Source organism: Ranitomeya imitator, chromosome 6 (assembly GCF_032444005.1).
Source record: "Ranitomeya imitator isolate aRanImi1 chromosome 6, aRanImi1.pri, whole genome shotgun sequence".
NCBI classification, from domain to species: domain Eukaryota; kingdom Metazoa; phylum Chordata; class Amphibia; order Anura; family Dendrobatidae; genus Ranitomeya; species Ranitomeya imitator.
In genome coordinates, this window is record NC_091287.1 from 160,005,438 (window position 1) to 160,077,526 (window position 72,089).

At 43.1% G+C, this 72,089-nt stretch overlaps 1 protein-coding gene across 1 annotated transcript; it reads right to left on the reverse strand.

Annotated features, from left to right (window-relative positions):
• Positions 1-726: 726 nt before the first annotated feature.
• Positions 727-40,346, reverse strand: LOC138643330 (uncharacterized). Its single transcript, XM_069732257.1, has 7 exons — positions 40,307-40,346; positions 39,634-40,053; positions 33,636-33,789; positions 32,943-33,013; positions 20,144-20,458; positions 19,553-19,690; positions 727-848 (listed from the first exon to the last, which is right to left on the reverse strand). Exons 1-7 carry the CDS (start codon positions 40,344-40,346, stop codon positions 727-729), a joined length of 1,260 nt encoding a protein of 419 aa, XP_069588358.1.
• Between the last annotated feature and the right edge of the window lie 31,743 nt (positions 40,347-72,089).

Sequence of the window (72,089 nt, forward strand, 5' to 3'; positions counted from 1 at the left end):
ATCAGTGACATCATCTTGTCATTATATCTTATTCCAGACACACCGACAATCATTGAAAGGCAGCTTCACCTCCATCAGTGATGTGCTCTTCTCATTCAATCTGATTCTAGACATACTGTCAATCATAGAAAGACATCTCCGCCTCCATCAGAGATGTGAAATTCTTATTTTGTCCGATTCCGGTGCCCAGTTCAGTAATAACAATTCAGTTCAAAAGTGACTATAATCAGCTCATAGAAGCAGACAAAATAATAAAGTGATCAACATACACTAGAAAAGTGATTTTTTAGGAAGAGTTAGGACATATGAAAGGCAAATAGTAGTGGAAAACCCATTAAGAGAGTTGTCAACGTGAAAAAAATGTGAAAGTTTTTTAAAATATTAATTACACTACAACTCACTAACATACTTGTAATGAGAAAAGGTGCCCTGAACAAAGTGCAAGGGGACTTATTGGCTTACTTCAATAGCCAGTCCTAGTTGTCTATCATGGCCTGTGCATGGACAAAGAAGGGGACTAGATACTGAAATGGAGCTGCTGGGACTGACGCTGATCTCTCCAGATCAGGAAGACACATTTATTAATACTAGTTTTTTTCATAATTATGTAAGTTTACATTTTTTTTTAATCTAAAGGCATGCATTCATCGAAACAACCTTTATTATCTGAATATTGGATTATTACAAAGCTGAAATAAACCTTTTTAGGTTAGAGAAAAGAAATATTCAGTTGTTGGTTTTCAGCTTAACACAAAGCAGGATTGGACAATACAGCAAGCCTTTAATAAACAGCAGGGCATAGATAAGTTGTGCTGCTCGAATGACCATGGGGTTAACATCTGCTCCTCCTGCAAGATATGAAATACAATATATTAATATTTCAAAAGCAGGTACAGTATGAGCAAAATGATTAAAATAGAGATTTTTGTCTTGAGTTTCTTTTTCAGTTCAATTCATTATTCAGTAAAAAGTTTACATGCATTTTATGCTTTATATTTCTAGTCTGTCAGTGTTCATTATAACATCTTTTTAATAAGTATTTATAAAAAATATGTATGCACAGATATTGAACAAATCATTTTTCTCCATGCTAGTGATAATATGTTTACTTCTTGCATGATCTAATAGTATGGACATCAATAATTGGGTACATGTCAGTGTTGTCCAAGATGTTAGGGCCCTCATGCTTATTAGATTAGTGTTGGCTGAACCTGTTGGTCCGACTGACGATCTAATGCGTATGGGGATACCGGCCAACTGATGGTCAGTAGAGATGATGATGTCTGATTTCGAACTGCCAATCACATTACTCTTCTTAATATAAGCCAAAATGACATGCTACTCGGGGCCGTTCTCATAGAGAACACAGGAGTGCTTGGCCTAGCAAGCACTCCCATATATGGGAGATTCGTCTGCAATGTCTGTCTGCCGAATGATTAGCCAAAGCATCATTTTCCCGTCAGCAATAAAATATGTATGGCTGGCTTCACTGTCAGGTATCTATTAGAAACTTATTGTCTACAATAGTACTAAGTAGTCTTCTTGGTATGCATAAAATCTTGAATGAGGGAAATGACAATTCATGGGTTTTGGCGGCACTAACAGAATTGAAGATCCTTGATCCAATAATATAAAAATCAGTTATTAATTTTCATTTTATATTATTGGTTAAAAGATCTTAATTTGGGTTACAGGAGCCCAACCCCGCAGATTGTCTTCACCTTCAAGCTTCCTGGTTGAGTTCATCCATCAGCCACGGGGAAGCAGCAACCATTATTGAGCTTTCACAGGAATTGTTTAGGTGAGCCCATTACCTGGCTGTAATATATCTTTTTATAAACGTATCCCTCTAAGGTCTGGTGTGCTCTGTTTCCCTACAGTGTTTATCTAAAATCTTGAATCGATAGCTTGGACAAATTCAACAACTTCACAATTGTTTCAAATTTTGGATCCAGAATGGCAAGTTCTGCATCAGTCATGTTCACTTTAAAGGGTTGCTTCACTACTTTAATATTGATAACCTATCCTTAGGATAGGTCATCAGTATCAGATCGCTCGAGGTTCGATACCCAGCACCCCCAACAATCAGCTGTTCTCCAGGCCTGTGACTACCGGATGTTAGTATCTGTGGAGTTGAACAGTACACCTCCGTCAACTCAGTAGTGGCCTCAATCGGTTACTGCACAGCCGCTCCTATTCATTCAAATATGGTGGACGAGCAGTACCCTGCTGTAGCCAATGCACAGTTCATAGAGCTGTATTTGCAATTGCTGATATCCTACAACAACAGGCTTTGGTAACAGCTGATCAGTGGGTGTCTGACTTTCACCATTCTGATATGGCTGACATTTTCATTTTCTTGTTGCAATTCTTTACAAGCATGTCATGCTTAAGGAATAGCACTTTTTCTACTAATTGGTTGCATTTATATCACATAGCTTCAATTTTATTTTTCTAATTGGTTAATAAAAAATGAATGTGTTAATGTGACTTACAGTGTGTTCTGCGTTTTTTTCCCTTAAAAATCTCAATATCACATAATTAATGAATTGCAAATCATTGTGAAAACAACAAAAACAGAAAAACAGAAAAAAAATCCATTTTAAAAGCATACTTTTTAAAATAAAGATTTTGGCATTTAAAAACAGACAAAAGGGGGCTAGTGGGGGGGGCAAAAACATGAGTTTGTGAAGGGCTAGAATTACAAAATTATTATAATACTGATGGCTAAAATGTATTAAATCAATTAAATTGGGTTTACTTACTGTTAGAGTTCTCCATTGCGCAGGAATGCTTTATCCATCCTGTTTAGATAATATTTTTAATGATTATGTTCTATATATAAACGTATAGTTTACATATTACATTTTGGTCTTTGTAGTTGTACTGTTCTTGGGGTCAGTGGTGTTTTAGCAAAACACCTCATGATCAAGTTATGGATATTTTCTGGCATTTTTCTACAAAGAATTTTCAATAGAATATCATCTAAGGGGTAACGTTTCTTCTTGTGGAGAGTGACAAGCCTGGTCTGACATGCCAGTATGTGGAGACTTAAAAGCATTGCATGCTCCTCTGGGAAATTGAACATGCAAATTGTCTCTTCAGAGAGGAAGAGGACTTAAACTCTAGTGCCACCTATTGGAAGTAGCGATCCTACAAGTCACTATTGACCCTTTAACAAGCCTTGCAATATGACTAAAGATAAAACCATTTAAAAAAACCTGACCTGCACATCCAAACATAGACATAGGTGCTGAACCTAGAGTCGCCAACTCGTATATAGTTAAGTAAATAAGGCAGCACACTGCAGCGCTAAAACATGCCAACTTGAAAACACGGGCTACCAGGTACACATAAAATTGGCCATTTTTATGCGCTAAAAGCTCTCATTTTTCATATTTCTAGTGCAGTAATGCAGTTCAAATTTCGTGTTTTCAAGTTTGCATGTTTTAGCGCTGCAGTGTGCTGCCTTATTTACTTAACTATATACGAGTTGGCGACTCTAGGTTCAGCACCTGTTCACACTGAGTCTATGTTTGGATGTGCAGGTCAGGTTTTTTGAAATGTATTCTCTAGCCTTCTGATCGTGCACTCCGCCTCCTAGCTTCAGGTGTTTTAATTACAGCAGGTCCAATACCCCTCCACAGAGAGAGAGAATTTTAGTCTAAGAAGAGGTTTCACATGTACCCATTCAGATGGAGACGTTTATTCTCAGCGAGGTAAGGCAAGCGTAGGACCTGGTATAAGAGAGATGCCGTTAAGGGGCTACCAGGTACACATAAAATTGGCCATTTTTATGCGCTAAAAGCTCTCATTTTTCATATTTCTAGTGCAGTAATGCAGTTCAAATTTCGTGTTTTCAAGTTTGCATGTTTTAGCGCTGCAATGTGCTGCCTTATTTACTTAAAGATAAAACCAAACCAGAATCCCAATTTGAAGATACAGTGTTTCACTAATGAGGCGCAATACCCCGAAACACCGTGTCTGCAAATTGGAATTCTGGTTTGACTTTCATCCTACTGCTACTCCAATAGGTAGCAGTGGAGTTCAAGTCCTTTTCCTCTCTGAAGAGACAATTTGGTAGGTAGGTTTTTAGTAGTAAGTGTATTCGAGTTTTCTACCTTTGGATGTCAACAAGAATACTGGACCTAATTTATAAGAATTGTTTCAGCAATAAATTAGTCCTGTTGGACACAGCAACCAGTCACAATGCAGCTTTAATTTTTGCATTCCAACCCTTTCCTGATATCCAATGTATATGTACAGCAGATATCAGGTGTGAGTATATGGAACGGGTCTTGGGTTGAGCCCACTACATACGCTCAGGTACGGACTGGGGCTGAAATTCAGCCCTGGCATTTGAAATCACACAGGCCCATGTTGTCCCCGTCACCAGGAACCAGATGGGATATATTACTAATATTACCCTGGATGGAGGAAAGAAAGATTTACTACAAGACCAATATTTCAAATGATACCCATGACATGCTGGGGTAAGTGACGGAGTCAGTGACCTTGTGCTTCATCACAACTGTTAACAGTATGGGTGTCCTGAGAACATCGATTTTGTTAACAATGTAGCAGACAAGGCAGCCCACAGCCAGACAGGCCTTTCTGGCATTTGCCAGAATTGCCCAATGGCCAGTCCGGCCCTGCATACGCTATTGGTGCCAGCTGTGTTATACAGCCATCACCTTACTATAACAGCAGTGATCAGAGCTGCCACTGGTAAGAACATTTAGGTGGTCTTATGTGTATGTTGGAGGGGAGAGAAATTACTCGTCTATAGGCCTTCCCCTCACATGTTCCATTGCAGCTGGGAGCCTATGCTGCGGTATCAAACTATCACAGTTTGTAACAATCGTAGGGCCAAGTACTATGGAACCAGTGCTAAAATGTCAATAAAGAAATGGAATAATAAAAAACAGATCCCCATTGAAAAAAAATTAAGTTATGAGTCTTCGTGACACAAAGTACATTTTTTTCCAAAGTAAAAACAGCACTTAACCCTATAATAATAATAATAATAATAATAATAATAATTTTTATTTATATAGCGCCAACATATTCCGCAGCGCTTTACAAATTATAGAGGGGACTTGTACAGACAATAGACATTACAGCATAACAGAAATACAGTTCAAAACAGATACCAGGAGGAGTGAGGGCCCTGCTCGCAAGCTTACAAACTATGAGTAAAAGGGGAGACACGAGAGGTGGATGGTAACAATTGCTTTAGTTAGAATAACATTGGGCAGATCTGCACTTCCCCATAGAATAACAATGGGCAGATCTGCATTTTCCCATAGAATAACATTGGGCAAATCTGGGCCAAGTGCATTCCAATTTTTAATCAGATAGCACTTGTCTGATTCATACGCTCGTGTGAGTGATCCATTATACTCCTAATATCATCATCTAGGATGTTTGCTACCTGGTGATAATTTGTAGCACTTGCTGCATAGAATATATTTGACATTAAAAGATTATCCCCAAGCTAACATATAACTTGCTGACTACTGAAGGTTCCTATCAATTCTGAATATGGAACTCTGGTTTTTAAGTATGTTTTTCAACATATATGGTTGAAAACATTCAGCTGGTGTCTGGTATAGAAGGGAAAATAAGTATTTGATACACTGCCAATTTGCAAGTTTTCCCACCTGCAAAGAATGGAGAGGTCTGTAATTTTTATCGTAGGTACACTTCAGCTGTGAGAGACAGAAACTTAAAAGAATCCATAAAATCACATTGTATAATTTTTACATAATTAATTTGCATGTTATTGCCTGAAAAAAGTATTTCATACAATAGAAAAACAGAACTTAATATTTGGTACAGAAACTTTTGCAATTACAGAAGTCAGATGTTTCATGTTTGCACACACTGCAGCAGGGATTTTGGCCCACTCCTCCATATAGTTCTCCAAATCTTTCAGATTTAGGTTCTGTCGCTGTGCAACATTGAATTTCAGCTCTCTCTAAAGATTTTATATTGGGTTCAGGTCTGGAGACTGGCTAGGCCACTCTAGAACCTTGAAATGTTTCTTACGGAGCCACTCCTTAGTTGCCCTGGCTGTGTTTTTTTGAGTCATTGTCATGCTGGAACACCCAGACACAATCCAATTTCAATGCTCTTACTGAAGGGAGGAGGTTGTTAGCTAAAATCTTGCTATACATGGCCACATCCATCCTCCCTTCAATATGGTGCAGTTGTACTGTCCAATTTGTAGAAAATGACCCCCAAAGTATGATGTTTCACTCACTATGCTTCATGGTTGGTAAGGTGTTCTCAGGGCCGGTTTTAGGCAAAGTGGAGCCATAGGCAAAAGTTTAATATGGGGCCCCAAATGCTAACAAATTACACAGTCACACAGAAACATTTAGGTTGTACTTACGTTCTGGTTTCTGGCCTCTAAGTCAATGTGATCGACAATATTGAAGTAATTTGATGCTTGTTTGCCAGCCCCTTTACACTGGCTGAGGAACAATGATGGGGACAGAAAGATCACTAGCAGATCAATCTCGTTCACATACAGTATCGTCTTAGCAGCATATCTGCAGTTTTCACTGTGCGATGTGCTGATGAGAACAATGATTTTTGCTCCGGCATAACCAATCCAATCACTTGATGAATAGACTGCATTTTGCACTCCGCCGATCCTCCATATAGTATAATACACCCTCATAGTCCTCTATATAGTATAATAGACTCCCCATAATCCTCCATATAGTACAATAGACTCCCCATAATCCTCCATATAATATAATACACTCCCCATAGTCCTGCATATAGTATAATAAACTCCCTATTGTCCTCCATATAGCATAATACGCTATCAATAGTCCTTCATAAAGTATAATACACTCCCCATATAGAATATAATTCTGACCTCATATAGTATAATGCAGCCCCCTCAAAGAAAATAATGCAGCCTCCTCCCATAGAATATAATGCAGTCCCCCATAGAAAATAATGCAGTCCTACAGTATTATGGCCACCACGTACTCATGCTCTCACTGATATATACCGTATTCATAGGTGTGGAGAGCAGTCAATATTCATTCTCTTTAGTAGCGGTCACATGTGATCGTCCAGCAGCAGGAAAGCTGCAGCTGCGGCTACTGTGCCTGCTATTAAAATGAAGTGAATATTCACCGCTCTCCACTCCTATAGTCCCTCCCATCTCTCTGCGCCAGCTTCAGTGCATAGCAGTGGGAGGGACTATGGGCGTGGGGAGCAGTAAATTTTAAATTGTCTTTAGCAGTGGGCAAGGATTTAGCCGCAGCAGCTGGCTCCTGCCTCCTGTCACCTGCTGCTCCGCTACTGAGGCTTTGCTGGCACCGGGTAGGCCTCCCTGACCCATAGCAGCTGCATGGTGTGCCACTATTAGCAACACGTCACTGGAAGGGGCAGGAGCGGACACTAATAGCTTGCAGTCTCTGTGCAAAAAATGTGTCTTGACCCCCCCTCTCTGCCCAGTACACTGCTTATGATGATGGCAATCTGGCAATGGGACCCTAGAGCCTCAGGCTCTGAGAAACAAGGCAGATTGCCCTCATTATTACTGCCCTGCAAGCAGGGGCATACATAGCAATCACAGTGCCCCATAGCAAAAGTTCTATTTGGGTCCCCACACCTTTAAAAAAAATATATATATATATATATATATATATATATATATATATATATATATATATATACTTATATTTTTCACTGAGATGGAGATATATATACATACAAGGTGGGCCATTTATATGGATACACCTAAATAAAATGGGAATGGTTGTGATATCAAGTTCCTAGAAGAGAAAGAAACTTCCTGTTTGTAGCACATTAGTATATGGGAGGGGGGAAATTTTTCAAGATGGGTGGTGACCATGGCGTTTCAAGAGTGGGAGAAGAGGATTGCATTGACAATCCAACACAATGGGCAGCACTTTGAACACATTTTTATAAATGGTCATAAACTTGGAAATAACTCATGAAAGAATAAATTTACGTTAAAATCAAGTACACCATTATTTTTCTTGTGAAAATCTCAATAAGTTTGATGTGTCACATGACCCTCTTCCCATTGAAAAAATGAAGTTGGATCCAAAATGGCCGACTTCAAAATGGCCACCATGGTCACCACCCAATTTGAAAAGTTTCACCCCTCCCATATACTAATGTGCCACAAACAGGAAGTTGATATCACCAACCATTTCCCTTTTATTTAGATGTATCCACATAAATGGCCCACCCTGTTTATACACTGCTCAAAAAATAAAGGGAACACTTAAACAACAGAGAATAACTCCAAGTAGGAAGCAACACTGTTTGACAAACAATTTCACATGCTGTTGTGCAAATGGAATAGACAACAGATGGAAATTATTGGCAATTATCAAGACACACTCAATAAAGGAGTGGTTCTGCAGGTGGGGACCACAGACCACATCTCAGTACCAATGCTTTCTGGCTGATGTTTTGGTCACTTTTGAATATTGATTGTGCTATCACACTCATGGTAGCATGAGATGGACTCTGCAACCAACACAAGTGACTCAGGTAGTGCAGTTCATCTAGGATGGCACATCAATGGCACTAACTCCCCTCTCCCGCTCTCGGACCACAACCTTCTTTCCTTTTCTGTCAAGAATTGTCTCCTCACCCAGGACACCCCCACTTACCACACTTATCGGAATACACGTACCATTAATACCCAGCAGCTTATGGACAACCTCCACACAATTTAAGCCCCCATCTCCTCCCTCTCCTGTCCAGACTTAGCATTGTCACACTTCAATATTACACTGAAGAATGCCCTAGATGAAGCAGCACCTTCTACACCCAGAAAGACCCGACACAGACAATGGCAGCCCTGGCACACTATGCAAAACACGCTTTCTTCAGCGTTGCTCAAGGTGTGCAGAGCGGCAGTAGAGAAAATCTCTCTTAGCAGAAGACGTCATCCACTATAAGTTCATGCTCAAAACCTATAACTCTGCCCTTTATCTGGCCAAGCAATCCTACTTCACCACCCTCATCACCTCACTATCTAACAACCCAAAATGACTTTTTGAAACCTTAAACTCTCTCCTGAAACCTTAAGTACAGCCCCCATCTCCAATCTCAGTGGTGAGGATCTGGCCACTTATTACCTAGAAAAAATCAACCACATCCATTAGAATATCTCAGCTCAATCTCCTCAGTGCCTGGATCCCCTTCCCTGCCGCACCTCAAGTTCACTAGACATCTTTGAGCCTGTTTCAGAAGAAGAACTTTCCAAGCTCCTCACTTCTGCTCGGCCTACAACCTGCAACAGTGACCCCATTCCTTCACATCTCCTGCAGTCTCTCTCACCAGTGGTCACCACTCACCTGACTAAAATATTTAACCTCTCTCTTTCTTCAGGTATCTTTCCCTCCTCATTTAAACATGCCATCATAACCCCTTTACTTAAAAAGCCATCCCTGGACCAGAACTGCACTGCTAACTACAGACCTGTATCTCACCTTTCCTTCATCTCTAAACTCCTGGAACGCTTGGTCCACTCCCATCTAATCTGCTATCTCTCAGATAACTCTCTTCTCAAGCCCTTACAATCTGGTTTCCGCTCTTTACACTCCACTGAAACTGCCCTCACCAAAGTCTCTAATGATCTAATAACAGCTAAATCCACAGGTCATTGCTCTCTGCTGATTCTCCTGGATCTATCTGCCGCATTTGTCTCTGTGGATCGCCAGCTCCTTCTCACAATGCTCCGCTCCATAGGCCTCAAGGACACAGCCCTCTCCTTGTTCTCCTCCTACCACTCTGACCGCTCCTTCACTGTATCTTTTGCCGGCTCCTCTTCCTCTCCTTGTCCCCTTACTATCGGGGTTCCGCAGGGCTCAATCCTAGGTCCCCTCCTTTTCTCTCTATACACTGCCCCTATTGGACAAACAATCAGCAGATTTGGGTTCCAGTGCCATCTCTATGCTGACGACACCCAATTATACACTTCTTAACCCGACATCACCCTTACCCTAATTCAAAATACCAGGGACTCTCTGTCTGCTGTCTCTAACATCATGTCCTCCTTCTATCTGAAACTAAATCTCTCCAAAACTGAACTACTTGTGTTTCTCCCTTCTACTAACCTCACTCTACCCAACATCGAAATTACCCTGGAGGGTTCAACCATAACTCCCAAGCAGCATGCCTGCTGTCTTGGGGTCATATTCAACACCGAACTTTACTTTACTCTCTATATCCGATCACACACTCGCTCCTGTCACCTGCATCTTAAAAACATCTCCAGAATCTGACCTTTTCTCACCTTTGAAACTGCTAAGACTCTTACTGTCGCTCTTATTCACTCTCGTCTGGACTACTGCAACTCTCTTCTGATCGGTCTCCCTCTTACCAAACTTTCTCCTCTCCAATCCAATCCATCTTGAATGCGGCAGCCAGGGTCATATTTCTGTCCAGCCGCTTCACCGATGCCTCCATTTTGTGCCAGTCATTACACTGGCTACCCATTCGCTACAGGGTCCAGTATAAACTCATCTCTCTCACCCACAAAGCTCTCCACAGTTCTGCACCACCTTATATCTCCTCTCTCATCTCTGTCTATCGCCCTACACGTTCCCTCCGCTCTACAAATGACCTAAGACTAGCATCCCCCGTAATCCGAACCTCGCACCTCCATCTCCAAGACTTCTCTTGTGCTGCACCAAGCTCTCTGGAATGCACTTCCCCATACGATCAGACTGATACCTAGCCCCGACCTATTCAAGCGCACTTTAAAAACCCATCTCTTCAAACAAGCCTTCCACATCAACTACTCAGTAAACTAACTTTGCCCTGTTCCCTCCTTCCAAATATTATCTGCATCGGAATCTGCACCCTACTATTCATCTGTCTCCACACCCTCCATGCACATGATAACTGCACTTGATACTTGACTATTGCACTTAAACACACGGGCTGATGACCGGATCATGCAGCTTTATATGAAAATCCCTATTTATTATAATTGCCAAACCTGAAATAGCAAGCACTTTTCACCTATTGTGAGGGGGACATTTCCTTGTAGATTGTAAGCTTGCGAGCAGGGACCTCACTCCTAATGCCACTGTTTAAATTGTCTTGACTTGTACTGAATTTATTATCTGTACATGTCCCCGCTTAATTGTAAAGTGCTGCGGAATATGTTGGTGCCATATAAATAGAAAATTAGCTGTGGCAAGGTTTTACTGTATCTGTCAGTGTAGTGTCCAGAGGCAGGAGGCGCTACCAGGAGACAGGTCAGTACACCAGGAGACATGGAGGGGGTCACAGGAGGGCAACAACCCAGCAGCAGGACTGCTACCTCAGCCTTTGTGCAAGGAGGAACAGGAGGAGCACTGCCAGAGCCCTGCAAAATGTGTCTGTGACTCCATGAGGATGGTTTGAGTGCCCGACGTCCACAGATGGGGGTTGTGCTCACAGCCCAACACCGTTCAGGACGCTTGGCATTTGCCACAGAACACCAGGATTGGCAAATTCGCCACTGGCACACTGTGCTCTTCACAGATGACAGCAGGTTCACACTGAGCACATGTGACAGATGTAACAGAGTCTGGAGATGCCGTGGAGAGCGATCTGCTGCCTGCAACATCCTTCAGCATGACCGGTTTGGCAGTGGGTCTGTAATGGTGTGGGGTGGCATTTCATGTGCTCGCCAGAGGTAGCCAAACTACCATTAGGTAGATGAGATCATATGCTGTTGTGGTTGGCCCTGGGTTCCTTCTAATGAAGGACAATGCCAGACCTCATGTGGCTGGAGTGTGTCAGCAGTTCCTGCAAGATGAAGGCATTGAAGCTATGGACTGGCCCGCCCGTTCCCCAGACCTGAATCCGATTGAACACATCTGGGACTTCATGTCTCGCACCATGCACCAATGTCACGTTGCACCACAGACTGTCCAGGAGTTGGCGGATGCTTTAGTCCAGGTCTGGGAGGAGATCCCTCAGGAGACCATCTCATCAGGAGCATATTTTGGTATATATGGTGTGTACAAATAATTTTTATTTGCACTATATCTTGCACCAGCACTTTTTTCACTATGTATATGCACTTTGAAAGGGAATTTTTAGTGAGTATATTAAAGGTTAAGGTTAACTATATAATCTAACCAGCTGACAATACAGGAATATATTTTTGAGTAAAATGTAAATTGTTCTTTTATTTTGTAAACTTCTGACAACATGTCTCCGAATTTCCAAGCAATAAATGTCGTATTTATTTTCTGAAAATGAGAAATGATCAAAATAACAAAAAAATGCATTGCTTGCAGATCTCAAATAATGCAAAAAAAAACAAGTTCATAATCATTCAGAAACAACGACACTAATGTTTTAACTAAGGAAGAGTTCAGAAATAATAATTTTGTGGAATAACCATGATTTTTAATCACAGCTTTCTTGCGTAATGGCATGCTTTCCACCAGTCTTTCACACTGCTTTTGGGCAAAAATTTAAGCAGTTCTTCTTTGTTTGATTGCTTGTGACTATCCATCATCCTCTTGATTACATTCCAGAGGTTTTCAATGGGGTTCGGGTCTGGAGATTGGGCTACCCATGACAGGGTTTTGATGTGGTGGTCTCTTAGGCTAGTTTCACATTTGCGTTTAAATCCGCAGCATTTAAAATGCATTCGCAAGTGGTGGAAAAAACGCATATAAACGCAGCGTTTTTTAGACGCATGCATTGTTGCATGTGGTTAAAAAAACGCCGCGTTTGTACGCGTTTACATGCGTTTTTTCCTGCGTTTGCAGTTTTTGGTGCGCATAATGAGAAATTTCGCAAGAGAAAAATCAAGATAACCAGACACCCCCAATGGGACTACAGAGGGCGTGTATGATGGGATCTCTATATATAGACCCTAGGGCTACTGAAATTTTAACAGTTTGCTACTGTATCCTGTGTCATGATGGATCTTCGCATGGAGAGCTTTTATTTCAACCTGGATTTCAGCTTCAAGCTGCTTCTTGCCTGTGCTTTTGCTTGGGAGCAAGACAGAAATCGCGAAAGATGGAGAAGGAGACAACGTAGGCGTTTTTGGAGGCACCCCATTATCGAAGTACATGAGAGCCGTGGAGCCTATCACACGCTCTATGCCGAGCTTAATGCCAACCTGGAGAAATTCCAGGAATACACACGAATGTCGCAAGACTCGTTCCGGGATTTGCTTTCTCGTGTCCAAGGGGCCATACGGCGACAGGACACCCAGCTCCGTAGAGCGATTCCACCCGAGGAACGTCTGCTGGTTACATTAAGGTACGTTCAAAATCTAAACCAATGACAGTCCAAATTTAGTGTTTTCTGACCTGTATTTTTTGTGTATTTTCCTTTCTTTCTTTATCGTAACCACACCATAAAAAGAATAGATTGTAATTTTTTTTTGTGTTTGTTTTTCTTCCAGATTTCTGGCCACTGGAGAGAGAGTTTATCCTCCCTCTCCACTTCAAATACCGGCTTGGAATATCCACCCTGTCTGGAATAGTTGCGGACACCTGCCGGGCTTTGTGGAATGTACTCCGGGATGACTTTATACCCCTACCCACCTTGGACATGTGGCTTGAAATTGCGGAAAAATTCTGGAATGTGTGTGATTTCCCCAACTGTTTAGGAGCGGTGAATGGAAAGCACATTCGCATTATCAAACCAGCCAGGACAGGATCAGAGTACTTCAATTACAAAAAAAATTTTTCTGTGGTGCTCATGGCAGTAGCCGATGTGAACTGTCGCTTCATCGCCGTGGACATTGGAGCTTTTGGCCATGGCAACGATTCCCAGGCTTTCAAGAACTCGGATATGGGCCGCCGTGTGTATGGCAACAATTTCAATTTTCCACCGCCACAACCTCTCCCCAACACTCAAGGTCCACCGATGCCATTTGTTATGGTTGGGGATGAGGCCTTCCAGATGTGTGAAAACCTACTGAAGCCATATTCCAGTCGGGACTTGAACCACACTAGAAGGATCTTTAACTACAGACTGACCAGGGCCCGAAGAACAATAGAGTGTACCTTTGGCATTCTAGTCGCTAAATGGCGCATTCTTGCATCAGCCATAAATCTAAAAGTGAAAACAGTCGACAAGGTCGTCAAAGCCTGTGTGGTTCTGCACAATTATATAATGGTTAAGGAGCAACCCAACATTGAACTGGATGAGCCAGTTGCACACCCACTGCCCGATTTCCAGCATCACCCGCTGCGGTCAACTGCAGCCGTTGGTCACATGCGGGACCAATTTTCTGCCTTTTTTGATTCAGATATTGGACGTGTGTCATGGCAGGACAATGTTGTGTAAATGTCCTGTTGTAATTACATCTGTACCTGTAATTTTTGTACAATGATAATAATATTTCTCATTAATAAACTTTAGTTTTGGTTGTGTTGACCGTCTCTCCTATCTTTTTCCTCTCCAAACCAAGGCTGTCCTAAAACTGGCAGTATTTGATCTGTATTTAATATCAGTTTTTGTAATCCAAAACCAGGAGTGGGTGATAAAGGCAGAGGTGCTAGTTATTATGTTAATATCATAATTTACCTCTAATTGTTTGACTTACAAATACTGATATAAAACACTGGCCACATACTTCTAGTAATGGCAGCCATGTTGCTTTATTGGTAAGCTTGTTGACGACATTGCGTCATGACTCTTCTCCTGTATCCATTGGACACAAACTGAAGAAACAATCACTGTCACACTATCTATAGTCATCAAGTCAGGTGTCAGAAATAATGAATTCATGATAAACATATACAGGCTCATGAATTCACTATTTCTGACACCTGTGCAGGTGAGCATAGATATGTAGCGTGTGACCACCATTGTCCCCTCAATTTGTGTGTAATAGATTATGTATAAAGAAGAGAAAATGGTGGTTATACAAGGCAGTTCTCTACTCAACAGGTCAGGTGTCATAACTAATGAGTTTTTTGACACCTGACCTGTTCAGTAGAGGTCTGCACTGTATTTCCACCATTTTCTCTTCAGACTGCCACATTAGGCACAGACAAAAAGAGATTATGGAGATACATGTAATATTTTTTGGCCCACCTCATATCTGTATACTAAAGACACACAAAGCTGCAGTCTTTTTATTTTTAACTACTGGAGATATGATGTGGCCCAAAAAGTAAGTGTGTGGCGACGTTTCTTGGTGCACGGTGTGTGTTGCCGGCGGCAGAAGACACAATAAACCAAACATAATTGTGGCAAATCAAATATTTTTTATTTTGTTAAAGGGAACCTGTCACCCCGTTTTTTGAGATTGAGATATAAATACTGTTAAATAGGGCCTGCGCTGTGTGTTACTATAGTGTATGTAGTGTACCCCGATTCCCCACCTATGCTGAGAAATAACTTACCAAAGTCGCCGTTTTCGCCTGTCAATCAGGCTGGTCAGGTCGGGAGGGCGTGTCCACAGCGCTGGTTCTTCCTCAGCTTTACGTTGGTGGCGTAGTGGTGTCCGCATGTTGAGGTGACTAATCCACTGTGGGCACGTGAACAAGCAGCGCGCGATCTGCGCTGTCATCCCTTTCGTCGGTGGGGGCGGCCATCTTCCTGGGGCCGCGCGTGCGCAGATCGAGTGCTCTGCTGCACGGGGCTTCAGGAAAATGGCCGCGGGATGCCGCGCGTGCGCATTAGAGATCGCGGTGGCCATTTTCCCAAAGCCGAGTTTGCATTTCGGCTTTGGGAAAATGGCCGCCGCGATTTCTAATGCGCACGCGCGGCATCCTGCGGCCATTTTCCTGAAGCCCCGTGCAGCAGAGCACTCGATCTGCGCACGCGTGGCCCCAGGAAGATGGCCGCCCCCACCGACGAAAGGGATGACAGCGCAGATCGCGCGCTGCTTGTTCACGTGCCCACAGTGGATTAGTCACCTCAACATGCGGACACCACTATGCCACCAACGTAAAGCTGAGGAAGAACCAGCGCTGTGAACACGCCCTCCCGACCTGACCAGCCTGATTGACAGGCGAAAACGGCGACTTTGGTAAGTTATTTCTCAGCATAGGTGGGGAATCGGGGTACACTACATACACTATAGTAACACACAGCGCAGGCCCTATTTAACAGTATTTATATCTCAATCTCAAAAAACGGGGTGACAGGTTCCCTTTAACAACTCAAAAAATTATTTTTTACTGCGTCGGCTTGGGGTAGAGTGATGTAATCGGGGGTGTGAAGAATTGAGGCCTGGCTAACCGTGGACGACGCAGAAGTGGCAGGAGAAGGGTTAATGAAACTAGAAGGGTCTGGAAGTTCGGGGATGGGGCTTGACACATGAGAGGCTTGAGACGCACTGGAAGGGTGAGACTAACCTGACATTACAGACACATTGGTAGGTGAAGGGGGAGGAATGCTAAGAGTCCTCTGTTTCTTTTTTCTGTGTTTTTTTTGGTTTGCCTGGTTGGGGGAGGTCTTGGTGGGCTCATATGGCGTGTCGTGGTGGCGGGTAACCTGTCAGGGTCTGGCTGCACTGTGTCAGAGTCCATAGTGCTCGTAGATCGTGCAGCCATGCCAGAGTCCATAGTGCTCGTAGGGCGTGCAGCCATGCCAGAGTCCATTGTGCTCGTAGAGCGTGCAGCCATGCCAGAGTCCATAGTGCTCGTAGAGCATGCAGCCATGCCAGAGTCCATAGTGCTCGTAGAGCATGCAGCCATGCCAGAGTCCATAGTGCTCGTAGAGCGTGCAGCCATGCCAGAGTCCATAGTGCTCATAGAGCGTGCAGCCATGCCAGAGTCCATACCGCTTGTAGAGTGGAAGGCCATGCCAAGGTCCTGCTGCATCATGGTGGTGGCGGTACGGAAGGCCATGCCAGGGTCCTGCTGCATCGTGGAGGTGGCGGTACGGCAGGCCATGCCAGGGTCCTGCTGCATCGTGGTGGTGGCGGTACGGAAGGCCATGCCAGGGTCCTGCTGCATCGTGGTGTCAGTGGAGAAGGTCCAAGCAGGAGCAGCGGATGTCATGGTGGTGGCGGTGGGATGTCCAACTGCACTCGGCATGGTGGTGCTGTAGTGATGTCCGGCTGTGGAAGGAATTGAGGTGGCAGTGCAGTGGGATGCAGCAGAGGTCGGCATTGAGGACAATTGTGACAGTGAAGGCACAGGTGGATATGCCCCCACTGTCTGCTGGAAATACCGACTCTGCTGCATAGCCTGCACGTAAGCATCATTGCAGGCCTGCATGACACTCAGCTGTAAATCAGTAGTAAGGTGTTCCGACATGCCCTGCTCAATTTGATTAAAAAAATGATGTGCTGGCCTCTGGAGGTCGGCTTTCACTTGATCAAGGCTTTTGCTGACCTCCTGGATACGTGCATTTAAGAGGTTATGTGAAACATCCATTCGGTCACCCAAAGCCTTGATTGCGTCGTGTAAAACCGAGCTCAAGTGCAAAAACTCGGGCATGAGTGACCTGCTGTGAAAAAAAGTAAAAATAAAATTATTATCAAAAATTTACCAGACGCAAAATCCTGTGTAAAAATACAGATTATGGCAATACAATACAACCTAATGCACGTGATAAATACTTACGCTCCCTGGGCAAGGACCGGTCTTAAAAATGACAGAACGCGATGGTATTTGTAGCGTCTGATTCTTGCTCCTGAACCACTGGGAACACGGCTCTCTTGACGCAGGTCCTTGTTAAAGCGGTCCTTCATCGAACGCCAACGTGTTTTGAGTTTGCCCACTGTTAAAAAAAAACCCATTATGGTCAGAAAATTGACTTTTTGCCGTGCTCACACAACTGTGTGTGATGAGAGAAACTCATGAGAGTTTATTTCATCACATACAGTCGAGTGAGCACGGCCAAGGACTCTGCTGCTTCACACTGCAGTGCAATACTTACCAAATGTAGTTCGGACCCGTGTCAGGGAGTTGTCCCAGCCATCCCACATCGCTTGGGCCACCTCATTCCATGTGCTTAAAAACGCATGCGTTTACATAGACAGCAATGCGTTTTTTTGTCGCAAACCTTGCGCAATTGAATGCATGCGTTTCCTGGCGGCAAATAGACGCCTCTAAAAATTACTACATGTTGCATTTCCGCGCCAAGCCGCAAACGACGAAACGACGCATGCGTCGTCAAACGTGGCAAAATGTGGCAAAAAAAAACGCATGCGTTTTTAATGTTAAATATAGGAATACACGACGCATGCGTTTATATGCGGTACAAATGCTGTGGCAAAAAACGCAAATGTGAAACCAGCCTTAATTTTTTGCCAGACCTGTATACCTTATATAAATACAAATATATTGCACATACACAGATACACACATATACTGTACATATATACATATACATACACATATACATATGCTGTACATGCATACACACAAATACATGCAAATATACCATACATACACACACATATACTTTACATACATACACAGATACCACCACAGAGAGAAACATACACATAGATACACACAAATACTGTATATACACAGATGCACACATACTGTACATACACACAAACATATACAAGCACATACATACACACATACTAATCTGTGATATCAGGTGTTCAGATGCGCCCTGGAGGAGGTCGGCCACATAGTGCAGAGATCAGCTGGAGAGGACTGCAGACCCCAATGTGAGGGATGGGGACACAGAGCAGAGAGGAATAATAACACCGCTTGCTGCCGTGCTGTCTTGTGCCGTAAGTCTTCTCCCCCGACCTCTACTCTGAGAGGCTGCTGGGAGCAGAACAGTGAGGGGAGCAGAAGACAAAATGTAAGTCCTGCTCTTTTTCCACTTTTGTCCCCTGTGTGCTGTGCGACCAGGGCCCCTGACTACAGGTGAGTACTCACCATTGGGATGTGCCACCCAGGAGGACAGAGGCGGCAGCCAGTGAGGGCTCTCATCAGTTTGATGGGGAAAGAGTTCATTGGCTATCTTCTCTCCTTGCATGACATGCCCCCTTTTTGAACTTCTGCACTCAGTATGCCGCTCTCTCCCAGGCTCTGGATAGTGTCATGATTACAGGAGGGAGAGATGCTGCATGACCCCTTTCACTCCCACCTGCAATCTTGAGTGAGTGGCCCAATAGTGGCTGCATACTCTGCATGGGCCCCCCTCCACCTTCAGTGCCCCTGGCTGGGGGCCTCTCTGCCTGCACCTAACGCCGGCCCTGGGTGTTCATGGGATTGTACTCATACTTCTTCATCCAAGCAGGACAGAGGAAACACATGACCACATAACCTTCTCCCATGCCTCTTCTGGATCATCGGTCATTGGTGAACTTTAAATGGATTTGGACATGTGCTGGCATGAGCAGGGAGACATTGCATGCACTGCAGAATTTTAATCCATGATGGCTTTTTCTATTTTAATGGTATTGTCTTCAGGTCATTGACCAGGTCCTCCCATGTAATTCTGGGCTCATTCCTGACCTTTCTCAGAATCAGCCTTACCCCATGAGGTGAGATCTTGCATGGAGCTCCAAACCGAGGAAGATTGGCAGTCATCTTGTGTGTCTTCCCTTTTCTAGTAATTGTGCCAACACTTGTTGCCTTCTCACCAAGCTGCTTGCCTATTATCCTGTAGCCCATCCCAGCTTTGTGCAGGTCAACAATTTTGTCCCTGGTGTCCTTAGACAGCTTGTTGGTCATGACCATGGTGGAGAGGTTGGAGGGTGATTGATTGTGTGGACAGGTGTCTTTTATACAGAAAACAGTTAAACTAAAAAAAACAGGTCTGTGAGAGCCAGAATTCTTGCTGGTTGGCAGGTGATCAAATACTCATTTCATGCATTAAAATGCAATTTATTTAAAAATCATACAATGTAATTTTCCGTTTATTTATTTTTAGATTCCGTCTCATACAGTTGAAGTTTACCAGCAATAAAAAATTACAGGCCTCTCCATTCTTTGTAGGTGGGTAAACTTGTAAAATCGGCAGTGTATCAAATACTTATTTTCTCCACTGTACATTCTATCCATGGATCATGCAAAATTTATCAGATGTCAGGCTCCCTTTAAGTATAAACTTTAGAAATTAATAGTGACAGTTATTTTTTTTTACACCCTAATCTTATACATTATCATTTTTGTTATATTGCGAAGCACATGTCTATTTAGGCTGCTTGAATGTACATAGTAAGGACAATTACCTGTATTATACACTTTTTCGTTCCATGTGTTTCCAGTGGACTCATGTTTGTACGTGCATTTATAAATTTTGCCTATTTCTGATTTTCTGACGGTAATCCAGCTGTACAATGAGTACATGTTATTGGATGCATTGTGCATAATCTCCGTATTCTCGGATTCCAGCTTCTCATTGCTCCCTGATATGTTCCAGACTACTTTAATTACAGCAGGAAAGAAATTTTGCAGGTTGCACAGTAAAGTTACAGATCCTTTCTTACAAGAATTTTTCATGGATGAAGCCAAGATGGACACTTCTGGTTGTTTCACGTGTTGATCTAGAAAATATTTATTAAAAGAACAAAATGGTCGTAAGCAAAGTTACAAAAATGTTTATGATGTGGTGAGCGTAATAAAAACCTGAATGAGCCCCATGACAGAATGACGCATCTGGAGGCTACTACTTCTGTGGTAGGTACCCAGTTGGTTGAAGGGAAAATTTGCGTCTTTTTTACCGGGTGGCATAACTTTAAGGCCGGCGTCACACACAGCGTATGAAAATACGGTCCATATATTGCGGCCGTAATACGCTGAAAAGTCCCGAAAATAGTGGTCCGTAGCTCCTCCGTAGGCAGGGTGTGTCACCGTTTTTTGCGCATGGCATCCTCCGTATGTAATCCGTATGGCAGCCGTAATGCGTGTTTTTAGCGCAGGCTTGCAAAACCGACATACCGCTATACAAGGGATCCATGTGTAAAAAAAAAACAAAAACATATATACTGTATATATATATATATACAGTATATATATATATATATATATGTCAGTAGACACATATATGTATATATATTATTGCTTCATACAGCGCGAGATAGCAGAAAGCCGGTAATTCAATTACCGGCTTTTGCTTTCTCCTTCCTAAACTCGACATGATATGAGACATGGTTTACATACAGTAAACCATCTCATATCACCATTTTTTTTTGCATATTCCACACTACTAATGTCAGTAGTGTGTCTATGCAAAATTTGGCCGTTCTAGCTAGTAAATTAAAGGGTTAAATGGCGGAAAAAATTGGCGTGGGCTCCCGCACAATTTTCTCCACCAGAATGGTAAAGCCAGTGACTGAGGGCAGATATTAATAGCCTGGAGAGGGTCCATGGTTATTGGCCCCCCCTGGCTAAAAACATCTGCCCCCAGCCACCCCAGAAAAGGCACATCTGGAAGATGCGCCTATTCTGGCACTTGGCCACTCTCTTCCCATTCCCGTGTAGCGGTGGGATATGGGGTAATGAAGGGTTAATGCCACCTTGCTATTGTAAGGTGACATTAAGCCTAATTAATAATGGAGAGGCGTCAATTATGACACCTATCCATTATTAATCCAATTGAATGAAAGGGTTAAAAAAAACACACACACATTATTAAAAATTATTTTAATGAAATAAAAACAAAGGTTGTTGTAATATTTTATTTAACGCCCAATCCAATCACTGAAGACCCTCGTTCTGTAAAAGAAAAAACATAATAAACCAACAATATACTTACCTTCCGCAGATCTGTAAAGTCCAACGATGTAAATCCTTCTGAAGGGGTTAAAACATTTTGCAGCAAGGAGTTCCGCTAATGCAGGCTGCTCCTTGCTGCAAAACCCCGGGGAATGAAGCTAAATATAGGTCAATGATCTATATTTAGCTTCATTTGCGGTGAGGCGCCCTCTGCTGGCTGTTCATAGATCGTGGGAACTTTCCTAGAAAGCCTGGGAGCTTTCTAGGTAAGTTCCCACGATCTATGAACAGCCAGCAGAGGGCGCCTCACCGCAAATGAAGCCTGGGAGCTTTCTAGGTAAGTTCCCACGATCTATGAACAGCCAGCAGAGGGCGCCTCACCGCAAATGAAGCTAAATATAGATCATTGACCTATATTTAGCTTCATTCCCCGAGGTTTTGCAGCAAGAAGCAGCCTGCATTAGCGGAACTCCTTGCTGCAAAATGTTTTAACCCTTTCAGAAGGATTTACATCGTTGGACTTTACAGATCTGCGGAAGGTAAGTATATTGTTGGTTTATTATGTTTTTTCTTTTACAGAACGAGGGTCTTCAGTGATTGGATTGGGCGTTAAATAAAATATTACAACAACCTTTGTTTTTATTTCATTAAAATAATTTTTAATAATGTGTGTGTTTTTTTTAACCCTTTCATTCAATTGGATTAATAATGGATAGGTGTCATAATTGACGCCTCTCCATTATTAATTAGGCTTAATGTCACCTTACAATAGCAAGGTGGCATTAACCTTTCATTACCCCATATCCCACCGCTACACGGGAATGGGAAGAGAGTGGCCAAGTGCCAGAATAGGCGCATCTTCCAGATGTGCCTTTTCTGGGGTGGCTGGGGGCAGATGTTTTTAGCCGGGGGGGGGGGGGGGGGGCAATAACCATGGACCCTCTCCAGGCTATTAATATCTGCCCTCAGTCACTGGCTTTACCATTCTGGCGGAGAAAATTGTGCGGGAGCCCACGCCAATTTTTTCCGCCATTTAACCCTTTAATTTACTAGCTAGAACGGCCAAATTTTGCATAGACACACTACTGACATTAGTAGTGTGGAATATGCAAAAAAAATGGTGATATGAGATGGTTTACTGTATGTAAACCAGGTCTCATATCATGTCGGGTTTTACGAAGGAGAAAGCAAAAGCCGGTAAGTGAATTACCGGCTTTTTGCTATATCGCGGCTGTATGAAGTAAGAATATATATACATATATGTGTCTCACTGACATATATATATATATATATATATACCTATTCTATGTGTACATATTTATTCTACCTATTCTACTGTAAGCTGTCAGTGTGATTTTACTGTACACCGCACTGAATTACCGGCTTTTCTCTGTAACAGCGCTGCGTATTTCTCGCAAGTCACACTGCTGGTCCATGTGTAATCCGTATTTTTGGGGCTTCCATAGACTTTCATTGGCGTTTTATTTGCGCAATACGGTGACAAACGCAGCATGCTGCGATTTTCTACGGCCGTAGAAAGCCGTATAATACTGATCAGTAAAATATGGCAGATAGGAGCAGGGGCATAGAGAATAATTGTGCCGTATTTTTTGCGAGTTTTACGGACGTAGTTTCTGCGCTCTTACGTCCGTAAAACTCGCAAGTGTGAAGCCGGCCTAAAACAGAGGAGGACATAAAAAAAGATAAACTGTTCCAGAATCAGTAGATCAACAGGAATTTGAGGAGGTGCTCAGTTTTAGTTAGAAAATCCAGAGAAAGATCCACTTTAAGACCAGGCTGAATGGGGAAGCTGTGGCAGTATAGAGTCATTATTGGTAAAAATACATGGGGATGGCAGTAATGGTAAGCTAATAATTAGAGATTGCTATAAGACTACTAACAGTGAACAGGTAGAGGATGAAATGCTGCAACAAATGGGAAAGGCAGCAAATAATAGTGGCTCCTTTTTTGGGGGTATTTTAACTATCCTAATATTAACTGAAATATAGGCTTTGATTTATCAAATCTGGCATTGTTCATGTCAGGGATGCGTTGCAGTCAGACACTCCTGAATCATTAAAGAACACGCTTCTTAATGATTCAGGAGCATCGCACAAATGGCTTGTGCGTCCATGTGAGCCTTGCCATAAATCTTACTCTAGTCAGTGACTGGAATAAGATTTGTGGCGTAAGGAACACTAGCACTCTCCATGAATATAACAAACAGAGGTTGCCAAGCCACCATACCGCGGAATGATTTTTTATTTTCAGTCTTTCGTTTTTGCCTCCCATTCCTCCAAGAGTCATAACATTTTTATTTTTTAACCAACATGGCTGTTTGAAAGGTTATTATTTTGTGGGACAATCTATTGTTTTAAATGACTCCATTCATTTTACCATAAAATATTCAGGAAAAAAATCCAAGTGGATGAAATGGTGAAAAATGCCATTCTGCCATTGTTTATTGGGCTTTGTTTTTACATTTTTCATTGTTTGGTAAAAATTACCTGACAATCTAATTCTACAGGTCAGTACAATTATGGCAATATTTGAACACATATTTTTATTTATGTGTGAGAAAACTGTTGGTTTCTGTCACCGTATTCTAAGACTGGTAACGTTTTATTTTAATGTTCATTGACCTATGTTAGGGCTTGTTTTTTTTTCATAATGAGCTGCCAATTTTGCTGGTACTATTTTGGGGCATCTACAATGTTTTGTTCACATTTTAATGTTTTTTTAGGGAGGTGTGGTGACTGAACAACCACAATTCTGATGTTTCAATATTTTCCTCTCTACAGCACAGTGGCGTAGGAACGGAGGCGGGGGGGCGGTCCGCCCCGGGCGGCACAATGCGGGGGGCGGCCGGCGCTGCAGGAGGAGAAAGAAAAAAAAAAAAAAAGACGCCCCTTTAAATCTTCGGGCGGCGCCGTCCGCCGCCACGACCAGGCTCCCCCCGCCCCCCGCTCTAATACTCACCTCTCCTGGTTCCTGCGGCAGCTACAGCGTCCTCTGACTCTGCGACGTCTCAGAGCAGAGGGCGCAATGACGTCATCACTGTGCGCGCCACTCAGCCTCTCTGTCCTGAGCGTCGCAGAGCCGGAGAGACGCTGACTGCACCGGACCTGCGCTAGGAACGGGAGAGGTGAGGATTTACCTTTTTTTTTTTTTTCTTTATGTCTGACTCTGGGGGCAATGCTGGACACACTGGGGCAATACTGGAGACCATGGGGCAGATTGCTGGACACACCGGGGCAATACTGGAGACCATGGGGCAGATTGCTGGACACACCGGGGCAATACTGGAGACCATGTGGCAGATTGCTGGACACACTGGGGCAATACTGGAGACCATGGGGCAGATTGCTGGACACACTGGGGCAATACTGGAGACCATGGGGCAGAATGCTGGACACACTGGGGCAATACTGGAGACCATGGGGCAGAATGCTGGACACACCGGGGCAATACTGGAGACCATGGGGCAGATTGCTGGACGCACAGGGGCAATACTGGAGACCATGGGGCAGATTGCTGGACGCACTGGGGCAATACTGGAGACCATGGGGCAGAATGCTGGACACACTGGGGCAATACTGGAGACCATGGGGCAGATTGCTGGACACACAGGGGCAATACTGGAGACCATGGGGCAGATTGCTGGACACACTGGGGCAATACTGGAGACCATGGGGCAGATTGCTGGACACACTGGGGCAATACTGAAGACCATGGGGCAGAATGCTGGACACACTGGGGCAATACTGGAGACCATGGGGCAGAATGCTGGACACACTGGGGCAATACAGGAGACCATGTGGCAGATTGCTGGACACACTGGGGCAATACTGGAGACCCTGGGGCAGATTTCTGGACACATTGAGGCAATGCTGGAGACCCTGGGACAGACTTCTGGACACACTGGGGCAGATTTCTGGACATACTGGGGCAATGCTGGAGACCCTGGGGCAGATTTCTGGACACACTGGGGCAATGCTGGACACTGGGGTAATATGCTGGACACACTGGGGGTAATATGCTGGACACACTGGGGGTAATATACTGGACACACTGGGGCAATGCTGGACACTGGGGGTAATATGCTGGACACACTGGGGGTAATATGCTGGACACACTGGGGCAGACTGCTGGACACACTGGGGCAATGCTGGACACTGGGGCAGATTGCTGGACACACTGGGGGTAATATGCTGGACACACTGGGGGTAATATGCTGGACACACTGGGGCAATGCTGGACACTGGGGGTAATATGCTGGACACACTGGGGGTAATATGCTGGACACACTGGAGCAGACTGCTGGACACACTGGGGCAATGCTGGACACTGGGGCAGATTGCTGGACACACTGGGGGCAGTGCTGGACATACTGGGGCAGATTTCTGGACACACTGGGGGGTAATATGCTGGACACACTGGGGCAGATTGCTGGACAACATGGGGGTAATATGCTGGACACACTGGGGCAGATTGCTGGACACACTGGGGGCAGGACTTGAGGCATGGGCAGAATGTAGATACGGGGCATGATTGGAGACACGGGGCAGGATTGGATCATGGGGCAGGACGGATACGATGGAGGCTGGTGGGGCAGGATGGGGAGATCATATGGGGTAGAATGGATACTCATGAGGGCAGGATGTGAGAACATATGGCTGGAGCCAGGAATGAGATAAACGGGGCCAGGGTGGGGAATAGTGTTACCATAGGGGCTAATTAAGGGATATTATTACTGCAGTGATGTATTTATTTTATTTTTTGAGTATACTGTTTTAAATGGGGGGGCGGTCCTGTTACTGTGCAGAGTGACACTATATCACCTTTTTTTCTTCATGTGATGTAATGTAGAAGTTGTGAAAAATTAAGTAATGTGTTCTGCAAGCGGAGCTCGAGATAACTGTGTTATTTCCTGCAGAAACGAGTCCTGGCTGGAAGGAATGATGGCGGTCTGTGCTGGATGAAAGATGAAGGACTTCACCTAGAGACGTCACTGGTGAGTCAGTGTTACCTATACACTGACACTATACACTGTATACTATATACAGCGGTCCTGTGTACAATGTCACCAGTGATCACTGTATTATCTATACATTATATACAGAGTTCCTGTGTATAATACCACCAGTGATCTCTGTATTACCTCTACACAGACACTGCATACTAAGTACAGATCTCCTGTGAATACTGGCACTTATGGTGATAGTATTGTGTTTTTTTTTTTATTACTGATCAGTATTGTAGTATTCAGTCACTATGTGGTGGTAATATGTGGTCTGGAAATGGTGTTGTGGTATTTGTCCCTTGTATGTAGTATTATTCGGTCACTATGTGGTCTGGTCATGGTGTGGTGGTATTAAGTCACAGGTTTGGCATGTGGGGGTGACACCATTAGGCCCAGTTTAAGTTCTACAAAACAGGAAAACCATTTTTGGTAACCTTTGTGTGTATTGAGCCGGGGGAGGCGGGGGCGCCAAACTCGGGAACAGCCCCGGGCGGCAAAAGCTCTAGCTACGCCTCTGCTGCAGCAGTTACAGTTAGGGCCAGAAATATTTGGACAGTGACACAAGTTTTGTTATTTTAGCTGTTTACAAAAACATGTTCAGAAATACAATTATATATATAATATGTGCTGAAAGTGCACACTCCCAGCTGCAATATGATAGTTTCCACATCCAAATCGGAGAAAGGGTTTAGGAATCATAGCTCTGTAATGCATAGCGTCCTCTTTTTCAAGGGACCAAAAGTAATTGGACAATGGACTCTAAGGGCTGCAATTAACTCTGAAGGCGTCTCCCTCGTTAACCTGTAATCAATGAAGTAGTTAAAAGGTCAGGGGTGGATTCCAGGTGTGTAGTTTTGCATTTGGAAGCTGTTGCTGTGAGCAGACAACATGCGGTCAAAGGAACTCTCAATTGAGGTGAAGCAGAACATCCTGAGGCTGAAAAAAAAGAAAAAATCCATCAGAGAGATAGCAGACATGCTTGGAGTAGCAAAATCAACAGTTGGGTACATTCTGAGAAAAAAGGAATTGACTGGTGAGCTTGGGAACTCAAAAAGGCCTGGGCGTCCACGGATGACAACAGTGGTGGATGATCGCTGCATACTTAATTTGGTGAAGAAGAACCCGTTCACAACATCAACTGAAGTCCAGAACACTCTCAGTGAAGTAGGTGTATCTGTCTCTAAGTCAACAGTAAAGAGAAGACTCCATGACAGTAAATACAAAGGGTTCACATCTAGATGCAAACCATTCATCAATACCAAAAATAGACAGGCCAGAGTTAAATTTGCAGAAAAACACCTCAAGAAGCCAGCTCAGTTCTGGAAAAGTATTCTATGGACAGATGAGACAAAGATCAACCTGTACCAGAATGATGGGAAGAAAAAAGTTTGGAGAAGAAAGGGAATGGCACATGATCCAAGGCACACCACATCCTCTGTAAAACATGGTGGAGGCAACGTGATGGCATGGGCATGCATGGCTTTCAATGGCACTGGGTCACTTGTGTTTATTGATGACATAAGAGCAGACAAGAGTAGCCGGATGAATTCTGAAGTGTACCGGGATATACTTTCAGCCCAGATTCAGCCAAATGCTGCAAAGTTGATTGGACGGCGCTTCATAGTACAGATGGACAATGACCCCAAGCATACAGCCAAAGCTACCCAGGAGTTCATGAGTGCCAAAAAGTGGAACATTCTGCAATGGCCAAGTCAATCTCCAGATCTAAACCCAATTGAGCATGCATTTCACTTGCTCAAATCCAGACTTAAGACGGAAAGACCCACAAACAAACAAGACCTGAAGGCTGCGGCTGTAAATGCCTGGCAAAGCATTAAGAAGGAGGAAACCCAGCGTTTGGTGATGTCCATGGGTTCCAGACTTAAGGCAGTGATTGCCTCCAAAGGATTTGCAACAAAATATTGAAAATAAAAATATTTTGTTTGGGTTATGTTTATTTGTCCAATTACTTTTGACCTCCTAAAATGTGGAGTGTTTGTAAAGAAATGTGTACAATTCCTACATTTTCTATCAGATATTTTTGTTCAACCCTTCAAATTAAACGTTACAATCTGCACTTGAATTCTGTTGTAGAGGTTTCATTTCAAATCCAATGTGGTGGCATGCAGAGCCCAACTCGCGAAAATTGTGTCACTGTCCAAATATTTCTGGCCCTAACTGTACCACTGACATTTTGTGACAGGCTGGAGCCCGGCACTTTCAATACATTATAATGCAGTGGACTCCTGGAAAATGGCCACCGGAAGCAGCGCATGCGCAATTGAGTTCTCGGGAGATGAGATCTCAGTGTTCAGATCTCAATTTGTGCATGCGCCATTTCCAGCCGTCATTTCCCCGAAGTCCACAGCATAAAATTTTTGGAAAAGGTGTGGCTCTGGGCTTTCACAAAATGTAAGCGTCCAACTCCTGCCTCTGCTACCACCAGAAGCTTCCGGCACCATCGACCCTGGGACCCCGCTCCACAGCAGCCAGTAAGCTCCACCACAGCTACAATTCAGATTATAAGATGTACCCCCATTTTCCCCTGAAATTTTGGGGAAAAAAAGTGTATCTCATAATCTGAAAAATACAGTACCAGTTGGGCTAATTAATTTTAGATTTTGATAGATTGGACTTTTATAGATGCAGTGACTCCAAATAAGCTTATTTATTTATTTATTTTTTGTTTGTTCATGCAGAGTGAGGGAAAAGGAGACTGAATCACATCTAATAGATTTTTTATTTGTTTATCTTTGAATTTTTACTTTTTAATCTGTAATCGACTGATTATTTATATTATACAGTATACAGCTATACACAATATTGCGGTGTATTATGTAAATGGTGGATTCCTGTGAAGCTTCACCTGTGGCTGGGCTTCACACGAGTACCATGGGGGGATGATTGTTCATGTTACAGATATGTGCTGGCTGTAACATGTGTATGGAGGGTGCTCCCCTCAACATATATGAACCCAAGCGCTGATGTACAGTTACATTATTTTGTACTATGTGGTTAATAAACAGGATGACAAGTCTCTCGTATAATAAGGTTAGAAAAGTTAGACCTGTTCAGGGTAGAAAAAATGAATCTCGGATGAGATCTCGTTTATATGTGTGGTCAATGCAAAGAACTGGCACATTCCAAGGACCTTACAAAGAACCAGGTGGCATTCTAAAGGGTTCTTTACAGTTAGAGCAGTTCAACTCTGGAATGCTCTACTACAATTTGCAGTAATGGCAAATACCATGTCAGGTTTTCTCGTAACAAATACTATTATTGGTTACAAATAATCAAGCAATAAAAAATATGTCATTAATTGAAAAAAGTTGACCTTTATGGACCTATGTCTTTTTTCAACTGATGCAACTAAGCATCTCATAATTTTCTATTTTCTTCAGAAGAAAATAAAAGTACAGTACTGATAGGAAGCATAATTAAATATGCAAAACATCCAACATGTAAATTAATATGAATGAAATTGATCGATCTCTATCCCCTACACCATATAAGCTGTTGAGATTGTACAGTCGGCATTCAACTCTAATGAGATAGCGTTGATTCTGGATGATGGGATTCCTCTTTCTTTCATTGACGCCTCTATGATGGACCACCAATTCAGTCATGAGCTTAATAAGCCCCCCAGGTCTGCTTTTTGTGGACATTTATAAGGGTGTAGCAAAAAAAAAAAAAAAATCAGTGCAACAAAAACACAGGAGCAGAGGGAGGGGTATATACAGTTACATGTCACAATCCCTTGTATCAAGTTATATAAGTGCATATTTATTGGTTATAATAAGGGTTATAATAAAGTGGATATTGAAAAAGTGTCTATTTAAAGTGTTGCACTCAAGGAGATACAATCCCAGTGCTGGTGAGAAGGAAAAAAGGGGGGAAGGTGCAACAAACTGACTTGCTAAGTGTGATGCTATATCCCAGTCACATTTGACAGAGTGTCTGTGGATAGTGCTGAGAAAAATTATATTTAAATATATATACTGTATATGGTATATATATATATATATATATATATATATGTCTTCTCAGGAGAGTATATAGGCACATAATAAATAACAACTCAGTAAGAGGGATATATACAGTACAGACCAAAAGTTTGGACACACCTTCTCATTTAAAGATTTTTTTGTATTTTCATGACTATGAAAATTGTACATTCACACTGAAGGCATCAAAACTATGAATTAACACATGTGGAATTATATAATTAACAAAAAATGCTTTGATGACTGCTTTGCACACTCTAGGCATTCTCTTGATGAGCTTCAAGAGGTTGTCACCGGGAATGGTTTTCACTTCACTGGTGTGCCGTCAGGTTTAATAAGTGGGATTTCTTGCCTTATAAATGGTGTGAGGACCATCAGTTGTGTTGTGCAGAAGTCTGGTGGATACACAGCTGATAGTCCTACTGAATAGACTGTTAGAATTTGTATTATAGCAAGAAAAAAGCAGCTAAGTAAAGAAAAATGAGTGGTCATCATTACTTTCAGAAATGAAGGTCAGTCAGTCCGAAAAATTGGGAAACCTTTGAAAGTGTCCCCAAGCGCAAAAACCATCAAGCGCTACAAAGAAACTGTCTCACTTGAGAACCGACCCAGGAAAGGAAGACCAAGAGTCACCTCTGCTTCTGAGGATAAGTTTATCCGAGTCACTAGCCTCAGAAATTGCAGGTTAACAGCAGCTCAGATTAGAGACCAGGTCAATGCCACACAGAGTTCTAGCAGCAGACACATTTCTACAACAACTGTTAAGAGGAGACTTTGTGCAGCAGGCCTTCATGGTAAAATAGCTGCTAGGAAACCACTGCTAAGGACAGGCAACAAGCAGAAGAGACTTGTTTGGGCTAAAGAACACAAGGAATGGACATTAGACCAGTGGAAACCTGTGCTTTGGTTTGATGAGTCCAAATTTGAGATCTTTGGTTCCAACCACCATGTCTTTGTGCGATTCAGAAAAGGTGGACAGATGGACTCTACATGCCTGGTTCCCACCGTGAAGCATGAAGGAGGAGGTGTGATGGTGTGGGGGTGCTTTGCTGGTGACACTGTTGGGGATTTATTCAAAATTGAAGGCATAATGAACCAGCATGGCTACCACAGCATCTTGCAGCGGCATGCTATTTCATCCGGTTTGTGTTTAGTTGGACCATCATTTATTTTTCAACAGGACAATGACCCCAAACACACCACCAGGCTGTGTAAGGGCTATTTGACCAAGAAGGAGAGTGATGGGGTGCTACGCCAGATGACCTGGCCTCCACAGTCACCAGACCTGAACCCAATTGAGATGGTTTGGGGTAAGCTGGACTGCAGAGTGAAGGCAAAAAGGCAAACATGTGCTAAGCATCTCTGGGAACTCCTTCAAGATTGTTGGAAGACCATTCCCGGTGACTACCTCTTGAAGCTCATCAAGAGAATGCCACGAGTGTGCAAAGCAGCCAGCAAAGCAAAAGGTGGCTATTTTGAAGAACCCAGAATATAAGACATAATTTCAGTTGTTTCACACTTTTTTGTTAAGTATATAATTCCACATGTGTTAATTCATAGTTTTGATGCCTTCAGTGTGAATGTACAATTTTTATAGTCATGAAAACACAGAAAAATCTTTAAATGAGGTGTGTCCAAACTTTTGATCTGTACTGTATATATTAATATATGTACTGTGAATAATTTAAAATGTGCCTGGAGATCATGCTTGCTATATTGCTTTGCAGACAATAATGCTTTGAATTACCAGGCATTACAGAGCATTTTCTAAGTGATCATAGTTTGGCAGCTTCATGTTCCTTGGTGGGACTAATTTAAAAAAAAATATAGTGTAATATAAAAAGTTGTACTGAAAAAAAAATTGTTCCACCCAAAAAATAAAATCATTTTAAACATTTAAAACCTGAAAATAAAAATATAAAATTATAGTTTTTATGTTTATGTTTTAAATAATTACAATTATTTTTTTTTTTTTAATTTAAAAAGATAATTAACAATTTAAGTGCCTGCTATTATCATGGAAAGCCATGAGCTGCTGAGGCTTTGCCTGCTTTTAAAAATGATTATTATATAATTTATTACCGTAGTTTCTTCTTTTCATAACAATGCATTATTATATACAGTATAATGGGGACATAAAATAAAAAGTAGAAGTTCCTTATTAAATGTATCTAAATATTTATGTTTATGGTGACGAGACCGCCTTGCAAAACCGTGTGTGTATTATGTGCCAAGATGGGCGTGAAGTTTTTTGACACTTACCAGTTAACTGAAATCTGTACTTACTTGTTACAATGACTTTGGTTCCAGGGCCAAACACTGGAATATACACTGTGCAGTTTTCCCATACAAGAATCCTTAGAGTAGATTAGAACAAGTCTCCAGACACATGATGTCAACTGTCACGCATCTCTAGTAAGAGGATGCAGCTGCTCCGATGATATAGTTAAGTTTACAATATGTACAGTATTCATAACAAAATGTGAAAATCAGTCATATTAATTGGATTTAATTTTGTCCAAAGTGGTTCATATGTTTATACCTGCATGTATCAATACAGCATTTGAACATATTTTCTGAGCATTATATGCAAGTATTATTTTTTAATTTTTTTGTCTGTAAAATTTGCAAACCATTATGTGTTAATTCTATAGAGGTATTCTCTGTGTACTACATTATGTTATTATAACTAATTGGTCAAGGTATGATATATTTTGGATACTATCACAATATTATGTGAGTACTGTATGGTGATTTTTAGTAAAAATTCGTCTATAGGTTGAATACTGTCTAACCCTTTCATAATGTAGGGATCTAGCAGGAACGCGGGATGCAGGGACGAGCAGGAGGCAGAGCAAGCGTTAACAGGTTTTATATATCTCAACAGTAAATACTCCACGCAGGGAGAAAGGGGGTGTAAATATACAGGCCCACAAGCAATAAAATAACTACAACGGATGCAATAATGAGTTAACTTACCAGTCTCTGGTTCCTGGACGATGGTGGCTGGAAAATCCCACAATGGCGCCGTAGGTGGCGCGAGAAGTCTCTGAGCCAGTCCTGGAGAAAAGTGTAGCACTGTTTCTGTTTGGCGATGAAGTATACTGGTCTTCTTTCACGTGGTCTTGTGATCCTGGAACAAGGTGCTGAATGGGGAAAGGTCTGCTGCATGGCTAAGAATGTACAAAGTCCCAGACTGGAGGCCCCAGTCTCACCGCTGCGAACCGCGTTCAGCGCCGGATCAGCGTTACTAAGAGAGTCAGCAGATGTCAGATGTATCGACCTGTTAGTGCTGTTAGGGTCGGAGAATAACAGGGAGTTGGTCTCAGGCTCAGGAGATGCACAGTCTGTAAGCAAGGGGGATGGAAAGCTGCAATGCGGGCCTGTCAATTGGCGTCGGTCAGCGGAGAGGGAGTCAACCTTCTCCTGTATCGCATGCTGGGTACCCACCAAAATCCCAATTCCCGGGGGTGCAGTTTCTTATATATCCTACCTGCCCCCAACAGTCAGGTGCGAAGGTCTACTCCAGTCAGAAAGTGCTTCCCCGGCAATAATGGTGACAGTCCCGACAGTTCTGGCCCAGACAGATCACTATTCCGGTCCATGTTCCTGCAATAACATCCACCATACATGTATAGCGCAGCGAGCCCACCCCATACCCAGCAAGTGATGACTGTGTTTTACTAGCATTTGTTAACCTGTTAAATACTGTTTTTGTCAATCTTTGTCAGCAGGATTTATCACGCGCCGACATATGTGCATGTCATTCAATGCACCTGTGACATGATCGCGGATCGCCGATGGGTTGTCATTACAGAGCTCCTTTGAAACCCTGCCTGTAGCCAGGCTTCAAAAGAAACCAAGATTTCTACTACATGCAGTGATTCTGTGGCATTACTGTATTTAGCACATGTGATTGCAGGTTTGCATCTTCAAGTTTCCTAAGTGGACTAGCAAGAACAGTGAAAAGTAAAAAAAAAGTTTTACAAAATCTAAAAAAAAATGAAAATAAAAGTTGAAATTACCTCCCTTCTCCCGCATTAAAAAAATATATTAAAAGATAAGGAATGTTTCTTAATATTTTTTCCAGTAAAATCCATTTTATCTTCGGTTTTGTATGTTTTATTGTCAGTCCGTAAAAGTGGCATAATAATCTGACAATATTGTTCCCAGTAGTGACCTAGGATTCAGAGATGCTTCCAGGCTTCTTCCCTATGCTGTCCCATGCCATTTCAGCGCTGTTTCTGGAGCGCCCCCAGACACAGGGCCACAGGATACTCGGTACCGGTCCTCTGTCTCGGTGCTGGAGATGTCACGGTGGCTGGACCCGGCCCGTAACCCTGCTAAGGGGCGTCCAATAAAAGGGGTGATGAAAGTTTGTCAAGGGTTCGTGACGCCACCTGTGGTGTTCGGTCAGGGTGACCTACGCCGCTTAGGGGTCCGCTGGCCACAGGTGAAGTATATCCCCAGGGCTTCCCAGTAGTGTAGGTGGCGATGGTGTGAGGTGCAGTCAATGATGAGGACACAGGGTTGCAGTCTCTTTACCTTTTACTGAAGGCTTCGGGATCCTCAATCCAGAGCACTGTTAACAGGGCTGTCTGAGACCGGCCAGTCCAAAGGCACATCCAGAGTTCCCTTTGCAGGTGGAAATCAGTGCCTGCCACTAGCGCCTGTGTGTTGTAGTTCTTCCCTGCTGAGCATTCGGGATAGTCCTCACAACTCTCGTATTCGTTCTTTCTCTCTCTCTCCGTCCCCCAAGTTTATCTGCATAGGATGCACCCGTTTGACGGGAAGGCTCGGAGCTATTCTGGGACCCCTCTCCACGCTTGCCCCCTATGTCTTCTTAGGTGATGTATGGTAGACAGCCAACCTATAATTAACTGTCCTGCGGTATTTAAAGTAATGCTTGAAGTCAGTTACTCCCTCGGTGTTCCGGTCACCGGCTACGCGCCTCAGTAGGATGTTGCTGTTCTCGGGGCACGACTCCTACTGGCTCTCCTTTGTGCTTTGATCTCATTTCTCACTTTTCCACAATATCCTTCTCGTGTCCTTCCTTGGGATACCGCCGCAAGGTAGTGCAGGCGCGGTTCCATCACTCTCTATCCTTTCTGCTAGGCCCCTGTCAGGAACCCACCCCTGACAGGTCCTCCCTGGAGCTCTCCCAGGCTGTGTTCTCTCCTAACTTCCTATCCGACCCCCAGTTTTACCAGTGTGAGGAGTGGCCTAATACATAGTGCCTTTTGCTCCCCCTGGTGGCCGGAGTGTGAAGTGTAATGTGTGCTTGTGATACCTGGTCAGGTGAACTCCTTTGGTGCAATCAGGCATAACATCACTCCCCTTAGTGGCAGAGTGACATTACTGCAATGACCAGGACTCTGGGGCGCTGCATTTCCATTGATTTCAGCAATTTTTAGACCCCTCCAGACCTCAAGGGTAGTTCGCTGGAAAAATGCTCGAGTTTCCCAATAACTTCCATTATACTCGTTACTTTGGTTGGGCACTCGAGCAATATGATTTGCTCGAATCTAGTAACGAGCACCTGAGCATTTTAGCGCTCACTCATCACTAATAGGAACCCTGCCATTTATAGACTCGATTTTGTAGATAGTCCTCAGTGTCACAAACCAACTTCTGTCTCTTGCTGTTCTCGGTTTACTGATAAAGTTGTCAAGGTTCTCTTGTATGCGGGTTTTGATGGTTGAAAATTCTTCAGTTGTATCATAGAATCATAGAATGTTAGAGTTTGAAGGGACCTCAAGGGTCATTGTGTCCAATCCCCTGTTCAGTGCAGCATAGGATTTACTAAATCATCTCAAACTGATGCCTTTCCAGCCTCTGTTTTAAGACTTCCATTGAAGGAGAACTAACCACCTCTCGTGGCAGCCTGTTCCACTCATTGATCATCCTCACTGTTAAAAAGTTTTTTCTCATACAGTTGTGCTCAAAAGTTTACATACCCTGGCAGAATTTTGGCTTTCTTGGCCTAATTTCAGAGAATATGAATGATGACACCAAAACATTTTTTCCACTCAAGGTTAGTGGTTGGGTGAAGCCATTTATTGTCAAACTACTGCGTTTTCTCTGTTTAAATCATAATGACAACCCAAAACATCCAAATGACCCTGATCAAAAGTTCACATATCCTATTTCTTAATACCGTGTATTGCCCTATTCCTTCCATTCTGAAGATGTAATTTTGTTTTCTTGGAACAATGCTGCTGAGTTGTGATTCAATACATTAACTTTTTCTTTTTTCTTTGAATGTTGTAGCAGCCTTATGCAAATGATCCAAGGTAAATGTCATGAGATCCAGAGAACATTTGTTAAGGATTTGTTCAAATTGTTTGCCAAATTTTTTCCTTATTTTCCTTAAAAAGGGTAGGTCGCAGAGATACACATAGTCCTCTGAGGATCATTTCAGTTTTGAGATATTGTGCAATTGTAGCACAATGAAATTCCAGGCCGATGAGATGACGGGGTTCCCTTTCCAGATCCATAGTTTTGAATTCACTCATAGGAATATGGAGAAAGTCACTTCATGTTGTAACTTGTGCAAGAATATTTTCCACTCCATTATAAGAAAAACCTGAAGTACTCATTTCTCGGATACAGGTCGACTCTGGTAGCATGCATTTTGCTAATATTTTCTTTGCTGCTTTGAAGGATAATCTGTTTTTTTCCTTGAAAAATCTGTTTTTCAAACACACTAAGGTTTTTCCAGATATGTGGATGATAACCTTCTGTCCATGGAGATCAGCATTAACTCCTGCTTAGAGAGGAAGCAAGAGGATTCTCCACAGGGTGCCCCTGGTTTAAATGACAAGCTAGATATAGCAAGAAAAGGAAAATCCAGCTTCCAAAAAAAATTCCAAATTTATTGTGAATAAAACATGAAGTCCACTAGGATGAATTCACATGATAATGAGTACTAGGTTACACGTTTTGAACAACAACTTGTTCTTTCTCAAAGGCTTTGGAAGCTGGATTTTACTTTTCTAGCTACATTTGTTCCACGTGATGACTACACGATATCCATGCTTCCCCACAACACATGTCTAACAGGTGAGCTGGTTTTTCTACTTCTGTCTACAACCTAGATATGTCTGTATTTTTATAGCATTGTGTGTCTTTATGTCTGCATTATCATTGATGATTATTTTGCTATGGTGTTTTTTTTTAGTTATAAGTTTATAATTATCGTTGAGCCTGTCACAATGATGTCATGGCTAGAGATGGACGAACCCGAACATTAAAGTTCGGCATCTGTACTGAACACCTACTGCATGGGCACCAACACCAAGCATGGACTTCACCAGGAAGTCTACTACTGTTCGGGTTCGGCCCCCCAACAAAGGATGATTGCTGCACTTTCATGTGTATGACAGCACGGCAAACACCACTTCTGATCAGTGGTTAAATCATCACATAAGTAATTTAAAAAAATCGGAGTGGGGACCCCTCTATTCTCGATAACAAAACCATGCTAAAGCAGACAGCTGAGAGTTGCTTCCCCAAGCTCTCAGTTTTGCCTGGCTTGTTATCAAAAATACAGGGGAATCCATTTTTTTAATTATTTATTCATATCGCGGGCACCTGCTGATGAACCCTCCCATCAGCCACTCCTGTTCTTGCTGTTATTAGCGGCAGCAGGCGACGACTGATGGGAGCAGTAGTCCCATCAGCCGACAGCAGTGACCGGAAGTAAACTTTGTTCTTCAGATCACAGCTGCACGCTCCCACTGTCTTTTGCCAGTGTGGCTACCGCTGTTACCTGACCAGCCATAATGATTTTACCGCTTTTTACCGATTTTACAGCGGTGTTTGCCACTCTGTCATGCACATGACAGCATGGCAAACACTGCATGTTCGTGTCCCCATTCAAGTGAATAGAGTCTGGGTTCTGGTTCGGGTCCAGGTACTGTTGTGGTACCCAAACCCAAACCTTTTGTAACTGTTCGGCTGAACCTGCCATACCTGAACCTCTAGGTGTCGCCCACATCTAGCCATGGTGTGTGTTTTTATTAATGGCAGGTAGTATTTACCTGCTGGATACACAAGGACCTGTTGAAGCACCGGTTTGTGAGAAATGACTTTTGTTCTGAAAACATTTAATTCACCGCTGCAAATATTCAGATCCCTAAAGGATTGAGTTGGCTTATCTCCCAAAGTAAAAAAAATAGGATCATCCATTGGAAATTCAGAAATTCAACAGGCTGGAGACTACCCTCTCTTGACATCACCTGTTAGGGGAGAATTGGGAGGCCCCCATACATAATAGATTGTAACCACACCTCATTCATAGGAGAAACGTTTTAAAGGACGATGAGTGCGATTTTTCCTCTATTTTATTTTGCAATGCCTAAAGATATAAGCCTAACATTTCCATAATGTTGAACATGTTCTATTACATTGCCTAGTCACTTTTATTCATAACTAACCCCAAACAGTAAAACAGTAGTGTCAACTGCAGTTTCCATATAGCAATGAGAGCCAATTACCAGGAACTTACTTGGGACTATGTAAAATATAGAGAAAATCTGCCCTACAAAGTGAGTGGCTGTCCGATCTAAGAAGCAAATTCTGTGGTCACTATATCCGTGCAGAACGCTGAATCGGGAGTGTGGTGTGCACGCATGATTTGAGCATGGCACGCTGCCACAATTTTACAGTCTGCAATCAAATTAAGTGACTGAAAACTTTGCTTCTTAGACCAGATACTCCCTTTAATTGATTGCACTGTGTCTAAGAACAGTGTTATAATACTATAATAGTATTTAATATTTACATGTATGTTGTATTTTTTATGCATTAAAAGCATTTTAAAGTAGTATATCAGCTAATAAATTTATATAGTAAATGGAGAACCGTCGTAGCCTTTTTTCACTTGAGCCAACATAGCGCTTACCCATTTTGCCATGCAAACTCATTATGGCTTGGTAGCCGAGAATTCAAATTTCATGATCTTAGCGATAATCACTGTGTATAAAGTGGTTATTTAATGTGGTAAACAGCTTGATATGTGGTTTATCTGCAGGTCTGGCAGAATGATGTACCTTATTTGTACAGATGTTTCGCACATGTATAACATTGTGAGCATAATGGTCCCAGCCTGCACAATAGTATGTGCCCTCATCCTCAGCTTTCATTTCTTTAATGACCAGTGTATATTTGTCTGACTCCTGTGTAGCTGTAAACTTATTCCAGTTAATCCCAGTTTCATAAGTGATTGCATTATTCCGGATGTAGAGAATTCTCTTCAATGCTTTACTCTGCTTCTGCACATACCAATGAACATAGTATGCTGCACTGACTTCACAGGTCATCGTGATTGTCCACTTTCCATCTCCAGTCTTTGTTAGGGAGTTTGGCTCCTGTTTGAAGGTAAGTGCGTTCGTGTCTGAAAAAGTAGAAAGTTATCATGATAAAACACTGCAAACCTGAACCAATTTTACATCATTTTGTTTAAATTGTTTGGCTTCTTGAATGTGGTGCTCTTGTACTAAAGATTTGGATTGTTATCAGTAAAATGCATTATATCTCTGTAATATAATAAGGGTTATTACAATAGCATACTACTAGCAATAAGAAATAACCATTAAGCATCAGAATGATATAAGAATACCAAAGAAGACACTTCGAACATGACCTACTTGGTAAAAAGAATCCCGTGATCAGCATGTACAGATACATTCTTCTAGGAACAACAAATAGACTTGACCTTGGGCTTTATATCAAGTAAACCCACATCCTGTCTTTCGATGTAATCAGCCCATTATTCAAATACAGTAACGCATTGTTGAAAGATTAGAAGTGAGACAATGAGGCATCATTATATCAAACAGGAATCATACTGAATATTAATCTTTATCATATCAGTAATTGGAGAAAAGACTGATATGTATAAGAATTAGACCTTATGAACAGTAGCAAAACAAACGTCATCAGCGGCTAAAATCTCCTAGAGATCATCAGAATAATTAGCTATTTCACAAATTGGCTTGACTGTAATCCATCCTATATAAAATTACATGCAGACTTTAGAACAAGCATCTGTCAGTCACAGGAGGCCATTTAAGTCAGCAGACAGCCCATGTGACTGAACCAGAACTGTCACTCCAAAAGGAGTGCCAATCTCCAACAACAAGGAAGAAAGGAGACTGAGAAAAGTGTGCTGCTGACAACAAATATTGGGAATAACAATTATATCTGGAATCAGGCATTAAAGATATTGGTATACACTGTCGGAAGAATTACATCTTTATACATCTTTAACACTTACTGTATCTGCAACTGTATGTCATCTTGACAGCATGAGTTTTATGCAACAGCAAATGTAATGGTATAATTTATGTCATCTATCTATAAGTTATGTCATCTAGGTTATGTCATCACATTCCAAATTTTCGTTCTCCTAAGTCATTCCTTAAAATTTGATCACAACATGGAGATGACTGACAGTCCCACTTAAATAGTTACAGTAATATCAATCAATTTTGTCTCCTTTGATAAATACTGTGCATATCACTATATTTAAAATGTATGTTTCCTTAGTACTCAAAACTCATGTTTTGTCATTTTCTGACATAATAAGAAATGCAAGGTAGACAGGTACATGTACAGAAAGCAAAATGTGGCAGCAACCCACACTACAGGTGTTGCATGTAGGATTGTCAAATTGAACTAGTAAAGCAAGTTCGCAAAAACAGATAGTCACAGTAAAATGACCCCATTTTTTTAAATATTGTTTTTCTATTTATTCAACAAAATTCAACCCCCTTCCCAAAGATGACATAATATGATATGTTAGACAAGTACATAATCAAAAAGCCAGTACCTGCAACAGGGCACTGGACTAATTGCATTTACAGATACAAAACTTGATTAGCAAACCAGATGTGCAACGCAAAAAAATTGTTTGACACACACCTAGTGTACCCCCTCCCACCTCACAAAAAAAATTCCATAAGAAATGCAAAAAACTCAGTACAGTCACTTGTGAGAAGCAAGCACATTGTCTGACACTGATTTCAATTTTTTTTTCTGTAAAGAATATTGTGGTGGTTTGTGTCTGCTTTCCAATGCATTAAAAATGAATAAAAAATCTGAATAATAAAACAAAAAAATCATGTACTTGATAAATCTCTCTTAGTATGGAACTGCTACTGGCACGTCCCTTATCTTTTCCCCATCAAATAAATTTCTGCATTATTTCCAAACTACTACAGCATTTGCAGTTTATAAAAATATACTGTATGGAGTATTTGTTCAATGTTTTAGGGCTGTGAGCATGGATGTCTTCTCACTAACATAAAATCACATTAAAATGTCTGCCATATTCTCTGCCTTGTTTTTTTTATAGGCTATGGATGTTCCTCTTGTAAAAAGATGACAAATATTTTTTGATGATTTGTGCAAATTGAATGTTTGCCTGTGAATTATATAAAATTCGACTTAAATGAGATCCATATCAAATTAATTTAATTACCTCTAGTTATGGGGGAAGCATGCAGGTGTGCACAGATGTTGTTTTAACAACTGTACACAGTTTGATATTTACACAGCCTTACAAGAGGCAATTGACTTAATAGTTTCAATAATCTAAGGAGGCAAGTATTTTGATTTGAGGATTCTTTTTTTATTTTCATGTTTCTGGAGCTATAACTTTTTTTATTTTTTGGGAGACCTAATTGTATTTATAGTTTGACTTTATTTGGGGGCACATTTTGAAAATAAAACAACTATTCTGGCAACTATTCTGCCACTTAGTTTCCTGTGAGCAATGACACACTGCTAAACACTGTAAAAATTAGGATATTAATAAAAACGTCCAGTTGTCTTGAACCACATGGCTGATTTAAAAAAGAAAAAAAAGTTTCACTCAAGTGAGCAGCAGGAATAAAATAAGAGCAAAAACTGGCAACTTTACTCTGGGTGACAAGTTTTATTTTTTAAAGAAGATATTAATTAAACACAATGGGGCTGATCAATCAAGACTCGACTAGCACATGTTTGCAATTACACCAATCTTCCTAGAGTAGGTGGCATCGAATTCATTAAGAGATGACGTGTGCCTCAATGCGCCATGCCATAAATAGCACTACGACCCACCCTGGCTGATACTTAGAACCTCCCATTTCGGCAGCATCTGCGCGATCAGTTATGTCAACTGTGTGATACTCCTCCAGTCTTATTCCCCGTTCTGGCCTATGACACAGTTGCCCTGACTGATTGCATAACTGCCCCTCCTTTACTGTTCGTGAATTCTCGAATAAACCTGAAACAGCCAAAACATAATTTCACTGCCGCTTGCTGCGATGTTCATATTGTAGCTTCGTTTCTCCAGGTGACCTCCAAAGTCAGCCAGCCGGGCTAGCATGCTGAATGTAAATTTTTTCCAGTATTATATCAATATAATTTTCATCTGTTGGATGTTGTCCCCAAAATACACAGTGCCTACTACGCCTAATTTGTAATATGGCACTGCCGTCTGTATACCCAATGTGTTCCATAAATCCTTGCTCAAGAAGTAATGTTCTCCTATGCACCCCATTTGTATCATCCCCACCCTCTTCGTTGGTTATAGGCTTCCTTGATTATGAAGCTAAAAAAGATCCTTGATTTCCATATAGTAAAGGGGCCTTGCGATACCTTCTACGCTGGAAATGCTATGCACACGAGGTAAGATATTGGGTTATATCTAATAATATCAGTAACAACAAACTTATTATGATATTCCATCCATCTTTACCTAACCAGCAGTGTCCTAACGGTCCAGAGGGCCCATGTAAGATGGAGTTTACTTTAACTTTTATGCCAGTTCCTTTCCCCTCTGTCTCTGCCTTTGTCACTGGCTGACACAGGTAAATTACATATTAATCTTGTTTTATACCTGGTCTTGTGGTACACCCAAACTAGAAGCTTCAGGATTAATCCGTGGCTAGTTAGAATTTCTCCCTGCTGTGACCCTTTGGTGGGGCTACTCTCTATTAAACTCCTGAGGCTCAGTCTTCCACTGCCAAGTGTAGTTTATTCTAGCGCTGGTTAAACTGATCAAGTTAAGGTACCGTCACACTAAACGACGCTGCAGCGATATAGACAACGATCCGACCTAAACTAGATCGCTGGAGCGTCGCTGTTTAGGTCGCTGTAGAGACGTCAAACACACCTACTCCAGAACGATGCAGGAGCGATCCAGTGACGTAACAGCGACTCACTTCTCATTCTCGCTGGTTGTTAGCTCCATGTCAAACAGCTTGGGTGTAACGATTCGACAAATTGCAGCGTAGCCAGATAGGTGTGTTTCTCCACAGGGAGACACCCAGGATGTGACGTCCCGGCGTCCCGGAATATAAACCGCGACTCTACAGCAATTGATTCCAGCGTCTTGTCCGGAACCATCCTCCGCCAGCTACGATTCTTTTCTCCCGTGAACGTTCTGTCCGGAACGCTGTACTCGTATACTGCAGGCGTCTTCATCGGTTCTTTTCTTGCTCATCAACGGTATGTATGAAATATCTTTGAGTTGTTGTTTGTTTCTTCTGTGTATAGTTATGGCTATGCAGCAATGCTTATCTACGTACACAGTATAATGATGTATAAAACATCTCTGGCAGCCATCTTGAACATTTGGTAAGCGGATGCACAAGATGGAGGCACTTTAGGATGCATTTAGTGTTTTGCGCTGGCTGCCATTTTGTGCGCACACTATATGGAAAGGTAAACCAACTTTTTGGTGTCTGCCTTGGCTTGGCTGGCCCTGGCCTGCTCCGCTAGTTAATTAAAACAGCACACAACTTAACGGTAATAAACTTTTCTTTTTTTGTAAAAAAAACTGGTAAATGTAAAACTTTTTTTTTTTTTAACAAATGAACAAACAAATTAACAAACAATATCAAAACTGCACTTGCTTAACCTGTTTGATTCTTATTTTGATCTCACTTGTTTACTGATGATTCTTTAAATGCACAGTTTTTTTTTCTTTATCTTCTCTCCTGGTTCTGGGCCAGTGACCTGACCATTCCTGCCAACCAACTCCATCGGCCATTGGCTGCTGCAAGGACCTAACCCAGAGTCTCAGTTTAATGTATATCCATTTACAGGGATATAAAAAAAGGTCAAATCCATGACTGCCCTGTGACCTTATAGATGGAGTAACTAGTGCAAAGCCTGTCTGTGTATTCCCTATTTAGAACTGCCAGACTAGTCTTGCTTCTCGTCTTGTAATGAAGCCAAGGGGTGTGTGATAACATCCACTAGATAGATGTCTTCACCAAAAGGGCTCTGTAACTTTCACGCATAAATGCAATGTTCTGCCTGCCTAGGTATACGCTTCCAAATGGGTATTAATGATGCCGGTCCTGCTCTGCAGCCATCCGCAGTGAAGCAAGTATGGTGCCACTATTGCCCCTCAGAGACAAGCTTGGATTTCATTTGACCTTTTTGTTAGTTGTATTGTTCATTATGTAGTAGCTAACGATTTATATAGCACTTATCTTCCCCTAGTGGATACCTTTACTAGTTATTCTTGTGTGCATCTCTTTCATCAAAGTATCACTGAAGGATTTTTGTGTAAGCTGTCATTCATTGCTGGAGCAATGATGTTGGCCGACTAGCGTCACTATGTATCAAACTGTTACTATTGTTAATCTGATGTTATCTTTGAATGTGCAAAAAGTATTAATTCACCCACTGAAAGCAAATCTTGTTTCTATTAAAAAAAAAAGAAAGGCATTCTATTATTTTGCTGAAAGAAATATGCTTTAACCCCTCACTGACATCTGTCGCACATGTACGGTACAAGAAGGTAGCTTGCATTTGGAGCGGGCTTACAGGAGGACCCTAACCCATACCTGACAGATAATCGCCGTGACACACAGCCAGAGCTTTCCTGTAACAGCCGCTGGTGGAGGGGAGCTCCACTGGTTACTGTTAACTTGAAAAATGCCTCTGTCAACCTATGAAGTGATCAAAATCTTAAATCTATCCCAAAATAGTATAAAAAAAAGTCTTGTCCTGAAAAAAATAAACCTTCACATACCTGTCGACCAAAAAATGAAAATGCTATGAGTGACAGAATGAAAAATATATATGTTTTTGCAAATGTCTGATTCTTTTCACAATTGAATTAATAAAAAAACCTAAACTTTTGATATTGCTGTAATTGTACTGATGAAGAGAATTGCATTGCCAGGTCAATTTTAACCACACAATGGATGCAGTAAAAATAAATCCCAAAAAACAATCTCAGAATTGCATTTTTTTTTGCAATTTCATAGCACTTGGAATTTTTTTTCCCGTTTTCCAGTGCACTATGTGGTAAAAATGGTATCATTAAAAAGTACAAATCGTCCCATAAAAAAACAAGCCCTCATACATCTATGTGGAAAGAAAAATAAAAAAAAGATATGGCGTTTGGAAGAAGTGGAAGAAAAAATAATGCAAAAAATGGAAATTGGCCATGTTGGGATTGGTTAAAATGAAGCCTTACCGCAGTTCAATCTGTTAAAATGATTCCTTTTGGTTTCATAATAGCTCTTACAGTAGCAACTACGGGGGCATCAGCATTGGCCTTCAGAAACAGATAGTTTATAAAAATCTGGCCTTCAGGAGGCAGGGATCATCTGTTATCACCTTCACTGACAATTAGATATATACAATGTATTCAGCATGACACAGCAACTCAATACAATTTATAGCATGCACAACATTAAAGGAGCTGCAGGAATTTCTGTCAAATACTGTTTGTGTACTGAATATAACAACAACCTGTATTTTTCGTGTGTCTGGCCTGTAGGGTAGAGTGGTAGATAGAAGCCTTTACTTATAAAAAAATAAACTAAGCCCAGCAATGATTTGCCAAAACCTACATCAAGTTTTCCAAAATCACATGGTAAAATGTGTTGTGGTGTGATGAGACCAAGGTTTAACTTAATGGCCCTAATTCTAAAAGATATATTTGACGCAAAGCCGTAACTGTGCATCACCAAAAGAACATTATACCCACAGTAAAGCATCATGGAGGCAGCATTATGCCTTGGATTTTTTGGGGGGGCAACTCGAGGGCTTAATGAACGTGGAAGATGATTATGATTTACCTGTTTAACAGTTTGAATACTATACAGTGTAATCACATATCTGTGAGAGTAAAGTGTTGACATCTAGTAAATTAAATCTTTAATGTAGCTACAACAAATCCGTTCTGTAATTTGACCCCCTAGGTGTGTGCCTATTCAATATAAGAATTTTGTATGCTTAATGAGTGAAAAATAGTTTTTTACTAATCCCCCCCTCCCCCACATGGCTTTTTAACTTGTGTAATAGCAGTTATTTTTTTATATAAGATACATTTCCATTACATGCTTCTAAAACATATTTTGAAAGACCTGAAATAGAGTATATAAGCTGCTTACTACTAGGGATAGAATGATATATACAGTATGTTCTGCAATTCTTCTTTATAAGGGACTTATATTACTGCATATAGTAGTATTATTCACACATAGTTATGTAAACATTGTGCATTGTTTCACAGTTGATACAGTTATTAATCAAATATGTGACGTGGTAGATAAATGTTATCCTCTTGTCGTGAGCCATGTGTTAGAGGACATATTTTTATCAAAATATTGACTAGGGGAAATTAAATTACTGAAAGTTGTGGATTTATAGCTACACATTTGACCCAATCCGATACAATTTATGCTAATATCTGGTCCTGATGTAGCATTGGAAGAATATTATGTTATCAATATTGTAATAATCCATACTAAAGTGTGTAGAGAATTATTATTTTATTATTTCAGAAAAGATAATCATCGTGAAAAATTTTTCATAAATGACAAAGCTGAAAATCAGTGGTGAGCTCAGGATTCAAAGAACTACTAGATCTGCGGCAAATAAAACAGGGATTTTATCAAAACCACAGCAGGCAGCTCAATAAGTGACCTATCACTAGAATCAGGGTCTCTGCACCTATATCATGCTGTGCTCAAATGGGTAGCAAAAATCTGGCATTGAATATGTTAGTAATATTATACTGCCAGAACAACAAGCAGCCCAATTTAGTGACAAGCTGGCAGCAATCTTCCTGTCCATGGTACCTGAGATCTCCCTATTACACTACCTAAGAAGATGCCAGTATAATAAATAGTACATGGTGGGCAGAGGGGTTTGTTACTAATTTGCATTGTGGGCAACAAGTTGTAAATCAGCTCAATGTTATTGATAGATCTCTCCATATACAAAATTAGGGAGGGAAATGCCAATCAGTCTGTGCTGGGCAAAGGTAAGCGAGAGGGGAGCAGAACTGTTGCTTTGCATTCAGTTTTTGCACACAGCAGTGACAGTGAGAGCCATGATTAGGAGACCTGCCCTGGAAGAACCCTATGCCGTAGGCTGGCTATTTCCCCCAAGTATTCGTGTTCTTTCCCTAATAAAGGAATGGCTGCGAGGATCACACAAACCAACTCCCTAACAAATCTCACAGCTAAAAAAACGTAACAGTAAAAAAGTGATCATCACTGGATGAAACCACGTTGCGTGGAGAAAACACACACAAAACTGGGATAACTTGAAAACTCCATAAAAATGTTGTTCTTGTTAAAAAGCTTAGATGCAAATCAGTGATTAAGTGAAGCAGTAAGACTGATAAAGTTCAAAGGGGGACAATTGTTCAAATGCTACATAACTTGCAAATTCTGCAGTTACCAAAAGTAAGATAAAAAAAAGATTATTACGTGGAAACCATCTGAGCTCTGATCTCTATCCTCCATATGCTTCCTGTTTCAGCTCTGTGGTGAATGTACTGTACAGTTGCTTGGTTTCTAAGTACTATGAGAAAATGCTGTTTGTGGCCCCTTCAGATTGTGGTCAGTTAGTTATGTTTAATAATGGAGCAAGGTGCGAGTTCTCGCATTTCTGTAGATGTTTACGAGTACATTTTAACAGCATTTGATTGTACAACTTCCTCCTTCATTCTTATCTTCTCAGCTGCAACATGTGTTTTGTGTGATTTTTTTTCTGTATTACACTCAAAATTTTCAAAAACTTTTTAGCTATATATTATTAGCTAAATATATGTTGTAAAAAAGTAAATCTCTTTCAAAAACAGAAATTATACGTATTCAGCGTCGGACTGGAGCACCTTGGGCCCACCAGAGAAAATCATTCTTGGGGCCCACTATGTAGCATCATAGAAATAAATACAAGACCACCATTTGTGCGGTAAAATACACTAATATCAGGACATAACATTAGGTAGTACCCGTCTTAATGATATAGCAGGGGTTGGCGCCCACGTTTTGGTTCAAACTCAATGATAAATGTTCCCTGGTGTTTATTAACCACTAGGCCAATGTGTTATAGCACCAGTGTACAGGAGGGGATTTTATGACATCTCGTCTATATTCTGAGAAAATCCATGGCAGTAGTAGTAAACGCAGCAATATCTGCACAATGTCTGTGTATATTTCCACTGTTAAGTTTCTGTTTGATCTCTGCAGCAAATACATATGTGAATGCCACATCTTCTAGTGCTGGGGGTCCTAGATCACTTATGTATGACATTGGAGTAATATCGAAAGCGTTTCCCCTCACATCCCCCCATACACTTTTTACAGAAATCTCTCTGCCACCTACAAGGCCATACAATTTTATAAAGGGCCTCATTTTGTTAGTAGCAAGGAAAGAAAAGTTTTCGTCAGGGGTGAAAAAGGGGGAGAGGGGATCAATCAGCGTGATGGAGGGGGAGGTGACACGGTCAGTCAGGGGTGATACAGGGGGAGATGATGCAGTCAGTCAGGGGTGATACAGGGGGAGGTGACACAGTCAGTCAGGGTTGATACAGGGGGAGGTGACAGTCAGTCAGGGGTGATACAGGGGGAGGTGACACAGTCAGTCAGGGGTGATACAGGGGGAAGTGACACAGTCAGTCAGGGGTGATACAGGGGGAGATGACGCAGTCAGTCAGGGGTGATAAAGGGGGAGGTGACGCAGTCAGTCAGGAGTGATACAGGGGGAGGTGATGCAGTCAGTCAGGAGTGATACAGGGGGAGGTGACACAGTCAGTCAGGGGTGATACAGGGGGAGGTGACAGTCACTCAGGGGTGATACAGGGAGAGGGGATGCAGTCAGTCAGGGGTAATACAGGGGGTGCTGATGCAGTCAGTCAGGGGTGATACGGGGGGTGCTGACGCAGTCAGGGTGATACAGGGAGTGCTCATGCAGTCAGAGTGATACAGGGAGTGCTGGCGCAGTCAGGGTGATACAGGGAGTGCTGGCGCAGTCAGAGGTGATACAGGGAGTGCTCATGCAGTCAGAGTGATACAGGAAGTGCTGGCACAGTCAGGGTGATACAGGGGGTGCTGATGCAGTCAGGGTGATACAGGGAGTGCTCATGCAGTCAGAGTGATACAGGAAGTGCTGGCACAGTCAGGGTGATACAGGGGGTGCTGATGCAGTCAGGGTGATACACGGAGTGCTGGCACAGTCAGGGGTGACACAGGGAGTGCTGGCTCAGTCAGAGTGATACAGGGGGTGCTGGCACAGTCAGGGGTGATAAAGGGAGTTCTCATGCAGTCAGAGTGATACAGGGAGTGCTTGCACAGTCAGGGTGATACATGGGGTGCTGATGCAGTCAGTGTGATACACGGAGTGCTGGCTCAGTCAGGGGTGATACAGGGGGTGCTGGCACAGTCAGGGGTGATACAGGGAGTTCTGACGCAGTCAGGGTGATACAGGGGGTGCTGGCGCAGTCAGGGTGATACAGGGAGTGCTGGCTCAGTCAGGGGTGATACAGGGGGTGCTGGCACAGTCAGGGGTGATACAGGGAGTGTTGATGCAGTCAGGGTGATACAGGGAGTGCTGGCGCAGTCAGGGGTTATACAGGGGGTGCTGACGCAGTCAGGGTGAAACAGGGAATGCTGGCTCAGTCAGGGGTGATACAGGGAGTGCTGGCGCAGTCAGGGTGATACAGGGAGTGCTGATGCAGTCAGGGTGATACAGGGAGTGCTGGCGCAGTCAGGGCTAGGGTGATACAAGGGTTGCTGGCGCAGTCAGGGGTGATACAGGGAGTGCTGAAGCAGTCAGGGTGATACAGGGGGTGCTGACGCAGTCAGGGGTGATACAAGGAGTGCTGGCGCAGTCAGGGTGATACAGGGAGTGCTGGCGCAGTCAGGGTGATACAGGGGGGGCTCAGTCAGGGGTGACATAGAGGGAGGGGGTGCAGTCAGTCAGGAGGGAAAGGGGAGATGAGGTCATGGGGCCCTCATTTATCCTTAAGTAACTTAGCCACTCCCCCTCTCTCACCCCAGACTGAAGCCCCCAATTTACACTTCTCCTTTGCTGCTTACACTGTGGGGAGGGGAGCGCGTGTTACAGATGACAGCAGCTCATTACCTGAGCTGTGCTGTACAGCTGGGGAGATGAGAACACAAACAAAGCTAACACTGATTGGCTGCGCTGTGGCCAATCAGTGTTACCTTAAACCTTACGACCTGCTCCACCACAGGAAAGCATAGTGAGTGACAGAAAATTCAGCAGGACAGGAGCGCTGTGTTACTTACAAATCCTGAGCTGCAGGCTTCAGCAGCAGCAGCCGAACATGTAGCTGTTATCAGTGATGCCCGCACCGCTCTCTGCCCAGCTCTGAGTGCCAGAGTCGGGAGTAGTGGTGACGTCATGCTGGGAGGACGTCCTGCTTGTGGCTCCTCCCACAGTTAGTGAGAGAGCGGTGCAGGTGTCACTGATTACAGCTGACATGTTCGGCTGCTTCTGCTGCAGACTGAGGCTTAGGAGTTGTAAGTTTAAAAAGCACTTATGTGTAGACTACAGCAAACCCTGCCCCCTGCTAAAGTGAAATTAATGTTCACCCTTCTCCACGCCCATGGGGGCGTGGGAAGCAGTGAATATTCATTTCCCTTTAGCAACAGGGACAGGGGATTTTGCTTCCTGTCACCCGCTGCGGCTCCGCTGGCACCGGGGGCCCCCATAACAGCTGCCCACTGGCTGGGGGCCCCTGGAGCAGTGGGGAGCCCTAGGCAACTGCTGGCCAGTATGCCAGCAGGTGTCAGTGCCTGGGCCCACCAGTCCAACCCTGTACGTATTAGTGGCTTTTCTATTTTAATTATCTTCAGTGTTGTATAATACTTAAATTCGTCATGACCGGGCTATTTGCCAATTTTTTGTTTTCATTTTTCCTACCCTCTTCCATGAACCAGAACTTTTTTATTTTTTCCATCCACACAGCCATATGAGGGCTTGTTTTTTGTGGGACGAGTTGCAGCTTTGAATAACTCTTTTCATTCTGCCACATAGTGTACTGGAAAACAATGAAAAAATTCCAAGGGAGCCAAAGGGTTGCTTCTGTTTAGGATTTGTTCTCAATGAAGTTATAAAGTGTAATTTTGAAATGAAACAAATAAAATAAGAAATTAAATTACTCACTAGAGGTTTCTCTAAATTTGTCACAAAAAGCCACTTACAATGAATACTGCAGTCTCAGAATTATTCCACCCCTTCATGATGAGCGTCTTTAGTTCTTAGTAGAGAACCCCTTTACTGTTATGACCTGCTGCAAACATGATGGCAGACACCAGCATTGTTTCTTCATGGTCTTAGCTCATGGAATCTAAGGCTAGGTTCCCATTGCGTTAATGGGAACGCGCTAATGGACAGCGTTGCACGGCGAAATTAACGCCGTGCAACGCGTCCGTTAGCGCACCCATTCACGGCAATGGGAACGCGCAGCACTAGTGCGTGCCATGTTCGGCACGCGCTAGCGATGCGCCAGTGTTTTCTGGCGCGCCGCGGACGCTGCTTGCAGCATCCGAGGCGCGCCCGCGGTCCGTTCCCCGCTCTCGCAGATCGCGGATCTGCGAGAGCGGGGACGTTACTGCGACCACGGGACGCGGCCCCGTTAAAAACATTGCGTTAGCGCAATCCGCTAGCGCTAAACGGATTGCACTAACGCAATGTGACCCTAGCCTTAGCTCAAGGATAATGGCCTCTAGTTCTGTAATATGTTTGGATTGTCAAGAGAGCGAATGCAAATGTTTCTTTGAAGAAGTCGCTTATATGAGATATGCTATGGTAACACTATCAGTATTTGGCCAGTATTTTACATCAGTATTTGCAAGCAAAAACCAGGTGAGGAACAATCAGAGTAAAATAGAAAGACATGCACCACTTCTGGATTTATGACCCACTCCTGGTTTTGGCTTACAAATAGTGATGTGAAATGCTGACCAATTACTGATAGTGTGACTGTGGCCTTATAGTGACCTAAAAATTGTTCTTGCTTCATTATTTTATGAATACTGTATATACTCGAGTATAAGCCGACCCGAGTATAAGCCGACCCCCCTAATTTTGCCACAAAAAACTGGGAAAACTTATTGACTCGAGTATAAGCCTAGGGTGGAAATGCAGCATTTACCGGTGAATTTCAAAAATAAAAATAGATCATTCTTGCCCCATAGCTGTGCCATATGTTGTGAATTCTGTTGTCGAGCTCCCTCCTGTGGTCATGAATGGTACTTCGGTGAGTTCAGTCCGTGGGCTCCCTCTGATGGCTGTGAGTGGAGCTGCTGCTTCTGAGGTTCCTTACACAGGTGACGTGGCTTATCCTTTGGTTGGCTTCTCTATTTAACTCCACTCAGATCGTTTCTCCAGGCCAGCTGTCAATGTTTTAGCATTGGTTCAGTTCGCTCCTGGATCTGTCTGGTGTCCTGTCTTCTCCTGCAGAAGCTAAGTTCCTGATTGTTATTATTGTTCTTGTTTCTTTGTCCAGCTGGTTATCTTGATTTTGTCTTGCTAGCTGGAAGCTCTGGGATGCAGGGTGGCACCCCCGCACCGTGAGTCGGTGCGGAGGACCCTTTTGCACACTCTGCGTGGTCTTTTGTAGGTTTTTGTGCTGACCGCAAAGATTCCTTTCCTATCCTCTGTCTATTTAGTTAGTTGTGCCTCCCTTTGCTGAAACCTATCTCATTTCTGTGTTTGTGACTTTCATCTTTACTCACAGTCATTACATGTGGGGGGCTGCCTATTCCTTTGGGGAATTTCTCTGAGGCAAGGTAGGCTTTATTTTCTTCTCTAGGGCTAGCTAGCGCTTAGGCTGTGACGAGGCGCCTAGGGAGCGTTAGGAGCGCTCCACGGCTATTTCTAGTGTGTGCGATAGGATTAGGGCTTGCGGTCAGCAGAGCTCTCACATCCCAGAGCTCGTCCTGTATGAGTTAACTATCAGGTCGGGTGCTCCTAACCACCAGGTCATAACAGTACAGCTGGCCCAAAGTATTAATGCATCTCAATAGAGGGATAAGAGAAGTTCTGAGACCATTTTTTTTCTTTGCACTGTGTTTTGTCTTTCTTTTCCCCTAGACCTTTGGGTGGTTCAGGACACAGGTGTAGAGATGGACATTCAAGGTCTGTCCTCTTGTGTGGATCATCTCACTGCAAGGGTACAAAACATTCAAGATTTTGTGGTTCAGAATCCGATGTTAGAGCCTAGAATTCCTACACCTGATTTATTTTCTGGAAATAGATCTAAGTTTCTGAATTTCAAAAATAATTGTAAACTGTTTCTAGCTTTGAAACCACGCTCCTCTGGTGACCCCGCTCAACAAGTAAAAATCATTATTTCTTTATTACGTGGTGACCCTCAAGACTGGGCATTTTCCCTTGCGCCAGGAGATCCTGCATTGCGTGATGTTGATGCGTTTTTTCTGGCGCTAGGATTGCTTTATGATGAACCAAATTCCGTGGATCAGGCAGAGAAAATATTGCTGGCTTTGTGTCAGGGTCAGGATGAGGCGGAGGTGTACTGTCAGAAATTTAGAAAGTGCTCTGTGCTTACTCAGTGGAATGAATGTGCCCTGGCGGCAATTTTCAGAAAGGGTCTTTCTGAAGCCCTTAAGGATGTCATGGTGGGATTTCCCACACCTGCTGGTCTGAATGAGTCTATGTCATTGGCCATTCAGATCGATCGGCGCTTGCGTGAGCGCAAAGCTGTGCACCATTTGGCGGTGTTCTCTGAGAATAGGCCTGAGCCTATGCAGTGTGATAGAACTTTGACCAGAGCTGAACGGCAAGAACACAGACGTCGGAATGGACTGTGTTTTTCCTGTGGTGACTCCACTCATGCTATCGCCGATTGTCCTAAGCGCACTAAGCGGTTCGCTAGGTCTGCCACCATTGGTACGGTACAGTCAAAATTTATTTTGTCCGTTACTCTGATTTGCTCTCTGTCGTCATATTCTGTTATGGCATTTGTGGATTCAGGCGCTGCCCTGAATTTGATGGACTTGGAGTTTGCCAGGCGCTGTGGTTTTTCCTTGGAGCCCTTGCAGCATCCTATTCCATTGAGAGGAATTGATGCTACGCCTTTGGCCAAGAATAAACCTCAATACTGGACGCAATTGACCATGTGCATGGCTCCTGCACATTAGGAGGATATTCGCTTTTTGGTGTTGCATAATCTGCATGATGTGGTCGTTTTGGGGTTGCCATGGCTACAGGTCCATAATCCAGTGTTGGATTGGAAATCTATGTCTGTGTCCAGCTGGGGTTGTCAAGGGGTACATGGTGATGTTCCATTGTTGTCAATTTCGCCTTCCACTCCTTCTTAAGTCCCTGAGTTTTTATCAGATTACCGGGATGTATTTGAGGAGCCCAAATCCGGTGCCCTACCTCCTCATAGGGACTGCGATTGTGCTATTAATTTGATTCCCGGTAGTAAGTTTCCTAAGGGCCGACTGTTTAATCTATCTGTGCCAGAGCACGCTGCTATGCGGAGTTATATAAAGGAATCCTTGGAGAAGGGTCATATTCGCCCGTCGTCGTCACCATTGGGAGCAGGGTTCTTTTTTGTGGCCAAGAAGGATGGCTCTTTAAGACCTTGTATTGATTACCGCCTTCTTAATAAGTTCACAGTTAAATTTCAGTATCCTTTGCCACTGATGTCTGATCTGTTTGCTCGAATTAAGGGGGCTAGTTGGTTCACCAAGATAGATCTTCGAGGGGCGTATAATCTTGTGCGAATTAAACAGGGCGATGAATGGAAAACAGCATTTAATACGCCCGAGGGCCATTTTGAGTACCTGGTTATGCCATTCGGGCTTTCTAATGCTCCATCTGTGTTTCAGTCCTTTATGCATGACATCTTCCGAGAGTACCTGGATAGATTCATGATTGTATATTTGGATGACATTTTGGTCTTTTCGGATGATTGGGAGTCTCATGTGAAGCAGGTCAGAATGGTGTTCCAGGTTCTTCGTGCTAATTCCTTGTTTGTGAAGGGGTCTAAGTGTCTCTTTGGAGTTCAGAAGGTTTCATTTTTGGGTTTCATTTTTTCCCCTTCTACTATCGAGATGGACCCTGTTAAGGTCCAGGCCATTTATGATTGGACTCAGCCGACATCTGTGAAGAGCCTACAGAAGTTCCTGGGCTTTGCTAATTTTTACCGTTGCTTCATCGCTAATTTTTCTAGTGTTGCTAAACCGTTGACTGATTTGACCAAGAAAGGTGCTGATGTGGTCAATTGGTCCTCTGCGGCTGTAGAGGCTTTTCAGGAGTTGAAGCGTCGTTTTTCTTCTGCCCCTGTGCTGTGCCAGCCAGATGTTTCGCTTCCGTTTCAGGTCGAGGTTGATGTTTCTGAGATTGGAGCAGGGGCTGTTTTGTCGCAAAGAAGTTCTGATGGCTCGGTGATGAAACCATGTGCCTTCTTTTCTAGAAAATTCTCGCCTGCTGAGCGCAATTATGATGTTGGCAATCGAGAGTTGTTGGCCATGAAATGGGCATTCGAGGAGTGGCGACATTGGCTTGAAGGAGCTAAACATCGCGTGGTGGTCTTGACGGATCACAAGAATTTGACTTATCTCGAATCTGCCAAACGGTTGAATCCTAGACAGGCTCGATGGTCGCTCTTTTTCTCCCGTTTTGATTTTGTGGTTTCATACCTTCCGGGATCTAAGAATGTGAAGGCTGATGCCCTGTCAAGGAGATTTGTGCCTGACTCTCCGGGTGTTCCGGAGCCGGCGGGTATTCTTAAAGAGGGGGTAATTTTGTCTGCCATCTCCCCTGATTTGCGGTGCGTGCTGCAGAAGTTTCAGGCTGATAGACCTGACCGTTGTCCTACGGAGAAACTGTTTGTCCCTGATAGATGGACTAGTAGAGTAGAGTTATCTCTGAGGTTCATTGTTCGGTGTTGGCTGGTCATCCTGGAATCTTTGGTACCAGAGATTTGGTGGCTAGATCCTTTTGGTGGCCTTCTTTGTCACGGGATGTGCGTTCTTTTGTGCAGTCCTGTGGGACTTGTGCTCGGGCTAAGCCCTGCTGTTCTCGTGCCAGTGAGTTGCTTTTGCCCTTGCCGGTCCCGAAGAGGCCCTGGACGCCTATTTCCATGGATTTTATTTCTGATCTCCCTATTTCTCAAAGGATGTCGGTCATTTGGGTGGTTTGTGATCGCTTCTCTAAGATGGTCCATTTGGTACCCTTGTCTAAATTGCCTTCCTCCTCTGATTTGGTGCCATTGTTTTTCCAGCATGTGGTTCGTTTGCATGGCATTCCGGAGAACATCGTCTCGGACAGGGGTTCCCAGTTTGTTTCAAGGTTTTGGTGGTCCTTTTGTGCTAAGATGGGCATTGATTTGTCTTTTTCTTCGGCTTTCCATCCTCAGACTAATGGCCAAACCGAACGAACTAATCAGACTTTGGAGACATATCTGAGATGCTTTGTTTCTGCTGATCAGGATGATTGGGTGTCCTTTTTGCCTTTGGCTGAGTTCGCCCTTAATAATCGGGCTAGCTCGGCTACTTTGGTTTCTCCTTTTTTCTGCAATTCTGGTTTCCATCCTCGTTTCTCTTCAGGGCAGGTTGAGCCTTCAGACTGTCCTGGTGTGGATACTGTGGTGGACAGGTTGCAGCAGATTTGGACTCATGTGCTGGACAATTTGACATTGTCCCAGGAGAAGGCTCAATGTTTCGCTAACCGCCGGCGCTGTGTTGGTCCCCGACTTCGGGTTGGGGATTTGGTTTGGTTGTCATCTCGTCATGTTCCTATGAAGGTTTCCTCTCCTAAGTTTAAGCCTCGTTTCATTGGGCCATATAAGATTTCTGAAATTCTTAATCCTGTGTCATTTCGTTTGGACCTTCCAGCTTCTTTTGCCATCCATAATGTGTTCCATAGGTCGTTGTTGCAGAGATACGTGGCGCCTATGGTTCCCTCCGTTGATCCTCCTGCCCCGGTGTTGGTCGAGGGGGGAGTTGGAGTATGTGGTGGAAAAGATCTTGGATTCTCGTGTTTCGAGACGGAAACTCCAGTACCTGGTCAAGTGGAAGGGTTATGGTCAGGAGGATAATTCCTGGGTTTTTGCCTCTGATGTTCATGCTGCCCATCTAGTTCGTGCCTTTCATTTGGCTCATCCTGATTGGCCTGGGGGCTCTGGTGAGGGTTCGGTGACTCCTCCTCAAGGGGTTGGGTACTGTTGTGAATTCTGTTGTCGAGCTCCCTCCTGTGGTCATGAATGGTACTTCGGTGAGTTCGGTCCGTGGGCTCCCTCTGGTGGCTGTGAGTGGAGCTGCTGCTTCTGAGGTTCCTTACACAGGTGACGTGGCTTATCCTTTGGTTGGCTTCTCTATTTAACTCCACTCAGATCGTTTCTCCAGGCCAGCTGTCAATGTTTTAGCATTGGTTCAGTTCGCTCCTGGATCTGTCTGGTGTCCTGTCTTCTCCTGCAGAAGCTAAGTTCCTGATTGTTATTATTGTTCTTGTTTCTTTGTCCAGCTGGTTATCTTGATTTTGTCTTGCTAGCTGGAAGCTCTGGGATGCAGGGTGGCATCCCCGCACCGTGAGTCGGTGCGGAGGACCCTTTTGCACACTCTGTGTGGTCTTTTGTAGGTTTTTGTGCTGACCGCAAAGATTCCTTTCCTATCCTCTGTCTATTTAGTTAGTCGTGCCTCCCTTTGCTGAAACCTATCTCATTTCTGCGTTTGTGACTTTCATCTTTACTCACAGTCATTACATGTGGGGGGCTGCCTATTCCTTTGGGGAATTTCTCTGAGGCAAGGTAGGCTTTATTTTCTTCTCTAGGGCTAGCTAGCGCTTAGGCTGTGACGAGGGCCTAGGGAGCGTCAGAAGCGCTCCACGGCTATTTCTAGTGTGTGCGATAGGATTAGGGCTTGCGGTCAGCAGAGCTCCCACATCCCAGAGCTCGTCCTGTATGAGTTTAACTATCAGGTCGGGTGCTCCTAACCACCAGGTCATAACAGCCATATAGTGCTCTGCATGTTCATTATTGCCCCATAGCTGTGCCATTTAGTGCACTGCGCCATTCATTATTGCCCCAAAGCTCTGCCATATAGTGCTCTGCACCGTTCATATTTCCCCATAGCTCTGCCATATAGTGCTCTGCACCGTTCATATTTCCCCATAGCTCTGCCATATAGTGCTCTGCACCGTTCATATTTCCCCATAGCTCTGCCATATAGTGCTCTCCACCGTTCATATTTCCCTATAGCTGTGCCCCATATAGTGCTCTGCACCGTTCATATTTCCCCATAGATGCTCCACATAAATCTCTGCCATTGCTGCTGCTGCTGCAATAAAAAAAAAATGCCATACTCCCCTTTCTTGCTGCAGCTCCCGGCGTCCGGTCCCGGCGTCTCTCCGCACTGACTGATCAGGCAGAGGGTGGCGCACACACTATATGCGTCATCGCACCCTCTGACCTGCACAGTCAGAGCAAGAGGACGCGAAGACAGAGCAGCGCCCGGCGTGTGGAACGCGGACAGGTTAATATGACATACTTACCTGCTCCCGGCGTCCCGCTCCCTCTGCCTGTCACACTGTCTTCGATGCCGCAGCCTCTTCCTCTATCAGCGGTCACCTGCACCGCTGATTAGAGAAATGAATATGTGGCTCCACCCCTATGGGAGGTGGAGCCGCGTATTCATTTCTCTAATGAGCGGTCCCACGTGACCGCTGAACAGGGGAAGAGCTGCAGCACCGAAGACAGTGGGACGGGCAGAGGGAGCGTCAGGACCGCTGGAAGCAGGTAAGTATTCCTCAGCGCCCTCACCCGCCGACCCTGCCACCCACCTTGACTCGAGTATAAGCCGAGAGGGGCACTTTCTGCCCAAAAATTTGGGCTGAAAATCTCGGCTTATACTCGAGTATATACGGTATTAGCAAATAATTCATCAATTTTGTTATTAAACCTTATTTCCAGAAATGTATATACAAAGTACATAGTACATATGTTACAATATAAACAATTAGGTGTCAATTACTGTCACTGTGAAAAGTTAAGCAAGCTGAAGTTTAAATAATCTCTAAAAGGGCTAAAGTTAACCCCTTAACCCCCAACGGTGATTTGCACGTTAATGACTGGGCCAATTTTTACAATTCTGACCACTGTCTCTTTATGAGGTTATAACTCTGGAATGCTTCAACGGATCCTGATGATTCTGACATTGTTTTCTTATGACATATTGTACTTCATGATAGTGGTAACATTTATTTGATATTACTTGCGTTTATTTGTGAAAAAATGGAAATTTTGCAAAAATTTTGCAATTTTACAACTTTGAATTTTTATGCCCTTAAATCACACTTAATAAGTAACATTTCCCACAATTATGGAACCAACATTTTTTTGTTAGGGAGTTTTAAGGGCTAAAAGTTGACGAGCAAATTCTCATTTTTACAACACAATTGTTTTTAGGGACCACATCACATTTGAAGTCACTTTCAGAGGTCTAAATGATAGAGAACAACCAAGTGTGACCCCATTCTAAAAACTGCACCCCTCAAGGTGCTCAGAAATACATTCAAGAAGTTTATTAACCCTTCAGGTATTTCCCAGGAATTTTTGGAATGTTTAAAAAAAAATGAACATTTAACTTATTTTCACTAAAAATTTACTTCAGCTCCAATTTGTTTTATTTTACCAAGGGTTACAGGAGAAATTGGACAACAAAACTTATCTCTCTTATACCAGGTCCTAAACTTGCCTTTCCTCGCTGAGAATAAACGTCTCCATCTGAATGGGTACCTGTGAAACCTCTTCTTAGACTAAAATTCTCTCTCTCTGTGGAGGGGTATTGGACCTGCTGTAATTAAAACACCTGAAGCTAGGAGGCGGAGTGCACGATCAGAAGGCTAAAGAATACATTTCAAAAACCTGACCGTCACATCCAAACATAGACTAAGTGTGAACAGGTGCTGAACCTAGAGTCGCCAACTCGTATATAGTTCAGTAAATAAGGCAGCACACTGTAGCGCTAAAGCATGCAAACATGAAACCCGAAAATTGAACTGCATTACTGCACTAGAAATATGAAAAATATTTAATTTTGAATATATTCAAAAACCTGACCGTCGCATCCAAAAATAGACTAAGTGTTAACTATATACGAGTTGGCGACTTTAGGTTCAGCACCTGTTCACACTTAGTCTATGTTTGGATGTGACAGTCAGGTTTTTGAAATGTATTCTTTAGCTTTCTGATCGAGCACTCCACCTCCTAGCCACAGGTGTTTTAATTACAGCAGGTCCAATACCCCTCCACAGAGAGAGAGAATTTTAGTCTAAGAAGAGGTTTCACATGTACCCATTCAGATGGAGACGTTTATTCTCAGCGAGGAAAGGCAAGTTTAGGACCTGGTATAAGAGAGATGCCGTAAAGTGGCTACGGGGAACATAAAATTGGCCATTTTTATGCGCTAAGCGCTCTCATTTTTCATATTTCTAGTGCAGTAATGCAGTTCAAATTTCGTATTTCAAGTTTGCATGTTCTAGCGCTGCAGTGTGTTGCCTTATTTACTTAACTATATCACACACTAAAAGACGCTTTTTATTGCAAAAAATAGTTTTTGCGTCTCCACATTTTGAGAGCTATAATTTTTCCATATTTTAGTCCACAGAGTCATGTGAGGTCTTGTTTTTTGCGGGATGAGTTGACGTTTTTATTGGTACCATTTTCGGGCACGTGACAATTTTTGATCGCTTTTTATTCTGATTTTTGTGAGGCAGAATGACCAAAACCAGCTATTTATGAATTTCTTTTTTGGGGGCGTTAATACCGTTCCACGTTTGGTAAAATTGATAAAGCAGTTTTATTCTTCGGGTCAGTACGATTACAGCGATACCTCAGTTATATCATTTTTTTATGTTTTGGCGCTTTTATACGATAAAAACTATTTTATATAAAAAATAATTATTTTTGCATCGCTTTATTCTGAGGACTATAACTTTTTATTTTTTCACCAATGATGCTGTATGGCGGCTTGTTTTTTTGCGGGACAAGATGATGTTTTCAGCGGTACCATGGTAATTTATATCCGTCTTTTTGATTGCGTGTTATTCCACTTTTTGTTCGGCGGTATGATAATAAAGCATTATTTTTTGCCTGTTTTTTTTTTTACGGTGTTCACTGAAAGGGTTAACTAGTGGGACAGTTTTATAGGTCGGGTCATTATGGATTTCGGCGATACTAAATATGTGTACCTTTATAGTTTTTTTTTTATTTAGATAAAGTAATGTATTTATTGGAACAATATTTTTTTCCCTATTTAGGAATTTTTTTTTTTTTTACACATGTAATTTTTTTTTAACTTTTTTACTTTGTCCCGGGGGGGGGGGAGGGGGGGACATCATACTACAGTGTCAGATCGCAGTGAAAGCCACCTCCCTGCAGGACCCAGGAGGCCCCCCGTGGCCATTTTGGATCCAGGGCCTGCAGGGAAGAGGAGGCAGGAGACCCTCGCAGCAATGCGATCACATCGCGTTGCTCCTAGGGTCTCAGGTAGCCATGCAGGGAGCCCCCTCCCTGCGCGATGCTTCCCTGTGCCACTGGAACGCTGCAATCATGTTTGATCGCAGTGTTCTGGGGGTTAATATGCCGAGTGTGGTCCGTGACCGCTCCTGGACACAGTGCCGGATGTCAGCTGTAATTATCAGCTGACACCCGGCAGCGATCGTCCACGCTCCCCCCGTGAGCACAGCTGATCGCGCAGCACGTACTATCCCGTCATTGGGAATTAAGTCCCAGGTCACCTCGACAGGATAGTACGTCCAATGGGATTAAGGGGTTAAAGATGGCACATTTCTAGTGATGATCGAATAGTGAAATATTCGGATTCGGGAAAATTGGCACAAATAATTTCTAATATCCTTGTATTAGTACCGAATAAGGAATCCAATGCAAGTCAATGGGAAAGTCAAATTTTTCTGCTGGACCAAACAAACAGGTCTGGGGGCTTGAGAAAAAAGATGAAATGGATGGGAAAGAGCTAAACCTAAATGGGAACAGCATGGAGAAGATGCCTGCATGCCTTTCTGACTCACATATGGTATCTGGGAATAATGTTGTCAGACTATTCTACCGATTTTATGGATTTCTAAAAAGACCTACCAAACCAAACCAAAAATGCTAAGAAACATTATTTCCTTCATAAATACGTGTATGTAATGCAAAATAAAAGAAAAATAATAAAAAATCATACCTCCCCTTTAGCATATGTTCACACGGAGCATTTTGGCTTTAGTTTTTCCTTTAACATTTCTGATGGCTCACACTCCTACATTTGGGAGGTCCCTCCCTCATGCTAAATAGTTAGCATGATAGTGGAATACATATTCCCAATCCCTTTACAATGTCATTTCAAACATGCCCATTTGAATTTCGGGATTTGCCCACCACCACCACCACCATCTCCACTGCCATGTAATTATTCGACCCTCGCTTCAAATTTGCAGAGTACCAGCAGGAGTTGGGAAAACTGAGTTTGGTAAGGGCCCTCATATGGCCATGTATCATACATTTGGGATATCTCTTGCTCCTACATTTGGGAGGTCCCTCCCTCATGACAAATAGTTAGCAAGAAAGTAGAATACATATTCCCGATCTCTTTGCAATGCCATTTCCAACATGCCCATTTGAATTTAGGGCTTTGCCCACCACCACCACCATGTCCACCGCCATGTCATTATACGACCCTCGTTTCATATTTTCAGAGGGCCAGAAGGTGCTGTGATAGTGGTGTTTTGTAAGCGCCACAGTTCATTTTTGCCTCCGAATCCCAATGGAACAACTGTCATAGCGAGTGAAGCCGCGTTAAGGTGAATATAATACAGGAGTTGCGGGAGTTATACTGTATGAGCAATGTCAGTAGATTGGATTCTACCACAAACCAAAAGCATTAGAATTAAATTCAGAACGCAGTGTATACAAGCGAAGGCCTGTATTGTGGTCAGTCTGTCAGGCCTGAAACCCTTGTCAGGAACATACAAGCCTCATTTTACTTGGAAGCAGCCACCTTAAGGAAAAGACACAGGAGTGCCATTAACCAATCTGCTCAAGCCTATGCAGTTCTTCTGGAAACTCCCGAACCAGGCAGAATTTATCTAAAGCATGGTTTTGAGCAACAATTGAGTAATTACAGGATATGTTCCAGAGTGTGTTGAGGTCTGTGGAGTGCATTATTCAGGTGACGGACAGTGCTACAGAGCTCAGGTAAAAGCGTTAGCGTGTCAATTACCATGTACTAATATGTGTAAGGCTGTGGCCTGTATAGGTCTGTGGAGCAAATTAACGCAGTGTAAGGATTTGGACTGTACATCTGTTCCTGTCTGCTGTTGCCCTCAGTTCAGTTACTTTTGCCCTTACCTAAGATGGAGTCACTGGCCTCACGGGGGCCATCTTGCTTCCTGTCAGACTTTCCCTGTTCCTGTCTGTGGTGTATATAAGGGAGCTCTGTATATTACTCATTGCTTGAGTATCTTGTTCCTGGACTTGTGATCAAGCTGGAAGAACTGCTATCTTGCTGGTTCTTTGTTACCTTGGGATACCCCGTCTGTCTCCGGATCTACATCTCTTCATTGTAAGACTTTTTTCCCTGGATCTGCTCTGCCCTCCTCTCTGCTGCTGGACTGTTCCCTGCTAGGAGGCCTGGCCTGGTCTCCAGGTCTCTGGACCTGACATACTTGGACTTCCACGGTCTGTACACGTGCTTACTGCTTATCCAGCTCTGTCTGCTACTAACCTGCTGTGTCATAGCTGTTTACCTGCATACCATCATAAATATTCTTGAACTCTTAACCTGTTGTCTCTCGGCCTCTTTTCTGACCCATGATACTGATCTCCACTGCACTTAGCACTAAGTTTATAACACGCAGTCTCTTAGACGTGCTTAAAATGTACTTAAATGGGCCAGTCCCCACCACCAGTTTTTTGTAAGGACCCAAATTTAGAAAATGTAAGGGAAGCAACAGTCTAATAAAGAGACGGAAGTCTCAATTAGGAGCCTGGAAATGTCAGTAATGGTCTTTGTCCAAAACTTGACAATGGAAATTGCTAACGAATATGTATGCTCAATCTAACTAAAAATTTGTGAACAGACATATATGCTGACAAGGGACAACAGAACGCTATGCTGAGACATAATACCTCTGTTAGCATACGCCATATACTGCTCATATATGTAGCACCCCAGTAGGTGGGAGGAATGTCTGGGTACAAAATATGTGTCTGACTGTGAAACTACTTGCTCTTCCCCTGTGTTACATCCTTCGCAATCTGCTGTACATGAAGCAGACACTGATGCCTCCTGCCCACAACCTGCAGTTGCACAGACACAACAGGCCGCAACCACATTCAGTTAATTGTCGCAACGCAACGTTCAGTTGTCCCTCCCCCAGACGTTTAACAGAAAGCAGAAATATCCACCCACCCACTCACAGGCAAAAATGCTAAACACCCACATTAATAGATTGCTAGCCCTGGAAATGTTGCCATTTTGACTAGTGGGAACTGAGTCTTCCCACGTAGCAGCCCACGGTACTGGATTCCCAGCTGACACTGTTTTTCATGGTGTGCCGTCCCCAAGGTACATAAGCATGTGTTACATAATATCAGCCGTGCTCTGGCCAACAAAGTCACAGGGAAGTTACACCTAACCAGAGACACGTGGACAAGTGCTTGTGGACAGGGATGCTACATTTCCCTGACAGCACACTGGGTTAATCTGGTGGAGTCTGGGACAGAGTAAGATGATGGGACATCACACATCTTACCGACAACAAGAATAACGGGCTCAACTTCCATCAGTGTTTCAGTCTCCTCGTATTCCACTTACTGTCTCTCCTCCTCCTCATCCTCAGAGGAACTAGCCTCCCCATCACTCCACAGCTGGGAGGTCTGCAGCACTGCCTTGGCGAAGCGGCAGCATGCTCTGCTGAAGCTCATCTGTTTATGTGATAAAGCTCGCAACGCAGCCGAGCTTTTGAAACAGGTCTTGTTGTATGCGAAAATGGGCATAACCTGGTGGTGGCTTTAAAGCTTGGTAAGCTGGTACATGTTCCATGCATGGTCCACGTGCTGAAATTGGTTGTAGAGCAGTTTTCAAAAACATACCCTGACTTGCCGGACCTACATGCCAAGATAACCCGTGTCAGCGCACATTTCCGAAATTCATCTCAGGTTTTCACCGGTCTAGCTTTGCTGCAGCAGTGCTTTAATTTGCCTCATCACTGACTGATTTGTGCGTTGTCCACAAGCTGGAATTCGATCTTTCAAATGTTGGCAAGGCCTAGTCAGCAGCAGAGGGCAGTGTCTGAATTCCAGCTTCTCAATGCCCGTCAGAGTAACACTGATCTCCCACACATAACAACTGCTGAGTGGGTGTGGATTGCTGACCTATGTGAGGTTATTCGAAGCTTTGAGTACTGCACCAAGATGGTGAGCTATGATGACACTATTATTAGTGTAACCATCCCACTGCTCTGCAGAATCTGAAAGAGGAAGCTTTGAATGCCGAGCAGGTGGCTATGGAGCAAGATTTTACAGTGGCTGATACCACGCAGCTCAGCCTCACATAATATTCTCAGGCCACATTGGGTGATGACGAGTAACAGGAGGAGGATGATGAGGATTAGGAGGAACAGGAGTTTTCGGTCTGTGTTACACAGGAGACTCCCAATGTCAGCTTCATGCCTGTCCAGCATGGATGGCCGGAAGAGGAGGATGAAGAGGAGGTTATGTGTCATGAGGAGGAGAGGATGGTTAGTGTTCTTCCTGGTGAGGACACTGAACGTTTGACTCTTTGTAGTCTGCCACACTTGGCAGAGTTCATGTCCAGATGCCTTTCCCAAGACCGTCTCGTGAAACACATTTTGTACAAAATGAAATGCTGGCTGTGCACCTTTCTTGACAAGGAGAAATTTGCTTCTCTCATGTTGGAGGCAGACGTGCCATTTTCAGTGCATGCATGCCAGAGGGCCATAGCACTGGAAGGCTTTCTAAAAAAATTACTTTTCAGATAATGGTGCTGGCAGAGGTACTGGCTCTTTTCACCCAAAAGTGCAACTCAGGGGGAGGGGAAATGTCCACCAACTGGACCATTTTCATGAAACCATCACATCAGCAAGGGTTATCTGTGGATGTAACTATGTTGATGAAGGAGAAATTGACCAAGATGGTGAAAGACTAATTAAGTGGCCATACCAGCGTCCTTCCTGATACTTAAGTGCCTTTAACTATTGGTTGTCCAAGTTGCACACTTGGCCTGACCTCTCCTTGTATGCCTTGGAGGTGTTGTCGTGCCCTGCCGCAAGTGTGTTGACTGAGAAGGTTTTTAGTTCTGCTGGTGCAATCATAACGGCTCTCAATGGAAAATGCAGACAGGCTGACTCTTCTAAAATTGAAAAAGGCTGGCTTTCCTCCGACTTTGTAAGCTCTACGAGTGACAGGAACATAATGTAAATGCAGCCCAAATTTATTTTTGGAAGTTGTCTTAACGTTCATCCCTTACCATCCAAACCCATTTTTTCAGAAAAAACACTTCTTCCTCCTCCTCCTGCTTGTTCAACAAGTACTTAGTGGTCATGTATGTATACCCCACATGGGTAATGTTTTGTGCTTTGTGAAAATGTTGCACATTGTACAATGTTGAAACTTGTACTCCCTATCTATATCTCTTGTATTAACTGCAAACTGTATTGTGATGTCCCCATCACGGTGTCTTTCAGCTGGTCTGATACAGACTTCTTGGCTAATTTTTGGAATGTTTTGCGCAATGGTGAAACTTGTACTTCCCATTGATTGCCTTTCTCACACACTAAAACAGCGGAGCAATGAAAATTATTGCCACTGCTAAATGCTAAATTGTCATGTTTGATTATCTCTGCCCGGATTGCGCCAGTCACATAACTGCTAGATAAAGATACGCCATTTATTAAACCAAAAGAAAATTATGATTTTTTTATATTGCTTTGCTGACACACTGCAACAGTGGAGTAATCAAAATTATTTCCTGTGCTAAATTGTAATGTTTGATTGTCTCTGCACGGATCACAGCAGTCGCACAACTGCTAGATAAAAATACACAATTTTTTTAATCAATAGAAATTTTTTAGCATTTTTTTACATCACCTTTATGAGACTCACCAAAAGCAGACTCAGGTAAATTACTGGTAACTAGTGACGTTTCCGTACAGCAACAGGTTTTGCGCTAGTCGCACAACTGATAGAAAAATATGAGATATTTAGGCAATAGATGAGGAATATTATTTACCCATTAGCTTTTAAAACGATTGTTATTATATGCTGGCACTGAGGAATATTATTTTGTGGTAAGAAAAAAATGATAGCCTGCTACACAGGAATAATATGTTGCTGAAAAAAATGGTTTTGTATATGCTGGTACTGCCTAAAGTTTTTTGCCTCTAAAAATAGCTGATTTGTATATTTTGGTAGTGGATGAAACCCTCCCTATTTCACTCTAATCCCACAGTCTGTTCCTAATACTAACTATACAGCATAGTGGAAAATAGCAGAGATCTGCAGCATGTATTTGCAATGATGATAAAACCCCCAGGTGCTTGCCTTTTACTCTCCCTCTTATTAAATATCTCTCTACGCTATACCCATCTAGCAAACAACGAATCTTCACAATCTTCAGCTCTTAAGGGGCTTTTTTGGAATTTTCCCGACTATAAGATGCACTTTTTCCCCCCCAAAAAAGGGGTGAAAATGGGGGGGTGCGTCTTATAGTCGTAATGCAGGCTTACCGGCAGTGGTGTGGTGGCGGCGGCAGAGGTGCTGCGGTGGCAGAGGTGCGGGGATGAGGAGGCGGTATGGCGTGAGCGTGGTCCCTTCCACAGGTGAGGTGATGCAGCAGCCCGGTAAGCAGCAGAGCCGGGTTAATTACCGCTTTATCGGTGGCGGCGGCCATCTTCCTGAGGCCGTGTGTGCGCAGATGGAGTGCTCTGCTTCCGGGGCTTCAGGAAAATGGCCTTGGGAGGCCGCGCGTGCGCAGATGGAGATCGTGGCGGCCATTTTCCTGAAGCCAAGATTGCAGATTTAGATCTCGGCTTCAGGAAAATGGCCGCCGCGATCTCCATCTGCTCACACGCGGCCTCCCGCGGCCTCAGGAAGATGGCCGCCGCCACCGATAAACCGGTAATTAACCCGGCTCTGCTGCTTACCGGGCTGCTGCATCACCTCACCTGTGGAAGGGAGCCTGCTCACGCCATACCGCTCATTATCCCCGCACCTCTGCCATCGCCACACCACTGCTGCAACCCCCCTATGGACACCAGGCCGTGGCATCGCCCACCTAAGCAGGAAAGGACCCTGCTTGCTCAGGTGCACGCCGTACCGCATCACCCCACCTCTGCTGACACCATGCCTCCTGTGACCCTGCTCTGCCACCACCAGCCCTCAGGTAAGATGCTATAAATTCGGACAATAAGACGGACCCCCATCTTATAAAAAATCTTTTTTTCTGCAATTTTCACCCCAAATTTGGGGTGCGTTTTATGTTGCATGTTACATGTTATCCGGGAAGTACTAAAAAGAATGAAGAAAAGGAATAAGTAAAAAGAATGAACATAATAACTTATAGGTCCAAAGATATGGAGAGGTATTATAGATTTCTTATACATCTTGGATATGAAATGAACATGAATTAAAAGTAGACAATCAGGAAATCAACACAGGTCCCATATAAACAGGTGTATATCATATTCCCTGAGTTTCATAGGTGGGGAATGAACATAAATTATAAGTAGATAATAGAGGAATGAACACATATCCCATATAAACAGATGTATATCATATTCCCTGAGTTTCATAGGTGGGGAATGAACATAAATTATAAGTAGATAATAGAGGAATTAACACATATCCCATATAAACAGGTGTATATTATATTCCCTGTGCTTAATAGGTGGGGAATGAACATGAAATATATGTAGATAATAGGGGAATGAACACATATCCCATATAAACATGTGCATACTATATTCCCTGAGATTTATAGGTGAGGAATGAACATGAAATATATGTAGATAATAGGAGAATGAACACATATCCCACATAAACAAGTGTATACTATATTCCCAGTGCTCGATAGGTTGGGAATGAACATGACATACAGTGGATACGGGAAGTATTCAGACCCCTTGAACTTTTTCACTCTTTGTTTCATTGCAGCCATTTGGTAAATTCAAAAAAGTTCTTTTTTTTCTTATTAATGTACACTCTGCACCCCATCTTGACTGAAAAAAACAGAAATGTATACATTTTTTCAAATTTATTAAAAAAGAATAACTGAAATATCACATGGTCATACGTATTCAGACCCTTTGCTCAGTAATGAGTAGAAGCACCTTTTGAGCTAGTACAGCCATGAGTCTTCTTAGGAATCATGCACAAGCTTTCACACCTGGATTTGGGGATCCTCTGCCATTCTTCCTTGCAGATCCTCTCCAGTTCCATTAGGTTGGATGGTGACCGTTGGTGGACAGCCATTTTCAGATCTCTCCAGAGATGCTCAATTGGCTTTAGGTCAGAGCTCTGGCTGGGCCAGTCAAAAATGGTCACAGAATTGTTCTGAAGTCACTCCTTTGTTATTTTAGCTGTGCGATTAGGGTCATTGCTAGTTGGAAGGTGAACCTTCGGCCAAGTCTAAGGTTCAGAGCACTCTGGAAGAGGTTTTCATCGAGGATATCTCTGTACTTGGCCACATTCATGTTTCCTTCAATTGCAACCAGTCGTCCTGTCCCTGCAGCTGAAAAACACCCCCATAGCGTAATGCTGCCACCACGTTTCACTGTTGGGATTGTATTGGGCATGTGATGAGCAGTGCCTGGTTTTCTCCACACATACCGCTTAGAATTATCACCAAAAAGTCCTATCTTCATCTCACCAGACCAGAGAATCTTATTTCTCATAGTTTGGGAGTCTTTCATGTGTTTTTTAGCAAACTCTGTGGGGGCTTTCATATGTCTTGCACTGAGGAGAGGCTTCTGTTGGGCCACTCTGCCATAAAGGCCCAACTGGTGGAGGGCTGCAGTGATACTTGACTTTGTGGAACTTTCTCACATCTCCCTACTGCATCTCTGGAGCTCATCCACAGTGATCTTGGGGTTCTTTTTTACCTCTCTCACCAAGGCTTTTCTCCCACTCCCATTGCTCAGTTGGGCTGGACGGCCAAGTCTAGGAAGACTTCTGCTGGTCCCAACCTTCTTCCATTTAAGGATTATGGAGGCCATTGTGCTCTTAGGAACTTTGAGTACTGCAGGAATTCTTCTGCAACTTTTGTAACCTTGGTCAGATCTGTACCTTGCCACAATTCTGTCTCTCAGCTCCTTGACCAGTTCCTTTGACCTCATGATTCTCATTTGGTCTGATGTGCACTGTGAGCAGTGAGGTCTTATATAGACAGGTGTGTGCCTTTGCAAATCAAGTCCTATCAGTTTAATTAAACACAGCTGGACTACAATGAAGGAGTAGAGCCATCTCAAGGAGGATCACAAGCAAATGGACAGCATGTGACTTAAACATGAGTGTCTGAGAAAAGGGGCTGGATACCTATGACCATGTAATATTTCAGCTTTTCTTTTTTAATAAATTTGCAAAAAATTCTACATTTCTGCTTTTTTTCAGTCAAGATGGGGTTCAGAGTGTACATTAATAAGAATAAAAATAACTTTTTTGAATTTACCAAATGGCTGCAATGAAACAAAGAGTGACAAATTTAAAAAGGGTATAAATAATTTCTGTACCTATTGTATGTGTAGATAAGGCTACGTTCAGATTAGCGTTTCCCGACGCTGCGTCGGGAAACGCAGCGGCGACGCACGCGTCATGCGCCCCTATGTTTTACATGGGGGACGCATGCGTTTTTCTTGTTGCGTTTTCCGACACGTGCGTCGTTTTTGACGCTAGCGTCGGACGCAAGAAAACGCAACAAGTTGCATTTTTCTTGCGTCCGATTTCGTCAAAAAAACGACGCACGTGTCGCAAAACGCAGCGTTTTTGCGTGCGTTTGCACGCGTTTTTTCATGCGTCGTGCGACGCAGCGGCACGCAACGCTAATCTGAACGTAGCCTAATAGAGGAATGAAAACATATCCCTTATATACAGGTGTATATTATATT

What these genes read in the sequence shown, in the direction of transcription:
- LOC138643330 (XM_069732257.1), bottom strand. Translation starts at nt 40,346, where the DNA reads ATGTATCTGTACATGCTGATCACGGGATTCTTTTTACCAA. An exon ending in CACGGGATTCTTTTTACCAA is followed by an intron (nt 40,054 to 40,306) that starts GTAGGTCATGTT and finishes CTACTTTTTCAG; the next exon opens with ACACGAACGCACTTACCTTC. An exon ending in GATAATAGGCAAGCAGCTTG is followed by an intron (nt 849 to 19,552) that starts GTGAGAAGGCAA and finishes CATATCTTGCAG; the next exon opens with GAGGAGCAGATGTTAACCCC.